We start from the raw sequence: 72,089 nt of genomic DNA, 5'->3' as shown, positions 1-72,089 counted from the left end.
GGTACGCCAGAATTGCCACGCCGCAAATATAAGTTGCCCGTTTAAAAGCTCCGTGTCAGCTGCGTCGCATATTGGGTCGGGGTCCGGGACATGCGTGGTTTGCAGTCAGGCTTTAATTGCAGCGTCCGCTGCCATGCAGCTGTGGAAGCTGCGGCACAGCTGCGGCACATTTTAAGTCTCGTAACCCTAACCCTAGAGCTCCATGTGCGCATGCGTTGCTGGAATTGCGGGAAGTTGTAAGTTTTGCCGGCGGATGTTTTGGTTGTAGAAAGTGATAAGGGAAAGTTTGGAATTTAAAGTGACCCCCTACACACATTCCTGCACCATTTTCACCTGGGAACGGGCACAGTTCGGCTGCTCCTGGCACAGCTGTGCGGCGGCTCCCCTTTGCCACCAGGCAGGATGGCTCAGCCATCCACAAGCACCCCGAAAAAAGGCAGGGGGACGTCTTGGTCTCATGCGGAGACGGCTGACCTTATAGCTATATGGTCACAGCCAAACATTCTGCAAAAATTGGAGCAGTCCTACCTGAATGCTGACACATATCGAGAAGTGGAAGAAGCCATGAGAGCCAAGGGCCACAACAGAACTTTGGAGGAGTGTCGCCGAAAATGCAAGTCGCTGAAATCTCAATACAAACAATACAGAGATGCCCTGGCCAGAGGTACTACGAAGGGCACCCCCCCGCCCTTTTACAAGGAGCTGCATGCTTTCATTAAAAGTGATGGAAGCATCAGACCCAACAGACTAGCCACCAGTGGGGAGCGTGTGAGGGTCCCAGCGGGCCAGCCAGCCAGAGCCGAGCCTGTGGCGGTGGAGGAGGAGGACGAGGATGAGACCCCGGACCTTGAATGTGCCCAAGACCTTTTGATGCCCCCTCAGGGTAAGATGCGCCAGGGCCCCTGGGGGGGAAGGGAGGGGGAAATGAGAGAAGGGGAAGATGTGGCCCCGGGGTGGGCACAGGGCAGAGATGACCCTTGTCCCTTGTCATACAGATGAGGAGCAGGAGGAGGAGGAACACCCTGACTCAGGCGATTCCTCCAGCAGCCAGAGACCTCTGGACCCCCGCGCCCTGCTCAGACAAATGTCTGCTGGGGCCGGGAGCTCCAGAAGGAGACCACCATCTCGTGCTGGATCCTCTTCCACGACCAGCAGCTACCGTGAGCGCTCACCTCTCTCCCGGGCCAGTGCACCCGTCAGCGATGGCAGTGAGGCCGAAGAGAGTATGCAAGGTAAACCCTATATTTATGTTTATAACTGCATGGCTCAACTGCGCAATTGTGGCATGTTTCTTTCACTGCTTACTCTGCTGGTATGTTTGCAAGGTTGCTGTGCAAGTAGGCTTGTGAGTGTCCCTGGCATGGTCATGTGCTGCATGTGTCCCACATTCCTAAGGCACCCCTCCCTTGCATGTAAATCTCTCCTTTCCCCACGCCCTTAGTTTGAAGCTCTACCCTTTGCCACAGCTTCGAGTGAGAGTTCCTGCATGGCAGAATGGGGTTGGACTAGATGGCCCTCAGGGTCTCTGCTAACTGTAGGCTTCTGTGACTCTCTGCTTGTATGTCCCATAGTAGGAGGACGAACTGAAGCAGAAGAAGGAGAAGGAGAAGGAGAACCACCTCCAGCTAATCGCATAGCTGCCATGTCAGCAGAGGAGAGACTTGCCACCAAGAAGAAAAGGGTGCGTCCGTCAGCAGCTACTAAAACTGTGGCGGCTGTGGATCAGCTCAAGGCTTGCTCAGAAGAGCACATGGCAGCAGTGATGCAGCAGGGGCAGTGAGCCTTTGAGGACAGGGAGAGGGGCAGACAGTCCCGCAGGGAGATCATGGAAAGGGCACTGGGATTTCAAGAGACGGCACTAGGATTTCAAGAGAGGACACTGGGAGTTCATGAGAGGAACCTAGAAGTTCAAGTGAGGGCACTGGGATTTCAAGAGAGGAACCTAGAAGTGCAAGAGAGGGCCGTTCAGAACCAGGAGAGATCAATAGACAGGTCAGACCAGGAGCAGAGGCGACTCAACACCACCTTGGAAGTGCAGACTGTTCTGATGGGGCAAATGCTGGAGATCATGAGCGGAGGGCAGGGTGGCCCGAGACGTAGAAGGGTACGTAGGGAGCAGGGTGGAAGAGGCAGGGCTGTCCCCAGGGTCGTGGACGAAGGGGTTGAGCAGCAGGAGCCCCCAGCAAGAGCTGGAAGAGCCAGGGCTGTCCCCAGGGTCATGGAGGAAGGAGTAGGGCAGCAGCTGGAAGGATTGCCCCCAGCAAGAGCAATCCTTCCAGCTGAGGAGCAGGGAGTTGCCATGGAGGTGGAACTGTCTCAGCAGCCTCTTGCTGGGCCATCCTCCAGCCTCTTCAGTGACTCTCTGGCAGTCCCACCGCCCACAACCCGCCCCCAAAGGCAAAGGGCAACTAGAGGGGGCCTGGGATCAAGGGGCAGGGAGCACTGACAAGGCACTAGGTCCCATGATGTCCCATAAAGACATCATTTCGCCTCCCAGGGCATGTGTTCCCTCCCAGCCCTATCTAATCTATTCTACCCTTCCTGTTCTCTCCTCCCACCATGCCTGGCTCACTGGTCCCCAAACCAGCAATGTCCAAACTCTGTCCTTCCAGGTGTTTGGACTTCATCTCCCAGAATCCCCAGCCACCTTGCCCTATGGTCTGGGATTCTGGGAGATGAAGTCCAAACGCCTGGAAGGACAGAGTTTGGAGATTGCTACCTCCCAGCACTCCTGCCTAGCTTTAGAGTGCACAGTTGCGCCTAAGCTGTCACATTCACACTCACAGCCACACTGCCGCAGTTGCGCATAATGAACCACACAAAATTTTTTTAAAAATAAATTTTTTATTAACAATAATAACAATAAAAATCTTATTTACAGCTATTTACAAAGGGAAGGGGGAGGGTGAAGGGTGGTGGTGAAGGGGGGATGGCAGAAGGGGCAGGGGAGGGAAGCTGCTTCAGGGAGGGGGAGGCGGCGGTGGGGCGGGAAGCCGGCGGAGGATCTCTTGGAGTGTCTGCTCCATGGAGGACACTCTCTCCGCCAGCTTCTCCACCTTCTCCTCCAGGGCAGCGAACCTCCTCTCCGTCCGGTTCTCTGTGGGGGGAAAAGAAAGAGGATGGATTGGATCAGCCTGTGGAGCCCATCACCCACTCCCACGGGCAGGGTTTCTGGGTGCCCCCGATCCCTTCCCTGGGTTTACCTCTGCACTTACCTTGCTGCCGGGCTTGGAGGACTCGATCCAGGGTCCTGGCATCGAGGGCCAAGTCCCCTGGCTCTGCTGGCAGGCGGCGGCTCGGGCCAGGCTCCTCAGCAGCGGCGACAGCAGCAAGGACATGAAGCCCTGCCAAAGGGGGAAAAAAGGCCCAAGTTACCATGCTGGCATGGCAGAGAAGGGCACAAGTGTCGTGGGGGCTGCAGTCAGGCAACCCCCACCCCTCACCCTGGGGACCTACTTGCCGCCAGAGGAGCCTGCTCTGGCTGCGGAGGGGCCACAGCAGCTGGTCCTGGCTGTGGCCCACCCTCGGGGACAGCCTCGTCCCCCGAGGATGGTGGAGAGGGCGACCTGGAACGGTGCCCTCCCTCCCTCTGCCTCTGCCTCGGCCGCACGCCTGCAGAAGGGAAGAGGAGGGATGGCATTGGCACCATGCAGGAAGGAGAGGAGGGCAAGGGAAGGGTCAAGGAGGGGAGGACAGGGCATGGCAAGAGCTCTGACTTACCTGGAGGACGGCGATCTTCCGGTCTTGGCCGATCACCCCTGACCCACAGGTCCTTCAGCCGCGAGAAGAATGGTGGCCGCTTGTCAACCGGGGGCTCCTCTCCGAAATCCTCAAGGGTTTCAAAGAACGCTGCCTTGAGAGTTTTAAACTTCACTCTACATTGGTGCAGCGTTCTTTGAAACCCTTGGTTTCGGAGGGCACAAGATGACTCTAGAAAATGCACCCGGTTGGGCTTGTTTGTGCTGGCCATCACCCTTCAAGCGGCTGCCTGCGGCATCAGGGAGTGCAGGAGGATCCCGACCTCCTCATCGGTCCAGTAAGCGATGCGGACTGGGACCCTCCTGCGTGGCGCTGCCACGTTGATCGCCGTCCTGGGGTCTTGCACAGTTGAGCACAGTTATATATGGGCACCTGAGGCTCAGGACTGTTAGGCCAAGGTGGTCCTAGGCCAATGAAAGCTTTCAGAGGAGCAGTTTGAATCTTTCCCCCAATAGATGCCCTCTGGGTGCCCTATTGATACATTCAAATGGGCCATTAGGAAAGCTTGAATTTGAGGGGGATTGATACATTGTCAAAGGGGCAATTGGCAGTTGGAGCTGATGTATCTTTTTGCCTCAGGAAAACAGGTGCCAGGAGACCTTTTGTGTGTGTGTGTTTGTGTGTGTCCCCCTCAGGCACATGGCAAAACATGCCCACAGCACAGATCAGGAATGATAGGCAGACTCAAACTGTGGATAATGGGATACATTTATTCATGTGCTTATGCTATTACAGAACAATGCACTCTGACATCACAGATGATGGCACCGGAGTCATCCTTCAGATTCTCCTTGTCAGAAAAAAATCTGCCAGGGCATTCCTCATAGTCTCCCCTGCTTTCTTCTTCTCTTTCTCTTGAGCCTCTGTGATTGGTGCCAGGGTGGGCAGCACAAAACGATGCCTATATCGCATGCCCTCATCCAGGACCCTGCCCTTGGTCTCACAGATGTTGTGCAGAATGACACATGATGCCAGGATGGGCACCACGTTCTCCTCTGCCACCAGGAGTGGGGCAGTGAGACAGCACCATCTCGCCTTCAATCTGCCAAACTATCTCTCCACGGCCCCCCTCACGCGATTCAACTTTTTGTTGAAGACCTTCTGTTTGGGAGTGTGGGGGGTCTTGAAGGGTGTCATGAGCCACTTCCGAATGGGGTAGGCACAGTCAGCCAGTATCAGGGGTCTGATCTGCTGGCCTCTGATGTTGATGCTTGGGTTCCCTTGCACATAGATGCCAGCCTCCATGGCCTCGTAGATGAGAGAATTCCGTGCCACCCTGGCATCGTGGGCTGACCCATGCCATCCGAGCTCCACGTCCACAAATCTTCCTGTGTGGTCACATGTCCCTTGCAGGATGACAGAATAGGAGCCCTTTCTGTTGACATAGGCATTCCTCAGCCCCAAGGGTGGTATGATCAGGTAGTGGCACCCGTCCATAAGGCCAACCACTTGTGGGAAGCCGCGGCAACCAAAGGCATCCATAATCTGTGGGGGAAAGGAAGGGAGAGAAACAGAGGAATTGAGATGACAACTCTTTTACACATGCGCAACTGCACCAGAGCAAGAACAGCAAATGTACAGTGAGGGGGTGACACTTGACACAGAATATCACAGAGCTGCCAAAGATGAAAGGGAAGGTGGTCTGGCTGTCCCTACCTCACGTGCGTTCCCCAGGTCCACGGTCCTTGACAGCAGCAGCTTCTCCATGGCCAGGGCAAACTCCACCACGATCTCCCCCACGGTGGCAACGCCAGTTCCAAACAGCGCCGCCGTCACAATATAGCTGGACTTGTGTGCCAGGGAAAAGACACCAATGGCCACTCTTTTCTCCACCGGGATGGCTTTCCTCATCACTGTGTCTGACTTCTCCAGTTCTGGGCGCAGGATGCCCACTAGTCTGTGGAAGAGGGCACGGGGCTTTCGGAAGAAATGCCTCCATTGCTCGTCAGACCATATGGTTGACACAAAGTTGTCCCACAAGTCTTGGGATGCAGGGACCTTCCAGCATCGGCGGAGCCGCGCCACTCTGGCCAGGGCCATGGCACCGCCAACAGCAGCCTGATGAACCACTATGGCAGCCACTGCCATTCGCTGTTCTGTGTCATCATCATCATCACTGCTGCTGTCATCCAAGTCTACAGCTGTTATGGTGGTGGATGATGGGACCTCCATTGCAGCGGCAATGGAGGCGGAGGGGGCAGAGGAGGTGGAGGAGGAGGAGAAGACGGCGGTGGCACTGGCGACAGCTGTGGCTGTGGATTGCAACTTCAGTAAGAGCACAGGGAACAAAGGAGAGGAGGCATCCATGATGCCAGTGGTGGCACTCGCAATGCGCAAGCGGGCAAGGATGCCAACATCAGCTCATCACCAGCTGGCAGGAGGCCACCTTTGTTCTTGAGCAGGGTGGGGAAAAAAGTTTAAAGGGGCCTGGGCGCTTTAAATGTGCACATGCGCATTCCGCAGCCGGCAAAAGGGAAATTGCCGGCTGCTGCTGGAGTGCCGCAGCTGCGCACTTCTCATGCGGCAAAAGAAAAAAAAGCCGCGGTTTGGGCCGCCCGTGCGGAAGCTGCCTCTTTCTTTGTGGCGTCCTCCAAGGCGGCGGTATAGAAGCTACGGGTCTGAAACGGCCCCAGGTGAGGTGTCTTCACTGCCCCCCGTGTGGAAGCCCCAACACCTGAAGCACACCCCCGGGGCGGGCAGTCTGGAGCCTCCGTATTCAGCAGAATACACCTCCAAGACGTCTTCCCCTGCCCGTCTGTATCCCGCCATTGCATCTGAGAAAAAAGTCTGCGGTGCTTTGGCACTGTCAAATTTATAATGTAGTCAGCTGACTGGAAAGGCCCAGTGTAATGTACATGCAATGCACTAGGCAAGCAGCTTACATAGGAGTGGTAACTATATCCCATAGTATCTGCTTGAGAGATTTAAAGGCCATCTCCAATTTCAAGTTAGAAAGGAGTGAAGAAGAGAGACCAATCGAAGCTGCTTTTTTCCCAGAAGTTTGTGTCAACTACATACACAATTGTCTTGGGGCAGGTATACAAGCAAACCTGAACCAATCCCAAAGACACCAACTTGTAGCTGGAGCTTTAAATCATACCACCAGGCCTTTATCAAGAGAGGGCTTTGGCCTGTCTACAGTAATGACACTGAGTTTGGCACATAGTTGTGGAGCTGAAGAAGGGTCCTTAGAAGTTTTGTTTGTTGCCTATTGATTTCAGGTGACACTTCCCCAATCCAAATAATAGAAGCATATAAAAGTTGTGCAATAGATTTAGCATTAAACACTTTCAGGGTAGATGGAACATATAGGCCTCCTTTATTAAATAAAGCAATGTATTATTGCAGCTGAGCTAGGCAATGTTTCTGAATAGCAGTCAGTCTGTATGTAATCTATCAGTTATATCTTTCTTTCTTTCTTTCTTTCTTTCTTTCTTTCTTTCTTTCTTTGACTTCATTCCCACTGTGATTTAAAGCAAATCACTGATCGGTTTATATGACTATCGTTCCTATTTAAAACTGGTTTCGATTGTACTCTGATCAACTTCTGTTGCTATAAAGTGAGGCAAACGCACAAAACTCAGGCGGGATACATACCGCCATTTAGTACGTATAGAATACGTACTAGGGTTAGGAAGGGGCGGTGCTTCCGCACCCCCCTAACCCTAGTACGTATTCTATACGTACAAGATGGCGGCGCCCCTTCCACATGGGCGCCACCATCTTTGCGTATCGGACGCTGAGCGTCCGTACGCGTCGCGCCGCTTGTGACGTAGCGAGCGCGCCCCTGGCGCCTCGCTACGTCGCAAACGCGACGGTAAAAGAAGCTCCATTTTGGAGCTTCTTTTTCGGTCCGCGCGGGAGTCGGGCCGTCTGAAGGCTCCGGCTCCCCCGCGGACCTACTGGCAGCGGCGGCAGACCGCCGCAAAGCGGCGGTATGTACCCCGCCTCAGTTTTTCCAGACACTTGGTTTTTATTGTTTTGTATTGTGACATGTGTCACATGCTTACTATGTTGTGAACCGCTTTGATCTACAGGAAAGGCAGTATATAAATAAAGTTTTTATTATATTTATTATTTATTTTATTGGTTTCCTAGCAGTTATTTTGAAAAGAATTGATTCTGAGGTGTGTTCAACAAATGGGAATGACAGATCTGAATCACACGATTCTGGAGAAGAGAGACTAATGGCAGAGGGGTGTTTCCCATCCCTCCTCAGTTTTTGTTAGATACACCATTTCTCCCCTTCTCAGTGCTGTCTTTGTGATTGTGGGGTGACCTATGGGCGCATATTTTTTTTAAAAAAAAAAAAAATTTATAGAAGATTTGTTTCAATAATTTTGCAACTACTTGCAATCACTGTGGCAAGTAGTTGCAAAACCACTGAACTGAATCATATATATCAGCTATATCATATATATCCCAATCCTGGCTGCCCAGACTGTCGCTTACGTCATTGATGACGCATAGATGATTGACATGCATTTTGAAGCAGTGCAAACTAGTGGGGATGACAATCATGCCAAAAAAGAAGTGATTACAAGGAGATAATAAAAAGATCTGCTTTCATAGTGGGAATGACGGACCTTTTGGAATCGATTTACCAACATGGAGAGAAGGTGAATCGGAAACCAGTTTAAATGTGAGAATGAGCCCTTTCACTTTCTTTCTTTCTTTCTTTCTTTCTTTCTTTCTTTTTCTTTTCTTTTCTTTTCTCTTTTCTTTTCTGAATGTATATTACTTTTATAGTAAATTAGAATTTTTGTGTTAAAATTAATTTTTTAAGAAAGCTATCAAACATGAGGGAGGAAGTGTTATGAAAACAAAATAAAGAAGTAAAAATACAATGAGAACAGCAGTCTCTTGTTGTGTTGATCACATAAAGGAAGCCACAGTATTCAAGAAGGATGTGCTTCATCTTCATGGGAGCTGGAACCCATGATAATTCAGCTCTTGGAAACTCTAAACCAAGAAAAGCTCAAGCATTTTCACATTTATTAATTTATACTTCTGCATCCAAAACAGTCATGCTCAAAAGGGCGGTATCATAGGGCATTACGCCAAGCAATCTTGAAAGTTGGAGCAATGGTGCAGTCCCATTCCCCCTTCAATGTGTGCACTTCCATAACATAATCAATACTCGCTGGTTAGAAAATCACAGAACAAGGTAAAGCAGGAACAAATTAGAATGGATAAACTAATTGAAGGAAATTCATCAGACAGAAAAGCAACATTTCTACATTCAGACCAAAACCTCCCCGCCCCCCCCCCCCCAAAAAAAAAAACCCTATATGCACATTTAGCTTACCAACAGTACATATTAAAAAGACCTAGGAATTGTTGTTGATTAAAACTTGAAGATGATCGAGTATGTGATGCTGCATCAAATAAGGCAAATAATATTTTAGCCAATATTAATAGAAGTGTTGTTTTCAAGACATGAGAAGTAATATTGGGTCTCATCTGGAGTACTATGTTCAGTTTTGGGCACTTCATTTTAGGAAGGATATAAATAAGTTGGAGTACGTTAAGAATAGAGTAATAAGGATGACAATAAGTATGGGGAAGGGATGTCATATTGAGGAGGGAGCAAGCTTGTTTTCTGCTGCTCCAGAGACTAGGACCCGGAGCAATGGATGCAAGTTGCAGGAAAAGAGATTCCACCTCAACATTAGGAGGAACTTCCTGACAGTAAGGGCTGTTCGACAGTGGAACACACTTCCTCGGAGTGTAGTGGAGTCTCCTTCCTTGGAGGTCTTCAAACGGAGGCTTGATGGCCATCTCTCGGGGATGCTTTGATCTGAACTTCCTGCATGGCAGGGGGTTGGACTGGATGGCCCTTGCGGTCTCTTCCTGCTCTATGATTCTATGATTCTATGATAAAATTTTGAGGGAGTTGGATATATTCAGCCTCGTGATGAGAAGACTGAATGGTGATATGACCACACTCTTTAAATCTATAAAGGCTATCACAGTGATGGCGAACCTATGGCATGCGTGCCAGAGGTGGCACTCAGAGCCCTCTCTTTGGGCACATGCCCCATCTTCCCACACAGACTTCACTAGAGTTTGTCATTAGAAATCCAGAGGGATGTGGCACTTTGCAATAAATAAGTGGGGTTTGGGTTGCAGTCTGGGCACTCGGTCGCTAAAAGGTTCTCCACCACTGGGCTATCATAAAGAGGAGTATGCAGGTTTGTTCTCTTTTGCAATAGAGGGTAAGACCAAGTCTGATTGCTATAAGTTACAGAAGGGTAGATTTTGCTTGAGCTTTAGAAGAAAAATGAGTGATTCAGCAATGGAACTAGATGCCTAGAATTGGAGGGTGGGGTCCCCTTAGAATGTCTTAAAAAGAGGCTAGACCTGCTGGGAATGGTGCAGCTGGATTTCCTGCACTGAAGAGAGAGTTGTACTCAGTGGCATATGGGGCCTCTTCCACCTCTATGATTCCATAATACCAGGAATAATGCTTGCAAAGATCTGATATTATATAAAAATCACAGAATGCCATGAAAACGAATAATAATAATAATAATAATAATAATAATAATACCATCAGTTAAAGCAGTTATCAGTGTGATTACCATAAGAACTATGACAAATAAGAAATGAAATATTACGAAATTACAAAAACATAAAATTAAATTATCTAAGACAGAGGAAAACATAATAGACACTATTAAGTGAATGCAAATATAACAAAAAACTAAGACATCTGATTGGTAGTTCTTTAGGGATCTTAATTGCACAGGAGCCTTGGTGGGCCTGATCCTTGGTACTTGATCATATCAGGGAGCCCCATCTTGATGCCACTTTTCTATAGATACCCCTATTTAAATGTTTTCATAATGTGCACATTTTCAAATTGTATGCATTGTTTGCACATTTCATTCATTTATCGAACTCTGTGCACAGTATTGACATGTGCCTCCTCCACATTGCAGAAGTAATCTGGTTTGGCAGCACTTTAACTGCCATGGCTCAATGCTATGGAATTATGGGAACTGAATTCCCAGAATTCCATAGCATTGAGCCATGGCAGTTAAAGTGATGTCAAACTGGATTATTTTTGCAGTGTGGATGGAACCATGGACATGTTTTTCAAATATGTACATTTTATTAGATGTAGCCTTTTTTCCTATTCTACAGAAAGCATTCTTCAAAATGCATCATGAATCCTTAAAGAAGAGGATTTCCAAACACAAAATGTGCTCTGATTATGTCAGTTTCTTCATGGTGCGATCTGGGAACACGAGGGCAAAAAGAATAACTCAAATTGGGATCTTCACATTTCCCTACTCAGAGATTAAGGGCCCGAACAGACAGGCCAAAATAAAGTTGCTTCAGGTCACTTTAGAGGTATGCTGTTTAAATGACACAGGCATCTTAAGAGGCTAGAAGCTGCATCAAACCTGTGCTCCAGTCCTTAGGACTGGAGCATGGCTTTAGCATGGCTTCTGGCCTCTTAAGACACATACATCATTTAAACAGCATAACTCTAAAGTGACCCGAATCAGCTTTCTTTTGGCCTGTCCAGGCCCATAGTTAGGATATGTATTAGACAATCTATTCTGGGAATTGTAGTTGGCTATCATGCAGGTTCTTTTGCTGTGGTTAGCAATGGTTTCCAACTGTAGGAATGAGATTTGCATAGCATTTAGCTACCAAAGATCTCATTCATTAAAAGAGACAATACTGTATTAGTATAATGAGGAACAATATATTTCCTTACAGACACTGCCAAATTAATTAATTTATAATTCAGGGGAATTTTCAAAGAAAATTTCTAATAACCTAATACAGTGCATTGGCCCACAACCAAAAAATGTATTCTAATATATTTCAGCTAAGTACAAATCCGACTGTTGAAAATTAACTTCTGTCACAATGAAGGATCAGTGGCAATATACTTTATTCTGCTCCTAAGGAATTTAGCTTTAGCAAAATTCCTCCCAAGTGCAATGTGCTGATAAAATGTGGGGATTTTTGGTGTGCCAACTATGGAAGGCCAAGCTTAACCTGTAATTTTCCTTTCTGTAATGAGACATTTGTCACAAGTGTTATTACTGCATATGCTATGCAATTTTTAGAACCAGAGTTCTTCATTTATAGTCTTACTTTTGTTGCAGTATTGTATAACTCCAAAGCATATTTTGATTTCTAAAAATGTTTCAGTATCTTGGAAAATCTCCCATGCTCACAATTTAAATAAACCTGTTTTGTTCTGCTGAGCACAGTCAATATGTTCCTGTTGCTATAGGTAGTTAGAATATGTAATTGTGCATGATGACCTACATTGGAGGAAACTTGAATTATAGTAACGAATGTCAAATTCCCCCTTGGATTCCATATCTATGAGACTAATGATAACACTCTGAACTAAGTATGTGCAATCTGTTTCCTTCCATTCTATTTCATATTTTTCACACACTGTTTTTCTCTTTTGTGTCTTGCTGATTTATCATGAAATGCAGGCAATATGTACCACACTACAAGCAGAAAACAACAAAGTCTTGGAACAATTATTAAAGAAATTCAAAGAAAAAAACTAGAAGGCAGGCTTAACATTGGACATCAAGGAAAACAAAAAAATAATGATCACCAAGGACTTACATGAATTCAGTGTAGAAGATGATGTATCCGAAATAGTCAAAGATGTCCGGTACCTTGGATCAATCAAGATTAGGGCTGGGGAGAGTAGCAATGAAAGAACTAGACAAGATCATTAAAAGCATAGGTATAACACTGAACATTAAAGTAAGGATCATCCAAACCGTTATATTTGCCATCACCATGTATGGATGTGAGAGCTGAACACTAAAAAAAGATGACAGAAAGAAAATCAACTCACTTGAGATATGGTGCTGGAGAAAAGTGCCAAGGATACCATGGACAGCTAGGAAGACAAATAAATCGGTACTGGAACAGATGAAGCCTGAGCTCTCCATAGAAGGCAGAATTATCCAATTGTGGCCATCATACCTCTGGTACATCATAAGAAAGCACAATTGTCTAGAAAAAACAAGAAGGCTTGGAAAGGTAGAGAGTAGGTGAAAAAGAGTTAGACAGCATATAAGATGGATAGACTCCATCATGGAGGCAAAAGCTAGGAGCCTGAAGGGACTATGCAAAGTGGCTGGGGATACTGGAGAGGGGTCTTGAAGTGTCTTATTCATGGGGCTGACTCAAAGACAGTTAACAGCAGGCAACTTGGAGGCACATGCACACACACATTTGTTTGCTTCCTTAACATACATTTTTCCCATTTTTTTGTCCTAACATATCTAGTGCAGGGCTGGGTATCATATGGCTCTTCAATTTCAAATCTTCAGAGGTTTATTGAACTGCAACTCCTAGCATCAAAATAGCTATTAGCTATGCTGCTTAGGGCTACTTTGAGTTGCATTTTAACAATGTCTAGAATGCCACACATGATTCCTACCATTCCTTTCCTACTAAACATATCACCCAAGGCAGGTAATACATATAAAATAGGTGAAGCCTAGTGATATATTGAGCTCTTTTTATCCATAAGCCCTTGGGGCCAAAGGAGGAGACAGCCTCCCATAGACCCCTGAGTGATATGAGGGACTCTGGCCCTGTACAGACGGGCAGAGAAACACAGCCCCTTCCCCCCTCTGATCATTGTCATGGCAACCACACAGGTACGGCAATGATCTGTTCCAAAAAGGAGCTGCAAAACGCAGCTCCTTTCTGTGCCACTGCCAAGGCGCCATTAGCGCCCTAGAGTGGCGTGGTGACATCTCTTGTGTGCCGCCCCATTTGGTCGTGTCACACAAGGAATGCACCATGTGAACACACACACACACACCAAAAGAGTGCCCGGAGAGCACGGAACATACAGACGCTCTACTCTCCCAAGCCCTAATTTCGGCCCCAGGACAGTGCTTTTTACCCATCTGTATCAAGTCTCTGTTACTGCCTCTGGGTTGGGGAAATTGGGGGGAAATGGCCTCTCCTTAGAGAAGCAGGTGGAGAATTATATCAGGAATGGAACTGGATGTTTTGAGAGCATGTGGGATGCACAGGCATTGCTGGATAGGAAATAGATTTTGTGATGCCAGATAGCCTCTCATTGAGTCATGTACCCAAGACACAGTTAGAAAAACTCTTTGTTATTGGTGATTTCTCTTGCCTGGTGGTTCTGAACTGGTACCAACTGGAACAGATGCAGTCTTCTCTGGAACTCAGGAAGAAAGTAACTTCAACACAGATTTTCACTCAAATGAGGGTTTATTGACTTTGTTGCTATTTACACACCCACAGCAGGCTACTATACATCTATTCTCTTTCAGTGTCCATGCTAGAAGAAAAAAACCTGAACCTGACATCAGTCTTTGTTCTCTCAAAAGATCAATTTTCCCACCAAGTGGACACACCTCTTTCCCATTTAGTCACCATGCAACACAAGAGTATAACAACAACATATTTTGCTTATTTTTTGTCTCAGCCATTCGTCCTTGAACACTTGTTCTTCCAGGCCTAGACTTCCTGGTCTTCAACAGGAACCATTTTAAACTTTAGTTAACCATTGACACATCTGAACATTTTCAATACAAATAGAAATATATTTTAACAGACACTTCTTTACTCAGTCCAGTTTACCACCAACCTTTTAACAATAAAACCATCAAAAATATTATATTAACCATGTCTGGAATTTTTGCCTAAGCAGAAAATGGAAAGGCCTTGAAAAAGTATTGCTACATGTAAGGACAGTCTCTCTACTGCAGGAAGCTTGTAAGCAATCTAGTGATGGAGGGGAAATTTGTTTGGTTCACATTATGATGGAACCAAATTTGTTCTTTCTGAATATGAACACTAATCAGAACAGTTAGGGAACTTGACTGAATAGAACAGTTAGGTAACCTAAAATATGACTCCATATTTTACCAAAGTTTGTACTCTTTCTTGAAACAAAGGCCTGTTCTGGATGGGCATATAGTACATCCCCAGGACGTACTAGGGTTAGAAAGGGGCATCACTTCCTGACGCTCCTAACCCTGTACTGGGTACGTACAAAATGGCGGCGCCCGTCCACATGGAAGCCGCAATTTTGACATCACGGACGCATAGCGTCTGGATGTCGCACAGCACTAATGATGTTGCGAGTGCGCCATTGGCACCTCCCGACATCATAACCGCACCGCGAAAAGAAGCGCCATTTTGGGGCTTCTTTTTGCAGTGCGGAGGAGCCGCGCAGTTTGGATGCTGGGGCTCCTCTGCGCTGCAAATGGCGGCGGCAGACCACTCGTTTTTGGCGGTCTGTAACATGCCAGTGTTTGGACAAATAGTGCACACATCTGAGACAGTAGGCATGGAAAGATATCCCATATGAACCTGAGATTAGAGATTAGAGAGATCTCTTTTTCACTCACCACCCTTAGAGGTGCATTTGATGAGGATATAAAATATGATTTTTTCCCAATGCTGCTCCCAATTTTTGGAACTTCCATCCAAGAAGACAGGGCTGGCCTCTCTGTACACCTAGTCTTCTGCCAAAAAAGCAAAGGCATTTTTGAACTGGCCATTTGTCAACTGGCTGGTAGCTGAGAGATGAGTTTAAAGTGGTAAATTGGTGTTTAATTGTTTTAATTCAGTTGTGTTTTAATGTATTAATTCGATTGGGCTTTGGTACTATAATTATAAATATAAATATGTGCTTTTAATCAGTACCATTATCATTAATGTTTTAGGAGAAAGGCAGGATAAATCACAAAAAATACATACATACATTTAAAACAGTATGTTTAAGTAATTTGCCTATATTTATTTATTTATGTATTTTTCACTTGTGAAAATGTGCAAAACATTTCCTTTGAAGTAAAAAAAATGTTCATCTGATAGAGAACTAGCAAAGCACCAATTTATCAGTGGAAAATGAAAATCAGAGCAAATCAATTTCAACTTTTTTTCCTATGTGAAGTGACATCTGAAATGGTTGGTATTTGTCGTTGCTTTTGGCTGCATGCTGCAACTGTTTCCCTGTAGCGGGGGGGGGGGGGGGTGAGAAGGAAATACATGCAAGACTCTAGATTAAGACACAGAAGTCTTGTGCAAACACACACAAACACATGCTGTTTTCCTTCCTATCTATGAAATGCTAGAAAAAACATCTTGCCAATCAGTAGGGAATACATCTTTGAAACACATATTTATATATTTCCATAGTACAGCATTCCCTCAAGCAAATGTGGCACAGCAAGGCAAAAAATGAAAGAAAGTATGAGAGCCATAGATATAGCATACCAATCTGTTTACTACCAGACTGGAGTTCATTGGGGACATTTTTTACAGTGTTATCTGATGAGATAAAAATCTTACAACATCCTTACTTGGACCACTCAAATAAGTAAATGTTCAGGTCTCACTAAAATGTTACAGTTCATCATATACAGAGGGGGGAAATGCATCCATCCTATAAAGATCCTCCCTCTCTTCCAAATAATCAGTCTTGGTTAATTCTGAAAACAGTATCATTATTCTCTCTAGTTGGAGAAGCAGATCAAGGAATTTTGTTTTCCTCCTAATGCTTCGTTTAGTTGAGCACATAACTCAGGTCATTCTGAGCAGGCATACTTTGCATGATTCTTAATAGATTTTCTGTACAGTCCTTGAGAAAGATTATTTTTCTCACATTTTGTTTGCAAACAGCAATTCCCATGTTTTCAGATTTTCTCTTATAACCACAAACTTAAAGTTAGATTTATGAACTTGCTTTGTGGCAGAATGTATAAATATGACCTAACAAGTAAAATCTACCTTGATCAAGCTAATAATGATTATTCATATGTGAAGAATTTGCAAGACACTTTGCAGTCAAAATCGCTTGGATTCACTCTGACTTTGATGCTGCAGTTGGGACAGGTCCAGTGGATGTAATGTTGGTACCTGCTTGTCCTATATTATTGAAAAAGTTTCAGTTAGTGCAACCTCAGGATGTGGATAGGATCCTTGGAGAAGTGAGGGCTACCATGTGCACACTGGATCCTTGCCCTTCCTGGCTTCTGAAATCAGCTGAAGGAGGATGTGGACCAAGTGGGTAAAGGGAGTGGTGAATGCCTTACTACAGCAAGGCAAAATTCCATCCTGCCTAAAGGAAACTGTGGTGAGGCCATTACTGAAAAACACCTCCCTGGGTCCCACCATTCTGGATGACTATCAGCCAGTCTCTAACATGCTATTTTTAGGTAAGGTTCTGGAGCAAGTGGTGGCCTTCCAGCTCCAGGGCTTTCTGGATGAAATGGATTATCTAGATACATTTCAATCTGGCTTCAGACCTGGCAATGGAATGAAGACAGCTTTGGTTGCCTTGGTGGATGACCTACACAGGAACAGGACAGGAAGAGTGTGTCCCTGCTGGTCCTGCTAGACCTCTCAGTGGTTTTTGATGCCATCGACCATGGTATTCTGAGCTGCCTTTCTGGGATGGGGCTTGGGAGGCACTGTTATGAAGTGGTTCTGGTCTTTCTTGGAGGGGTGGTCCCAGAAGGTGGTGTTGGGGGACTCCTATTCAAATCCTTGGCTACTGGCCTGTGGAGTCCCACAGAGTTCTGTGTTGTCCCCTATGTTATTTAACATTTACATGGAACTGCTGGGAGAGGTCATCCAGAGCATTGGGGTGTGGTGTCACAAGTATGCGGATGACACCCAACTCTATCTCTCCTTTCCATCTGACTCTGAGGAAGCTGTCTATGTGCTAAACCCAGTGTCTGTTGTCAGTAATGGACTGGATGAGGGCAAACAAATTGAAGGTTAATCCAGACAAGACAGAGGTATTCCTGGTCAGTCATAAGGCAGATCATGGAATTGGGGCTTTGCCTGTGCTGGATGGGGTTACACTCCCACTGAAATCTCAGGCTTGCAGCTTGGGCGTTTAACTAAGGATGTTAATTTTCATGTTCCCTCCCCTCCACAAATGAACTACATATGTGTTTTGCACTCTGAAACTGACAATTTTAAACTAAAATAAAAAATAAGTGTAAGGCTTATGCTCTACATAAAATCATAGGGTATATCAGCTCAAACATAATTTCCATTAGACTGATGAAAGGCAAGATTTTTTGCATCTCCACACACCCAGAAGAAATGCCTACTAATCAATCTCTTATAGGTTTACCATCAGTTTGGTTTTTTTTCCCTTGTAAGGAAATGATGTACAGCGAGAAAGATTATTAAGACAAGAGAAAACAATGAAGTAAATAACCAAACTGTCAGATGGGATGCTATTGATAGTTTGGAGTTCTTTAGTAGACTTGACCTCTTTTCTACTGCAAATCAGTAATAAGACAGTTCATTGTCTTGCCCCCTCACCTTTACAGAATAGACCTCAGATAAGCAGGATAATCCAGAGAAAGAAAATCAAGGCTGCCAAGAACAAATCATGATCCATAGTGCAAACCACAATGTAAACTTATCTGAGGTAGCCATGTTGGTCATATAGCAAAGTACAATATCATCCAAAATTCACAAAACAGAACCTTGAATTTCTCAAGAAGCCTCCATGTAGTTTCATTAGAAAAACATTTAGGTGCTGTTTGAGCATTTGGCATGTTTTGCCTGAACATGACCTACATTTTTTCCTAATGGAACTGCATAGAAGCTCCTTGAGAAATCCAATGTTCTCTGTCTAACAAAGGAGCTGGTAGCCTCACAAAGGACAGAGAAAACCTGGATCTCAGAGTAAGCATTTTCAGATCAAGATAGAACCGTGGTTGCACAGTGGTTAAATGTCTGTACTGTTGCCACTCACTCACAAACCATAAGGTTGTGAGTTCAATACTAGCAAAAGGGCTCAAGCTTGACTCAGGCTTGCATCCTTCCAAGGTCGCTAAAACGAGTACCCAGATTGTTGGGGGAAATGAGCTTACGTTGTAAACTGCTTAGACACTGCTAGTTCAGTATGAAGCAGTATATAAATGAAACCGTTTTTTTGTTTTGATAGAGCCATGATAATTAAAGTGGTGCCAAACTGCTTTATTTCTGCAGTGTAAATACACCTCTGGTGAGTTAAAATTTCTGAAAATCCAGACACTACCGACAGCATATTAAAGTTACTACTAAACTGGACCTTTGTCAAGTGGACAATAGTTGTCTAGCTGTTAGGCCTTCAACAGCGGTGCACAACATCTCCTCCCTCTCCTCCTGCATCTCCTCCTCCTCCTTCCAAATCAATCCAAATCTCTAGAAATGTACACACCAAAATGAAAAAATATGTTTGGTGTAGGTCTTCATCATTCTTTTTATTTACATTTAACAGCAAAAGTTTTACAGGCTTAGCAACTGGGAAACAGATTTCTATATTACCCAACAAAAGCAAATATATTCTCTAATATAATTATATCACAAAGAAATGAATCAAGGTTTAATTAGAAATGTATCTATATAGTTTCTGTTTCTTAGAAAAACTGTTGCCACAACATCAATCTAATTAGGTTTGGTTGTACTAAAGTTCGGCTTTGAACAGACTAATTCTGCCTCCTGGGTAATAATGACTAGCATAACAAATGTGTGACACTTCTTTAATATTGCATATTCTTGTATTAGAAACTGAATTTTTATCACAGTGCGATAAAAGGCCATCAAAGATGAAAGAGCAAAGAGGTCAGTTAAGATTAAAAACCTGAAAAGAAGTAACAAATGATCTTTGTATAATTTATAGTTCTAATATGAGTAAATAAGAACATTTACTGAAACAAAGCCTTCCTACCCATTAGTTCTTTTCCTTGAGGATTTAGTATGTTGAATAGTGAAAGGAAAAGCTATCAAAATACATAATAATACAGAAGGTGTGTTGTAAGCACTTAATAGAATTCTGCAATTTCATGGTGGAATCCAACCGCCAACAGCTATGGTTTCATGGCAGGTGGAGAAAAGAAGTCATGAGAACCCAAGAATAGGAATGGAAATAGCTTATAAAATTCTTCTTGTCCCTGGAAAAGGGTGGGAAATATATTTATAGTCAGCCCTTCTTATACACAGATTTTTTATACACGGATTCAAGAATACACAGTTTGAAAATATTCAAAAAAAGTGTAAATTTCAAATATCAAACCTTGATTTTCCATTTTTAATGAGGGACACCACTTTGCTATGTCATTATATTTAATGGGACTTGAGCATACACAGATTTTGTTATACATGGGGGATCTTGGAACCAAACCCCAGCGTATAACAAGGGTCCACTGTATTGTTCTCCCCGCCGTAGGTGAAGTATGAGAAAATTATAATGTTTCATCTCATATGGGTGGGAGTATTTCCATTTGAAATGTGATGTTCTGGATAGCTTAATTGCTCCAGTACTAAGCTAAGTAATAAAACAGAGGGAATTACAATTTGTTAGGGATTTGGCTTGTAAGGATTCTGTGTCTTACTTTCAAGTGTGTGTTAAGACTCAAAGGTCCTCTTCTGTGGAGCTGAACATGGTTTTAAGGTATGCTGGCAGATTCTGACTTTCTCTGCATGAGATGGAGCATGCAGGTAGCAAGCATCAAGTCCACACAACAGCAGGAGGTAGTACACATCTCTTTCCTGGAGTGGTCTGTTGTTCTCTCTTCTTCCCCCCTTTGTGCTGGCTCCCCTCAATCCCAGCAGCCCCCCAGCCTTTATCCCCTTCCCAAGGGGAACAGCTGTTCTTGGCTGGGTACCTGGGGCCTGGTCCTGGCAAGAAGCAGTCCGAGGCCAGCAGTCCACCAGGTGAGATGAAGCATGCAGGTAGCAAGCAGCAAGTCCACACAGCAGCAGGAGATAGTACACATCTCTTTCCTGGGGTGGTGGGGTGGCCTGTTGTTTGTCTCTCACTTTGAATGTAGTGCACCTCTCAAGTCTTATTGATAGGGGAAAAAAACTCAATAACAAAACCTAATCATCTTTGACAGTTCCCCAGTTCTGTGGTTTATGGGGAATTTTGAAGAAATAAAAAGCCCCTTAAAATATGCACAATTTAAAATGAAAATGATTAAATAGCTCAGAATGTGGGAAAACACACACACATGTGTCAACAGAAAAATGCATAGATAGGGGACATATTATGAAAAATGCATTAAAATCAGAATAAATTTTAAAACAGTAAAAAAAGGTTCAAATTTGATAGGAGAAAAGGATGAGAAGAAAATACAATTGGTCTTTGAAAAAATAAATAAGAAATAAAATAAACTGAAATGAAAAAATGTTAACCTATTTACTTGTGGGGCGTGGAGTTTTACAATGCAATGCCATTATGTATCCTTTCATTTCATGTTAGTTCACCTATTCTGGAAACCTTCCATGAGAAAGGTTTTCATGGAAGAAACTCCGTAGGGGATGTTGCCAAATATTTAAAGCATAAGTTTTAGACAGTTAATGGGAAAAATATTTAAGGAAAAAATAAAGCTTTGCAATCTTTCTCAATTTTTGTAAATTCTCATTTTATTGTTTCTAATACATGAAGACTCTTGATCTATCACATTTTATGACTACTTACTCATATGAGAAAATTAAATATTGATGTTCATGGTCTGCATAGTATGCTTTCAATATTTCATATATTTCCACCAAATAAGCAGTGTTCCTTGTTGCTGTACATTCAAAACTGATAAAATTATTATTTCACACCACTTATTCCCCATCTTACTCTAGAGAAACAAAGACAAGATGCTATACTACTGTCGCAATAATACTTCTGTTTTCATCTTAGGAATATATGATTTTGTCTGGAAAGAACGGATGATAAAATGCCTTTAATACCAATATCCTTTTTCTCCTCATTCTTTAACACTTTTGCTTCTTCTGTCTCTTTCTGAGAAATTTATTAAAAGTCCAAAGGTGATAAGAAGGCATTCTTATGCACATTATTTTTAAAAGAGAATTCCCCATGGTTTGCTATATTTTAAGATTTCTCTTATTCAGAAATAAACAAATAAGGACTGATCTAGCTTGGTATAAATCTTTTAGGTGTAGTTTATTTTAGTAATGGAAATTATCTTTTTTTTTTGTCATGCTAATCAAAACTGTTTAAATTTGACAAATTTTGATCCATATATTTATGAGATGTGCTCCATCCAACCCGATGGATTAGAACAATCAGCTAAAATAAAAAGAAATCACTGAGTAGTGAAATTGTGTCTTTGAGTGGCCATGTGTGTGTATGGGCATGTGTGTCCTTTATTACTAGAGCTTGCCTAAAATGAGTTCCAAAGCAGATGTCTCAATTTCTTCACCTAAAAACATAACATAATTTTAGGTGGGAACCAAAATATTTCTGATGATACATGAGAATATAGAAGGACAGCTGTTTTGGAGAAAAACCTAACTGAGGATACAGAACTAGTCATGTTCTTGTTGAGCTGATTTTCAGATTGGAAGGTAGACCCTTCAAATTTATTGTAATAGTTGTCAGTCATTTATTCTAAACATATAAGAATGAGAATTTGGACAGCACACTCAGTCTTGTACACAATATTTTTATTATTATTATTTATGTGTGTCTGAAAAATCAACATATGTTACAGGACAGCTTGGTGAAAAGGAAAGAGAATAGCCAAACAGTGTTTGCCCCTCCCTTCCAATATATATAGCATTTTCAAAATTTTCAAAATATAACATTTTCAAAATTGTAAACCTTAACCCTTTCATGAAATAAGTGAATAAATATATAACTGACTTATGCTTCTGAGTGCCATCAAGTCACATGTCTTAATGGTATATAGTCAACTACACAGAGTTTGAATAAGGCATGTGGAAATAATAATCTTTGGTAGAAATATATTTTACAGCAACAAGAAAGGGCACCCACTTGTGGAATTTCTAAATGAAAGTGTCATGCATTTTTAAGTTAAGAATTTTTTAAATAATATGTCTGCATGTAATTCAAAAGTTAGAACAGATTCATTGCAATCAATACGTGAACATGAACTAACCCTAATTCTAACCCTGTTCTCATCCTTCTTGATCTGTCTGCAGCCTTTGACACCGTTGATCACTGTCTTCTAGTGGATATACTTTCTGATCTTGGGTTCTCAGACTCTGTTCTCGACTGGTTTAGATCTTATTTGTCAGGCAGATCTTTTGCAGTGGTCACAGGTGGTCAGACTTCGCCCTCTGTTCCCTTATCTGTTGGAGTCCCCCAGGGCTCTGTTCTGGGTCCCCTTCTATTTTCTCTCTACACACTGTCCTTAGGTAAACTCAGTAGCTCTTTTGGTTTTTCCTACCATCTGTATGCCAATGACACCTAGTTGTATCTTTCCACCTTCAACTTTTCTCCAAGGCTTGAACAGCAAGTTTCGTCTTGTCTCACAGCTGTCTCGCAGTGGATGCACCATCGGCATTTGAAGCTCAACATGTCCAAGACAGAGCTTCTTGTCTTTCCTCCTAAGTCCACCCTTCAACACTCCTTTTCTGTCTCTGTGGACAACATTTCTATTCAACCAGTCCAGCAAGCCCGCAGTCTTGGTTTTATCTTTGATTCTTCTCTGTCGTGTATCCCTCAGATCCAGACCACAGCAAAGGCTTGTAGATTCTTTCTATACAATATTGCCAAAATCCGACCATTTCTCTCTGCCTCTACTGCCAAGATCCTGGTCCATGCCCTAGTGGTCTCACAACTTGATTATCCTTCTGGCAGGGCTTCCTCTTTCTCACCTCTGTCCTTTAATCTCTGTCCAGCATTCAGCTGCACGCATTTTCACATCCGCCCACCGCTCTGACCATATCTCTCCTGTGTTGGCATCCCTTCACTGGCTCCCCCTCCCTTTCTGCATTCAGTATAAGCTCCTGCTGTCGACGTTTAAAGCCCTCCATGGGCTGGCCCCTCCTTACTTATCAGACATTCTTTCTCCTCACCTTCCCAATAGGGCCCTCCATTCTGCTAGTCAAGGCCTGCTGTCCCAGCTCAGGATTTCCTCTGCCCCATCTCGGCTTCGCCCCTTTTCACTCACTGCCCCTCATTCCTGGAACCTTCTTCCCCTGTGAGCAAGAGCCATCACTTCTTTAACCAGCTTCAAAACGGAGTTGAAGACCATCCTGTTCAGGGCAGCGTTCCCAGGCATTGCATAATTGTCACTTGCTATTTGATGTTCTTTTGTTGCCTGTTTTATTGAATCATTTCCTGTATTGCTATGTATTTTATATGTATTATGCTACCAGAGAGGCAGGCTAGCTCCAACAGGCTTCCCTGGAAGAAGATTAACCATCCATTAAGAAGCCAAGCCCTCCCTCCAGTCCCTCTCCCCTGATCCAGGCCTCGGAGGTGGAGAAGAACTGCTGGCCCTCATCCCCTTCCCATCCACCACTCCCTTCTCCTTTTGTGTCATGTCTTTTTAGATTGTAAGCCTGAGGGCAGGGAACTGTCTAATTAAAAAGATTGTATGTACAGTGCTGTGTAAATTTACAGTGCTTTATAAATAAAGGGTAATAATAATAATAATAATAATAATAATAATAATAATAATAAGGTAAACATCTAAAGTTAAAGAAAGGAATATTGGGGAGGAAACATGCATAGTCCTCTATACACTTGATAATGAATCAAAAGTATTTGAACATGTATAAGATGAACATTTGACATGTGATTTAGATGATGCAGAGATATTTTCAACATGTTCGAGGAATGATTTGTGTCTGCACTCATAGAAGAAGGATTAGAACCAACCAAGATATCATATGGCAGTCTGTCACCAGTAACAGATGGTATTCTGATGGGACCCGCATGGATTGTTGAAGGATTATTTTTGGGAAGTATCACAAAACTGAAAGGTAGCTTATGCAATGCTGTTTTTCAAAAAGAAATATGCAAGATTTATAGTATGAACTGCATTCTTGAGATTGATTATTCAGATTAAATGGATCTCAAGGTTTACACAGGTGGTATACTGTAAATTCTTTGCAGTTTATTTGCTCTGCAGTTATATAAATGTTCTGCTCCTGCCAGTTTAAAAACTTATAATTAACTGCAGGTCAACATTGCTCTTTGGGAAATGAACAACAAAACAGATTGTGTACATTTGTACTTAGAAAGACAGCATGTTTGTTAATTAGAAATAAAATATAATGGCTTGGATCCTAACTAGGCTTCTGCAGACTGAAGCTCCCTCTGTTCCTCAATGAGAGGGAGAGAAACAATGGAAGATCCCACTGACAGAAGGCAAGAGGTAGCTGTTGTCACAACTCCCACACAATGCTTTGTTGGAAGGAAAGGATGACAAAGGGCTAAAAGCTGAAGGGTAATTTGTAAATGTATCCCCAACTTCCTTGCTGTCGGGAGCATCTTGTGAACAAAACAATGGAAGCAGTGAAGATCATTGACAAAGCACATAATTCCTTATTTTAGACATGGTTTCCAAAGTAAGGATTATGATGGCTTTAGGTATGGTCTTCCCTGTCATACAAATGGCTAAACTATGGTATGAGAAAGCAAGCCCTTGGCAACTGCTTAGCATAGCCAACAAATTACTGTTCAGTTATGTAACCTATGGCTAATTATCTAAGCCCAATGATTCCTAATCTGGAGTACACATACTCCCAGGGATAGGAACCAGGACCCCCCAAAAATTAAATAATGGTAGAAAAAGACACAAACATCGATAGTGTAAGACAAGTTACCATGGCAGATGGCACACTCCCAATAGGAAGCAGGGAGAATGTTTACCTAGTGCCCAAAGCTTCCCCCGTGCCTGAAGCTTGATTCCCATGGCAAGCTCTGGGCACTTGGGGCAACATCATGGAGAATTGTATCCACTGAGATTTAGCCAATGACTGTAGGTATCTCCCCTCCTTTCCCCTCACAAACAAACAAACAAACAAACAAACAAACAGTAAGTGCTCCTCAATGAATGAGTTCTTCTGGGTCTTTTCTGGGTATTTTGCCATCATTTTAAGTTTTAAATTGTTTTTGATTAATGTGTTATCAGATATGAGTCAGTGATTGAAAACCAGCACAGTAAAAATTATCAAACATAATGTGGATATTGACCAATCACCAAGAATATCCCAAGACATGCCTAACCCTTTAGTATTACAAAACAGTGAGAAGATACAGTATTCAGTACTTCAAACAAGTATTAAAAAATTCTGTGATGAATACATGAAAGATATATTTTCTTATATGAGGACTGCTCTAAGTCCAAGTGTGTAGTTTGTGGTGAAATATTATCCAATGGTTTGATGAAACCTTCTTTATTCTTGCAGTATTTCCAAACAAAGCATGCCAGCTATACAAAGGGGGTACGCCTAATGAAACATCAGAATGTGACATTGTTTTTGTTGTCAGCTAACAAAGGTTGTGAAAATTATTGGGGCATGTAGAATAAGGATTAAACATGCAACATGCAGAAGTCATGCACATGGAACAAGAATGCCACTGGAAGGTCTCTGCTATGTAGCTCTGTACAGGCTGCAAGGGGAAAATCCTCTCATGCAGAGGATCCCTGCTCCTCACAGGAGTACCTCAGCATCTGCTGGAAAATCTCAGGCTCCTTAGCAATGACTGTGCAGACCTGTGCTTCCTGCATCACACACCTGTCCGGTTGTCTCCTAACCCATTGAGTACTGTAGAATGATCACTTTGGTCCTGCCATGCTCATCCTCACTATCACATCCCGCTAGCCTCTGTTACAGATCTCTGTTCTATCTTTGGTGTTTGTGTATGGGTGCTCGTGTTTGTGTCATGTGACATTCTGGGTTTCTCTTCCTTCCCAGTCCCAGAAAAATCCACTCCTCCATTTTTGATGTTTGTTCCTGCAGTGCCCAATGGCACAAAAACATGATGGTTGCAGTGGATCTTGTCCCAACCAGCATGTTTCTTGAACTTTGTTTTCTCAAATACATGACTCTGCCATGACCTAATGAGAACCTGTAGCTGTTCCCCTCATAGCCCAAGAACCTCAGCCTTTTCCATTTTGGTTTGTTTTTCTTGCTGAACTGAGGTGGAATCAGTATATTTGTGCATTGCCCAAAAGCCATGAGGCAATGCAAACTGGGTGTTCTGCCATACAATAGACAATATGGAATTTGTTTTATTGCACTGCTCCACATTCTATTGATGACATGACAAGCTGTCCTGGTTGCTTCATCTCACAAATTTGGTGGTATGGCAGCATCTGTCAGCATGTAATCCAGCATTTGATTGATCATGTCAATCCGGCCAAACCATCTTTGGCAGGGGAAGCCAGGTTGGTTGTACGGTGACATATGCCCTTCTGCTTAAACTACTGCTGCAATTTCTGGGTGAGAAACTTGCCTCCCCTGACTGTGATCAATGTACCAACCTTGTAGGAAAATTCCATCTCTACAGCATTGACCCAATGTTGTAATTTCACAGCAGCCTCACTCTTGGTCTTAAGCAGAGCAACATATGAAAACCTGGTATGGCGATCCATGATCATAATTGAATCTAAATCACCTCATGATTTATACATCACTTAACATTCATAAATTGACAGATCCAAAAACCCAGGGTGACCAACTATTTCTGACAATACAGTTATGGAAAGCATGTCTGTATACACTGATTTATTATAAGAACATCTAGGGAAATAAAGAATAATATACACTAAATAATATCATTCTCAGAGAATCCAAATACAGCGAGACTGCCATATTGACAGACTAGCCACCTGTGCATTGGCACTCCTGTGGACAGCCCTGCTCCATAATAGCCAGTGATAGTGCGGGTGGAAAGATGTCACCATCCATTGACTATTATGGCCTGAGCTTCCATGCTTTTTCCCATTGTGCAGAGCCTGGAATCAAGCTCCCACAGATGGGAAGGGAATACATATTGATGACATTTTCACAATATGGACCAGCAGTACATAAATTTAGAATAGTTAGCTAAAAACATCAGCTTGGTTTTTCATTATATCAAGATCAGTCTTGAAGACCTTCAGATCCCTTTTTGTAGATTTTTCACTTAATAATCATTCAGACCAGGATAGTGACATATTTTATGGTAAACCAATAGGTGCTCATGCCTGTTGGTTTACAATAAAACCTGAAATACCTATCATCCCAGACATTTGAAGAAAACAAAAAAACAAAAATGTTGTCTATAGTTTGGTCCTGAAAAGTAAATGTATATGCATCAATGATATTATTTGTCAGTAAAGAATTTAGTAAATAAAATAGCACCTACATTGAACACAAGATCCGCTTCACTGACTGTAACATCTTCTATGGTTCTGTATTCACTAAATATTTGCTCCTCTTCCCAAAAGAAACAAACAAACAAAAAAAGGAGAGGAAATAGTTGTGCAACTTTTGTGACTGATTTCTGCCTATCATTCCTAAATTGTCACTTGTCCATTAAGGAAAGCGACCATTTGCAAGGTAATGAATTACATCTTACAAAAGTTATTAATATTCCTCTATCATTGTTGTCTGCTAGCCACTTAATCTAAGCAGAAATTGTTTTTTTGTTGTTATTAAATTTCTTTTTTTGACACTCTGTTTCTGTAACAGTTTGTAAAAGCTATTGTTTTTGTTTTTGTGTGTGTTTAATGTTTTTAATACTGAATAATAATAATAATAAGAAGAAGAAGAAATGTTATCAGAATACCAACTGCAAATCCTGCATCACAGCACCCAAGCATTTTTCAAAGGTTCATAATCAGTGAAACTGTACTCAATTGTAGCTGTACTGCTAAAGTTCATTATATTTGTATACACACACACACACACACACACACACACACACACACACTGCATCCTTAGTATCCACGGACTTGCCATCCATGGATTCAATCATCTGTGGACAGCAAGCCCGTGTTATCCCCAAAGGCGGGATGTACATGTGGCCGCTTTGCCATTAGGAACAGCCTCCATTGTCACATGGTGGCACATACACGTGGCCCCACCACAGTTAAGTCCGTTGTCCCTAATGAAGGTAAACCATCACAGGTGACAACGAGGCCTCTCCCTAATGATGGCACAGCCATATGGATGCACCGCCCTTGAAGTTCCATTGTCCCTAATGCTGGTGCAGCTGCATGCATGCACTGCCATTGGGGACAATGGAACTTGAGCATCTGCAGATTTGGGTATCCACAGTGGGTCTAATACATGATTTCCTGGCTTCACATTGCCATGAATTAGATAAGGCAGAATAGTTAACTAGTGTATCTAAATATGAAGTGAGGTAATAATGACCTGACTCAGGATTATGACTATGATGATGAAAATGACTGAACTTTTAAAGTATGACTACAAAGAAAAGTAACAAGAAGGAAAGGGGGGAGAAGAAAAAGAAAGAAGAAGAAGTACATAAGAATATGGCCATGGAGACAGAATCATAGAATCATAGAGTTGCAAGAGACCACAAAGGCCATCCAGTCCATTCTCTCATTCCTCTATTTCCTGATTGGCTGAAAGAATGACAGGCAGGGAGGCAGGGAGGCAGGCAGGCGAGCGACTGCAGTGAGGGAAGGTGTGTGTGTGTGTGTGAGGGGGGAAAGAAGGAGGGAGGGAAGGAAGGAAAGTTGGGACAAGGTAGAGAAGAGGAAAGGAGGGAAAGAGAGAGAAAGAGAGAGGGAAACAGGGGACTAGGGCAGAGAGCAAGAGGGAGAGGGTCTGGCTGCTTCTGCGAGGGGGGGGCTCTGGTGTCATGTCCACCGGGGCTCCTGCGCTGGCAGCCTGCAGGAGGCAGGGATGGCAGGGATGCCCAGGACCTTCTCCTCCTTCCCTCCAGGAAGGAACCCACAAAAGCGCCTCTGTTTGGAGCACCACACAAAAGCAAGCAAACAACTCCCAGAATTCCATAGCAAAGAGCCAGACAAGAATTAAAGCGGGGAGGGAAGCTCACAGGCCCCACCTGGAATATTATGTCCAGTTCTGGGCACCACAATTCAAAAAGGACATTGAGAAACTGGAGCGTGTCCAAAGGAGTGCGACTAAAATGGTGAAAGGTCTGGAAACCATGCCCTACGAGGAACGACTTAGGGAGCTGGGGATGTTTAGCCTGGAGAAGAGAAGATTAAGAGGTGATATGATAGCCATGCTTAAATACTTCAAGGGATGTCATATTGAGGAGGGAGCAAGCTTGTTTTCTGCTGCTCCAGAGAACAGGACCCGGAACAATGGATGAAAGCTCCAGGAAAAGAGATTCCACCTCAACATTAGGAGGAACTTCCTGACAGTAAAGGCTGTTCGACAGTGGAACAAACTCCCCCGGAGTGTAGTGGAGTCTCCTTCCTTGGAGGTCTTCAAATGGAGGCTGGATGGCCATCTGTCGGGGATGCTTTGATTGTGATTTCCTGCATGGCAGGGGGTTGGACTGGATGGCCCTTGTGGTCTCTTCCAACTCTATGATTCTATGATTCTATGAAGGCACACATTACATGCGCACACACACAGGAGGCAAAAGGGTGACAAGCTACCAAAAAGGGGAATTGGGATTACAGCAGAGGACTCTTCTTTTCTAACCAGTTTAAAGAGCTGCTATGGCTGCCGGGGCTCTGCCCTTGGCCCAGTCCCCTCCCTGGCAACTTGCTTTCCTTCGGCTTGAAGAGACCTGCATGGAGCTCCTCCTTCTTCACTCCCTTCCCTCCCTCCTTCTTTCCCCCCTCTCTCACACACACACATACCTTCCCTCACTGCAGTCACTCGCCTGCCTGCCTGCCTGCCTGTCATTCTTTCAGCCAATCAGGAGACGGAGAAATGAGAGAATGGATTTCTCTCGGCTTGAATGGACCTCGGTGGAATATGTTCTGGGAACAGTTTCAAGAAAAAGGAAGCGCTGTGCGGTAAAATGCGTTCTCATCACGTTCTGATCACGTTCTAGTTTGCTAATGCGGTAATATCCGTTCCAGGAACGTTCTCATCACGTTATGACACGGAACGTTCTGAGAACGATATGCGATAATCTCTTTACATTCATTTAGATTAACCAGGTCAGCGCAACTGCTGGGGTCCAACAACCACTGTCAGCAACTCAAACGAGTCCTGTGGTTAAATCAGACCTTTTGAGCAGAGCTAGCAATTTTAGAGGCTGAAGCGTGGCTCCAAAAGCAGTTGAGATAACAGCAACTGGATGTCTTCCAGGAACTCAAGCAATGCAGGAACCTCCAGGGACACTCAGCAAAGCGATGTCAGACTTCTTCTGATAAACCACCAGAGAAGATAAACCACCAGAGAAGCTAAGTCTCCCGAAGTGCTCTTTATTCACAGTGCTATAATACAAATACAGATCTCCAAAACTCCAAACCATACCAAACCAACTCCTACTATAAACCCACAAGCTATCACTTGCAACCCCTGTGTTTATATAGACTCCAGACCATGTGGTCTCCCAAACCCAGTGAGTTCCTGTGTGTAACCATGACAAGTGTCCCCTGTGCAATCCAGCCAGGTGGTTTCATCATCCATGGCTACGTGCACCTAGACACTAAAGTGTACTTGAGCCAATGAGCATCAGCTGTGCTGATCAACCTTGTCCTTCTGCTGACTGCTCATGGTCAAACACACACACATCAAGCATTTCCCTGTGTGCTGTGTTTTAACCCTTCAAATCCCTGACAATCCCCTCCAAACGTGTAGAGGTGTGTGTGTAAGTGTGCATGTCACAACTCTTGTAGCTTACCAGCTATCCCACTGCATCACCTACACCTTTGTCTTTTTTGCGAACACCATGTGTGCTCTGTGCCTTCCCTATTTCTGCTCCAGAAGTGACCTGTGCTTGCTTTAGCACAAAAAACTTCCCCTTCTGTGAAAGCATGGGCACTCTAAATTCACCCTGCACCTCAGCCTCCTCATGCTTCACCTGTGCAGTTTCCTGTGCTGGTGTCTCAGAGCATGCAAGTGCCTCAGTCTGAGTCCCTATCGTGCATGCCCTATTCTCCTGCACTTGTGGCTCAACTTGTTCCACTGCCTCAGTTTCCTGTGCAAGTGCCTCTGTGCATGCCAGTGTCTCTGTCTGAGTTTCTGTTGTGCATGCCCTAGCACCCTGCACCACAAACCTCTTTGGTGACTTTCTCACCCTGTGAGTTCTCCTGGGCACAAACACCTTGGTCCTGCCCCTCTCATCCTCACTCTCTGAGCTTGTCTGGACCTGAGGATCCACTCTGGGTGCCACCTCAAATTTCGCAGTCGGAACAGGTGTGAGTGTTCGTGTCATTTGTCCTCCAGATGAGCTGGACTTTTCCTCAGGTGGAAATGCCTGCTGCTTTGCCCCTCCATTCCCAGAACTGGTTTTCAGCTGGCCCAACCTTAGGAAAACCTCCTAGTTGGCATGGAGTCTGTCCCAACCTGAATGCCATCCAAACCTGGCATTCCTTGTTAACAGGATCTTCCCTTTGCCCAACAGAAACCGGTACTTGTTCCCCGAGTACCCCACAAACATCACCCTTTGCCACTTTGGCTCATCATCCCTCCTGAATTCTACAGGAACATTGACCATTGCCTACTGGCCCCACACTCTCAACCTCTTCAAGTTTGGTGGCCTTCCATGCAATTTCTGAAACGGAGTCTTTCACTGCAGCATCCCACACCCTGTTTGCTAGGCGATTTGCTGCAAACACTGCTTCTGCCCATAGCCCCTGCTGAGCTTCTGCATCAAGGAGCATGCAGTCCTTCATTTTCATGAGCATGTCAATCCTTCTCCCAGCTAACCCATCCTCTAGAGGACCTCCAGGGTTTGCATGGTTGTGACGGATGCCTCTGCCCTTCAACCAGGCTTTCAGCTCTTTCCCGAGGAATTCACCTCCTCCCTCCGTCACTAATTCCCCCACCTTGCATTTAAATTCCCTTTTAACCATGTCGACCCACTCCTTAATTGTCATCATCCAGCCTGGAGGGAGTGAGGGGGCGGATCCAACACCATTGGGACTGCCCTGAAGAGAAAGAGCCCTCCCTCCATGGCCAACTGTCATCATCCAGCCTGGAGGGAGTGAGGGGGCGGGTTCAACACCATCGGGACTGCCCTGAATTGACAGAGCCCTTCCTCCACGGCCAACTGTCATCATCCAGCCTGGAGGGAGTGAGGGGGTGGGTCCAACACCATCGGGACTGCCCTGAATTGACAGAGCCCTCCCTCCATGGCCAACTGTCATCATCCAGCCTGGAGGGAGTGATGGGGCGGGTCCAACACCATCGGGACTGCCCTGAAGTGACAGAACCCTCCCTCCACGGCTAACTGTCATCATCCAGCCTGGAGGGAGTGAGGGGGCGGGTCCAACACCATCGGGACTGCCCTGAATTGACAGAGCCCTCCCTCCACGGCTAACTGTCATCATCCAGCCTGGAGGGAGTGAGGGGGCGGGTCCAACACCATCGGGACTGCCCTGAATTGACAGAGCCCTCCCTCCACGGCCAACTGTCATCATCCAGCCTGGAGGAAGTGAGGGTGTGGGTAGGGGCTAATTTTGTATTGCAATTTTTCTGTACACCGCTATGATCATTGTGGAATAGTGGTCTATAAATAAAACTTATTATTATTATTATTATTATTGAAGAAATTTACAGTCTCCCTCCTTTCCTTCAGGGTCATGACAAAGGAATACCTGGTGTGTCTGTCTACAATTACTAAATAGAATTTGCTGTTGCCAAGACTTGCTGGCAAAGGGCCTGCTAAATCAGCGTGCACTATATCAAACGGCCTGTTTGTAGTGCATTTGCTTTGTTTGGCAACGGGCCAAGTTTTTGGCTTGACTTTCCCACACACAGTACAATTCAGGTAGTTTTCACAATTAGCCACTTTCATATCAGGCACACCTCCCACAATTTCTTCAAGCTTGAAAAGCTAACATGCCCCATCACCCGGTGAAAGTAATGCACACAGTTTGAGTGTAAAGGCTCTTTACTCACTGTGGCACATTCAGCCCCATTCACCATGTGGTAAATTTTGTTTTTCTTCTGTGCTTTTGCACACACCTGCCCTCCCATGGAAATTTCACAGTCATCCCCCTTAAACTTCAGCTCATACTCATCATCTGTCAAGGCAGACACACTCACAAGACAGTGATTTAAATCAGGTACACACAAAACTTTTTCAAAGTCTTTAGCCAAGCTGGGGATATAGACTCTTCCCATGTCTCTGGACTCTCTCTCCACACCATCTGCCATCGTGACGGTAGGCACATCTGAACGCCTCTTGTTCTTCAGCACTGTTGGAGAATAAATCATGTGGGAACTTGCTTCAGAGTCCAAAAGCCAAACAGCATTCTGGGCATTGCAATCCTTGTCCCTTGTCACAGCAACAACACCCCCCCCCCCTGTTCTCAGAAGTTTTAGATTGTTGTTTTCTTGACTGTGCAAGTTTTTTACAGTCCCATTTAAAGTCTCCAGGCTTGCCGCAATGGAAACATCTCCTGTTCCACAATCCAGCTGCTATCTCAGGCTGCTGTTGTCCTCCCTGTGAAGCCTCTGGTGGGTTATAGTTTTGCTGCCTTCCTTTGAGCTCTGCTTCAAACTGGCGTCTCTGGCTCTCCTCCAACACTCTCACAGCCACCAGTTCCAAGGTTATCTGGTGCCGAGATAAACCTTGGCAGCTGAAGAGAATGTTCTCATACTCCTTTGATAGACTGCCTAGAAGGATATAGGCTCTTTGATCATCCGGAATGTCCACACCTCTCTGCTGCACTTGGAAAAATAAGTCGTGTATCTTCCTCAAATGCTGCTCTGCTGCCTCTCCTTCCTGCATTTTGCAGCCATAAAGCCTAGCACAGCACATCATTCGAGACAGCTCTGACTGTGACTGATGGATCTCTTCCAGGGCATCCCACACAGCTTTTGCAGTCGGCTTATCAAACACTCTGGTTATCTCTCCTGGCTCAATAGTCAGCAAAACTGTGGCTCTGGCTTTTGCATCGTCTGCAGCTTCCTTAGCAGTAGCTCTGTGCTGGACGACATCCCAAAGCCCCTCTCTTATCAAAAGAGACTGGCAATAATACCGCCAACTCGAGTAGTTGGTATCATTTAGCTTGGGAAACTTCACCCCCTCCATGGCTAAACAGCTTTGGATCTTGCTTCCCAGCTCTCACCACTGTGTGCACTCAAACAGCAAACAGAGATCTTCAGCACTCACCACCTGCTGGCTTCAGAACTGCACTGGAGACCAATAACTGCACCTCACAGACTGGACCTTCTGGAACCTCAGGCACTTCTAAGTGCTTCTGGGCCCATAACCATTGTCAGCGCAACTGCTGGGGTCCAAGAACCACTGTCAGCAACTCAAACGAGTCCTGTGGTTAAATCAGACCTTTTGAGCAGAGCTAGCAATTTTAGAAACTGAAGCATGGCTCCAAAAGCAGTTGAGATAACAGCAACTGGATGTCTTCCAGGAACTCAAGCAATGCAGGAACCTCCGGGGATACTCAGCAAAGCGATGCCAGACTTCTTCTGATAAACCACCAGAGAAGCTAGGTCTCCCGAAGTGCTCTTTATTCACAGTGCTATAATACAAATACAGATCTCCAAAACTCCAAACCATACCAAACCAACTCCTACTACAAACCCACAAGCTATCACTTGCAACCCCTGTGTTTATATAGACTCCAGACCATGTGGTCTCCCAAACCCAGTGAGTTCCTGTGTGTAACCATGACAAGTGTCCCCTGTGCAATCCAGCCAGGTGGTTTCATCATCCATGGCTACGTGCACCTAGACACTAAAGTATCCTTGAGCCAATGAGCATCAGCTGTGCTGATCAACCTTGTCCTTCTGCTGACTGCTCATGGTCAAACACACACACATCAAGCATTTCCCTGTGTGCTGTGTTTTAACCCTTCAAATCGCTGACATTCCTGTGCTACCTTATTCTGTGCTACATTTCTCCTGTTGTGTCCTCTGCTCCATTATCCTCAGGTTGAGCACCTTTTTCCTTTTGTGAGAAGACTGAGGCTAAGAAGGTGTTGAGTAATTCTGCCTTTTCTCTGTTCCCTGTTAGCATTTCGCTATCCTCTCTACCATTTCCGTCTTTCTCTTTTTGCTGCAAACAAACCCCAAAGCCCCCCCTTTTTATAAAAAAATATGTATTATAACTACAATATACATTTAAACATCTCATACAAAACCATATCTACATATATATAACATACACAAAACTTAACATAACCTATTTAACATACATAACATAAACTCTGTCTTCCATATACTGTGCCTTACAGTATCATTGGTTCCCACATAGACCTTGCAGTATCATTGGTTCCCACATGGACTGAAAGGAAGGGGTAATGGTCAATAGACTTGACAAGTATTGTCACCCTCTCTGTCACATCATGTATCTTTGCTCCAGAGAGACAACACACTTCCCAAGACATCTTATCAGGCCCACAATCAACTGCTCCTGTAACCCTTAGCAAGAAGTCCCTCACCAGCACTACAGACTTCCTCTGAGGTTTAGCAGTGACTATTCCCTATGGTAATGCTCTCAGGCTCCCTTTCTCTGTCCCTGCTGCTGTTCTTCCCCGATAAGGGAGAGAGCTTCAAATCAATTCTGTAGCCGCAATCTCCCAGAATGACCCTTGGTTTCCTGACTTCTGTGTGTGACATTCCTCCAATCATCCACCTCCATTGTATGTGAAGTGACCTCCTCCTCCCCAGCAACTTCCTCTATGTGTTTCCCATCCAAGACCATGCATTCTGTCCAGGAATCCCTCTTGCTCCCTAAGATGCTGAAGCGTAGATACCTGGGCCTCCCAGGTCACCTTCTAATCTGTACTCCAAAACCTCATTGACTATTAAAAAAATTGTTTGCCATTAAGCATGTGCCTCTGCCATGAATAGCCTTCTAGCTCTATGGCTCACAGTTTGTTTGTTTTTTAAAAAAGAACTTACCAAGCCAAAATGGCCAGAGACAACCAGCCTTTCCTCTTGGAAGGAATGGTCTGGAAATCCTCTGCCAACAGTTATGTGGAATTCGGCATCTAGCTCTGCTCCTCAGTGACCTGCTGAGGTGGCTCGGACTTTTAAAAGTTTAAGAGTTCATCCAACCAAAATGGTCACAGAGAACCAGCCTTTCCTCTTGCCTTATGAATCCCAACCATTATATTCCACTCTTCTGTAACGCCTGGAACTAGGTACCTATAAACAAACCGACATTTGCACAAGTGGAAGGATGATGATAAATATTATAGTTGATTTTCCCAGTCCCCAGATAGGGCCAATATGATTCTGACAGCTAAGATTCTGGTAAACTCAGATTGACTGCAACAGCTGTGAGTGATATCTACCTTTTCATGTAATATCACTTTATATCTCCTAGCCCATTTGCTTCTAATTCAGCAATATTTCTGTCTCAGTCTATCTCTGCCTCCTTTATATGTCTTTGAAAGTGTCCTTTAACCTTTTCTTCACTCTCATACAGCTTATTTCCATTACCTGTATATCCAGGGAAATCAAGCAAAAAAAGCAGTATTCCTAATCATATAGACAAGTCTGCACAAAAACAGTTTATATGCAAATACGGTCTCTTCAGATACTCCAGTGTCCTATAATATTTTCATTTTTGCAGTGACCTCCTTGTCCCTGAAAGTTTAATACAAGACCTAGCTAAAGGATATGAAACTTAACCAAAAGTCCAACTCAGATAGATGTAACAACAGACAGATGTAATAGCAAGATAGATGTAACGATACATATAGGCCTCAGAAATAAAACCACCAGGAGCATGAGGGTGGATTTTGAAGGAAGATCAGGAAGAGTTCAAAATAGATAGGCCAAAAAAGGCAGTTTCCGGACATTTTGGTGGCATGGCATTTACATGACACATGCTCCCAAAGTGGCTATAAGCCACGCCAGGAAAAACTGGCTGAAAAAAGAGTTAATTTAGATTGACTCCTGGCCAGTGTGGTTTGGGATTGCATTGGCAGCCTGTTTCAGGAGTGGGCTATGCGGTTGCCATAGTCCCAGCCTGATGGGGGCCAGAATGGCCGGATGCCCACACATCTGCTTTAACCCATTGATAACATGTGTGGTAGGCAAAGAGGATAATCAAAAAATCTTAGCATTGGAACAGGCCACTAAGACTATACTGTCCAATCCTGTGCCATCTAGTTACAAGAATCATAGGTTTAGTAACAGCTGTATGGGAAATCTATGAAATAAACTGTATTTTCAATAGGAAGGTCAAAAATGATTAATTGCACAACAATGTTACATGAACAACCAGTCTTACAGTGTGTGAAGAATCTGTATGTCACCCAGATGGCTATAAAAACCTATTGATCCCTTTCACTAGAGGTCAAAATTGTGCAGCTCTCCAGATACAGTCCGCCCTTCTCTTATCCGGGGATCAGTTCCGGACCCACCCACCCCCACCCCCACCCGGCCTAAGAGAAAATACACAGATGTTCAAGCCCCATTCAAATGAATGGGGCCCGTGCCTGCAGGATGCATGCCACGGGAGCGCACTCCATTCATGTGAATGGGCCGCGCCGCTCCTTGCGCCCTGCTCGCTCCCACGTGGCTTTCAACATATGCTCAAAGCCACATATAATGCGGGCACACTGTTTTTTTATTTATTTATTTATTGCAGCACATTTCACCAGCCTTAATCAAACTACACAATGATGACGAATGCTGAGAACCTTTGGAAGGCTAGAAAATTCTCATTCTGTGCTTATACCAGCTTAACATTTTTTTCACATCCAATTACAAATAAATGTGAATATTAAAATATCTGTGCCACTTTTTCTAGCCATCTCCTTCTTCCCGATTTTCAGAAGATGAGTAGCTGTTATGTTTCTTTATTTGACAAATAAGATTCCTTGGGGGGGGGGGGGGGGATCTGCATCTCTTGAACTAGAAATCTGATATAATGTATTGGATCTAGACTTAGTTGTGTATTGAGCAGATCCACTGAAATTAATCATCATAACTTATTTAAGTCCTATTGGTCTACTCAAAGTATAACTAAATTTGGCTCCAACCCAGTGCATGTTATTTCTTGTTTACCATTTAGTTTGAACACTCTTTTAAAATGTTGCTATTTCAGTGAATAAAGAAATCATGGTCACTTCAAAATTTAAACAGTACTTTTGCTACCAACCCCAGGAATAATGAGATCGGAGACAAGATGTATGGGATAAAACAGACTTATTTATTGACCTTTTTATTAAATTCTGAATGGAACTGCAACTAATATCTTAATAAGAACCAAGCGTGGGAGAAGCTGCATCTGGTGTCTTATCTCAGACCACCTCTGCAGCTTATCAAGGATAATAATAATAATAATAAAAATTTTATTTCTATACCGCCCTTCTATATAATCAGGGCGGTGTACAACATTATAAAACATCAACAGAAAAGCAATCATTACAATTACATTAAAATTTACAACTACATTAAAACAATCTACATTAAAACAATCTAGCCAGCTTGCCACTGCTGACATGGGGGGGGGGGGGGAGAACTAATTGGGGCCTGTGTCAGGGAATGCTGATTTGAACAGAAAAGTCTTAAGCCCCTTTTTAAACTGGGCCAGGGAGGTGGCCGAGCGGAGCTCAATGGGCAGAGAATTCCAGAGGGTCAGGGCCGAGATGGTGAAAGCTCTCCTAGACGTGGAGGCTAACCTGGCCCCTGGAACCCTCAATAACTGCTGCCCAGATGTTCTGAGAGTGCGGGGCAGATTGTATGGGGAGAGGCGGTCCTCAAGGTATCCTGGGCCCAAGCCATTTAGGGCTTTATAGGTAATAACCAGCACCTTGTATTGCGCCCGGAAGCGAATAGGCAGCCAGTGCAGATCTTTAAGCACTGGTGTTATGTGGCTGGCTCTGGGTATGCCAGTAACCAGCCTGGCTGCCATATTCTGCACTAGTTGTAGCTTCCGGGTATGATACAAGGGCTGCCCCATGTACAGCGCATTGCAGAAGTCCAAACGAGAGGTTACCAGAGCGTGTACTACCGTTTCAAGGTGCCCCCGGTCCAGGAAGGGGCGCAGCTGGCAAATCAGCCACAGCTGATAACAGGTGCTCCTGACCGTCACATCCACCTGAGATGTAAGGTGGAGGGACGAATCAAGGAGCACCCCCAGACTGCGTACCAAGTCCTTCACGGGAAGCGTGATCCCGTTCAGGACAGGTGGAACCACCACCATCCCCGGGCCAGGGGAACCTATCACGAGCACCTCCGTTTTCTCTGGATTCAGACTGAGTCGGTTTTCCCTCATCCAGCCCATTACCGACTCCAGGCAGGCCACGAGAGGAGAGTTGCCATCCCCAGTCACTGCATCAGTCAGAGACATAGAGAAGACTATTTGGGTGTCGTCAGCGTACTGATAACCCCGCGCCCCATGTCTCCGGATGATCTCTCCCAGCAGTTTCATGTAAATGTTGAAAAGCATGGGAGGCAGAATGGCTCCTTGAGGGACCCCAGATATGAGGGCCCTCTTATCGGAGCACACGTCTCCCAGCTGCACCATCTGGAACCTCCCAGAAAGGTAGGATCGGAACCACTGGAGCGCAGTGCCCCCGATTCCCACCTCTACTAGGCACTCTAGAAAGATACCATGGTCTATGGTATCGAAAGCCGCTGAGATGTCCAAGAGCACCAACAGGGACACGCTTCCCCTGTCCATGCCCAGACGGAGATCATCGACCAAGGCGACCATGGCCGTCTCAACCCCGTAACCCGCCCGAAAGCCGGTTTGAAATGGGTCCAGATAATCCGCTTCATCCAAGATCGATTGAAGCTGAATTGCAACCGCCCTCTCTATCACCTTCCCCAAAAATGGCAGTAGTGAAACTGGCCGGTAATTATTATGCAACAGGGGGTCGAGGGAGGGCTTTTTGAGCAGCAGTTTTACAGTGGCCAATTTTAAGCTGGATGGAAATTGCCCATCCCTCAAAGATGTATTTATAATCCGGTGTAACAATGAAGTTACCACCGGTCCCCCCTGAGCCGCTAGCCATGAGGGACAGGGATCGAGAGAGCAGGTTGTCTTCTGAACGCTTCCAAGGATCTTGTCTACATCATCGGTACTAACCGACTCAAACTGATCCAGTTTAATGGAGTCCACAGAGGCTCTGGACGCCTCTACTCTGGGTTCTGCCCTAATGCCGGCGTTAAGACCCTCGCTTATCCGAGAGATTTTATCCGCGAAGAAGTTGTTAAATTGGTCACAGCAGGCCTTAGAAGGTTCAAGGATCTGGTTCGGAGCAGGAGGGAGCTGAGTTAGCTCTCTGACTACCCTGAACAACTCTGCTGGACACGACTGTGCGGATGCGATACGAGCACCATAGAACAAGTTCTTAGCTGCTCATATCGCCTCTCCGTAGTCCTCCAAAAGGCGGTCTAGGAGAGCCTAGTCGGCTAAGCGTAGGTGTTTCCGCCAGCGATGCTCTAGCCGTCGCAGAACCTGCTTCCTCGCCCGGAGATCTTCTGTATACCAGGACTTTCGTTTGGAAGCAGGCCTGAGAGGGCGCTTGGGAGCGATACTGTGTATAGCCCTGGAAAGACCGGTATCCCAGATACCAGTCAGGGCATCAACAGAGTCGCCGTCATTTCCAACCATGTGCCCCTCTAGGGCTTCCTGGAACCTTTTGGGTTCCATCAGCCTTCAAGGGTGGACCATTCTAATAGGTCCACCACCCCCGGGGGGGATCTGGGTAGGAGCCTTGATTTTTGCCTCCACCAGGAAATGATCCGTCCATGACAGGGCAGAAATGTTAGTTATTTCCGCCCACGGATTTTCCGCGTCCGTACAAAAGACCAAATCAAGTGTATTACCCACACAATGCGTCGGACCCAAGACCAATTGGGACAGGCCCATGGCCGCCATGGTATCCATGAATTCCCGAGCCGCACCGGATGGAATATAGTTGGCCGCGAAGGGGATGTTGAAGTCACCCAGGACAAGTAGCCTGGGTGTTTCCAGCATCAGCTCCGAGACCAACTGTGTCAGCTCGTTAAGGGAGTCTGTTAGCGCACGGGGTGGCCGGTACACCAACAAAATCCTTAGACTGTCCCTGGCCTTCAGGGTCAAGTAAATACACTCGATAAAGGAAGTTTGACGGATGTCGTTCCTGGTGAGAGACAAGGTGTTCTTATGTACCAAGGCAACACCCCCCCCGCCCACCTAACCTGGACTGGTCCTTCACTGAAAACCCGGCAGGGAGGGCCTGCGCCCACACAGCATCCCCTTCAGGCCCAAGCCAGGTTTCAGTAATGCAAGCCAGGTCACAATTACTATCCTCCAACAGATCGTGGATGATGTGGGTCTTGTTGTTTATAGACCTGGCATTGCACAGGAGCAGAGACAGGGTTTGTGGCACGGTTGGAATGACCCTCAGGTCCTTTTGGTTAGGAGGAGGACTGGAAGGAGAGATAGATATGAAGCATCGATCTCGCCTTCCTCTGTAATGCAAGTCCATTCTCCTACCGCCATACCTCCCCCTGTCCCACACCACCTCAATGGGAGCTCCGCTCGTGCAGATGTTATCCTCTTCCTCCCCAGCCGAAGCATTCCCCACATCCATATCCTCCCCCTCCCCCTACTGAACAACAAAAAGAGCAGAGATATGTCACAGCAGACATTTTCTGTTCAAAAGGCTGGCTAGGGCACAATCCTCCTGCCCTTACGCCGCTGCAAGAATGCGCAGCTGCGCAGTTGCGGAGCTGCGGAGTCCCAGAAATGCAGTCCGTGGGCGGCCTCCCCGGGCTGGTGTGCAGATGCACACCTCCGACAAACTGAGGAGAGCCACCCGGCAGCGACGCAGCTCCTGGCAAAGTCTAGTAGCAAGGGGAGGCGTGACGGAGGAGACCAGGCAGGCTGGCTTTAGCGTGCCGCTGCCCCGACACGCCCCTCTCTCCACCTTCCCCCCAGGTGTCCCAAATTTCAGCTCACCTGAGCCGCCGCGGAGATGCAAAACAAACAGGGAATCCCAGAAATGCAGTCCGTGGGCGGCCTCCCCGGGCCGATGCGCAGATGCGCACCTCCGACAACCCGAGGAGAGCTGCCCGGCAGCGACGCAGCTCCTGGCAAAGTCCGGTGGCAAGGGGAGGCGTGACGGAGGAGGAGACCAGGCAAGCTGGCTTTAGCGTGCCGCTGCCCTGACACGCCCCTCTCTCCGCCTTCCCCCCAGGTGTCCCAAATTTCAGCTCACTAGAGCCACCGCGGAGATGCAAAACAAACAGGGAGTCCCAGAAATGCAGTCCGTGGGCGGCCTCCCCGGGCCGGTGCGCAGATGCGCACCTTCGACAACCCAAGGAGAGCCGCCCGGCAGCGACGCAGCTTCTGGCAGAGTCCAGGGCTGGGGCTCGCAGGTCTTCCCAGGGGCTTGGGAGTTGGAGTTCTTAAGTCCCTTCTCCCTTGCCACACCTCTTAAAGGCAGAGTCCAGGGCTGGAGCTCGCAGGTCTTCCCAGGGGCCTTGGGAGTTGGAGTTCTTAAGTCCCTTCTCCCTTGCCACACCCCTTAAAGGCAGAGTCCAGGGCTGGGGCTCGCAGGTCTTCCCAGGGGCCTTGGGAGTTGGAGTTCTTAAGTCCCTTCTCCCTTGCCACACCCCTTAAAGGCAGAGTCCAGGGCTGGGGCTCGCAGGTCTTCCCAGGGGCCTTGAGCCCTCAGCGACAATTCAAAAGTTGGGTTGTTCATTGGCCACTCGCATAAGGAAGCCTAAACAGAGGTTCCCTTTCCTAATCTGCAAATATTATAATCAAGGTATTTCTTCAAGCCAGACCTAAGGGTGATTTCTTTCTGCCACTCCCCCCAGGTCGCAAAGCCCATAGAGGTGTTTCCAGAAATGTCCCTTCCACCCAAACGGTGTCCAAGGTGCTCGCCGAGATCCAAACCAACCTTTATGCCAAAATTAATATCACATAAATCCAATTAAAATCAAAATTGTTTAAAACAAATTAAATTTATTTGTGACACCACCCTAGCCAATCTCCCAAATGCCACTGAAAACAGTATGGGGGATGCGAAAAACCTATGGAAAAAGGGAAAAATTCCTACCCGGCTCCTAGATCACCAAGTAAACTTCATACCATGTCAGCGGTGGGTGGGTGGGTAGATGATTGATCCAGGAATGAGACTGTCTGGGGGCGACAGGCAAAGCATGCTCTAAGCCACACCCCCAGCAATCTTGTGCCATGGCAACCCTGCCATGACATGATTTAATAGTCATGGTCTCACCCAGTGGGAGAGCAGCAAACAGCCCATTCCAGCTCCACAGCCTCCAGTGGGGAAGGGGTGGGATGGCCATTATTATTAATGTATTTAGTCTTGTACCATAAAGTATTACTTATTCGTACCATGATCTACTGAATTATGTGATGTGCATTTGCATTGCAGCCTGTTCCACTGGTCAGTGTCAGTGAAGTTGACATTAACTAATAGTGACAATTACTTTTAAACTAAATGGTATATTGCACTGCCACATATTGAGAATATTTAATGTCTATAAATACATTTGTTGATTAGAAACTGATGCATAAAAATGATAATGAAGGTTTTTTTCCCTTAGCAGCAGTGTAGAAACACTGCCCTCTCCTGCTGAACTGCCTTGCATTTTCAGACCATCAGTAAAAGATTAATATATGCAGCCACACAGTGCTGTACATTATTTTTTCCTGAATAATCTTTATTTAAAAGACCATCTATAGTCTTTCTTCTACTCATCTCAAAAATCTTTAATTTGTTACATCAGAACTGCAATACCCAAATCAAAAGGTTAGAAAGGACACCACCCAACCCAAAATATTGATTTTGCAAGTTTTGTCACCTGGAAAAAATATATTCATTTATTTAGAACCTTTTGCTGTATATATTCACCTTCAGTCATCAGTTCAGGCAAACTATGAATGTTTGCAATAAGTTTTATTCTGTCTTTTTGCCTGATGTGAGAAAGGTCTTCTGAATCAAATTGAAGTTTCTTTTCCTAACCTAGCAAAGGTCCAAAGGACACTTGGAAAGGGAAAACAGATTTTCTTTTCTAAATTTATTTTCATTCAAATTGAGAAGAAGTTGGATATTTGCATTCTGAGGAGCTCACTTTGAATACAAATTGCAGTTCCACAGCATTTTAAGGCAAATTTATATCCATCTTTCATTTCTTCCCTAGCAAATCTCAAGAGAATTACATAAGTCAGTATCTATCTTCACAGTGGGTGCCAATATTCTTTGCTTGGCAGTACAGGCTGGCTAGGGTGCTTTAGGCCAGAGAAAAGAAAGTATCATTTATGAAACTGGTAGTAAAATCTAAGCCAAAGCTGTTCCAACAGGATGATCCAACCCCACCTTAAGAAAATAAAATTGGTACCAAGAACTATAATAAATCCCCATGGATGATCAAAATTAGCAAATCAGTAAAAAAAATTGACAGTTCTCAGATGTGATGCTGTTGCTTCTTTCACTATTGAGATAGTTTCAATTTCCTAGGAATACTGGAATTTAATAAGCCACCACTTACAAAAACAAATAGATACAAGAGTTCATACATGGTATATACAAACTGCACCAAGTTCATACATGGTACATATAAATTGCACATGCAGGTCTAAATTCAATTACTAGTCCCAACTACAGCAGATTCACTATATCAATGGGACTTACACAAATCCTACATTACAATGTTTTCAGTTACCAAGGGTGCATTTACACATTAGAAATAATGCTGTGCAATACAACTTTAATTGTCATGGATCCATCCTACAGAATTCTGAGATTTGTAGTTCTGTGAGGCACCAGCACTCTATGGCAAGGACGGCTAAAGAACTTGTAAACTACACATCCCAGGATTCCATAGGATGGCACTACAGCACTGAAAATGATGTCAAACTGCATTATTTGTATCTTTTCAGTGTGCATCCTTTCTTGCTAATCATGTATTAAGCATAGCACATAATTATTCAAAGACCGGTTCATATTTCACTAAATGTGGGGAACAGAGGGTAGGAATCATGTCTACTGTCCCCAGGTTTTACTTCCAAGGATTCCAGTGAAGATCTAAACATAATGTATGGCCACAAATTTGGGTACACATGCATACCTACTTCTGTGATTTGGCAGCTCTAGGAAAGAGGAGGACTCCCAGTCCTCTACATAGTGCCTGCTTGTATGCAGTTTGTTTGCGTACAGGGCAGGCTGGAAACATTTGTTTTCTGCCTGAAGTGGAGCAGAAAATCATCTTTGCAAAGCCTGCATATTTGTGCCTGTATATGCAAATTGTATAAAGTAGCTTCTGGAGATGTGGAGACTAAGAGCAGAAGCAACCATCACCATTCCACAATTATCCCAATATTCACTGAATGTCTTCACAGCTTTTGGCCTAATATGGGATACACCCCAAAATATGCTGGTGCATTGCAGTGCTAGTGCCAGTTCCACCACCATCAGCAGTTAGGGAGTCCAAATAGCCATGATTCTTTCATAATACAGCACAGGTTTTTGAAGAAGAGCATTTTCGTGACAAAGAAAGCAAAACATTAGGAAGTTACAACCAAGAAGCATGTCTCCTTTCAACAAATAATATACCTGAGGTATTTGAAGAAGATCCTTTTCCTGACAAACTTCAGTCACAGGAAAGGTGGTAAAGGGAGAGACATTTCTGCAAATACTTGATTGCTATGGCTTCAAAGGAAAACGCCCAATATCTTGGATTGAGTTTGCAAGAGAGTAGTAGCTTTTTTCAGAAATAAAATTTCAGTTACTGTCCTGGTCACAGATGTACTGATGATGAAGGGTGTTAATAGGCATGAAAGCTCATTCTGAAATAATTCAGTTATGGGTTTTTGATATCACAGAATTCTAATACTATTATTATTCCATTTTATTTGCTACACCTGATTCCTATGAAATCCTGGAGCATGTAGTTTGGTGATGCACTACAGCTCTCTGGCTGAGAATTTTAAATACTCCTTCCTAAACTGCAATCTCAGGATTCTACAGGATGAAATTACATTAATCTAAGCAGAATCATGGAGCTACTGTATAACTGTGTGGTGTCAAAGGTCCCTTAAGGTAAAAGGTGCTGCTAATATTTCCACCCGCATATAAACTTTTTCTTTTTTATTCTGAAAAGACTGAAATTGCTATATAGGGTTGGTTTTTTATTATTATTTAAAAAACAGATTTTATTGTGAAGCTTCTATGTTCTATTATATATGGGAAAATATTTTGCATTTTTTTTTCAAATATGGCATAACAAAACACACCACATTTTTTGTTTAGGTTTATGTTAATGGAACATACAGCTAATGCTTGTTGTTTTCTTTGCATATTTATGTAGAATGTAATCCTTACCCTAAGGGAAATAAATAGAAATCCAAGCTAATCAGAATGGAGCACTGAGACAACAAAAAATGCCAACATGGCAAACAGATAGACAAACCCAGCCAAATCAATTTTGCAGAAAGAAGAGAGGTATTGATGTTAATGTTATTTTCACTGGTATTCTAAATAATATCAGCAGAAAATGCATCACATTTAAGGCATGTTGCTTTTGAGGATAGTTTGTAATGAAAACGCTTCAAGCTAGTGATGGAGAAATCTGTCAGTTTTCTCTTTTTTCCTCTCTCCTATGTTCATTTGTTTCGAGTCTAATTTTTTTCTGACCCATCTAGGAAGAAATTTGTGGACGTTCTAAGTTCCTAACAAAACCTCCTGACTGAAATTGTCACTTTCTGTACAGGAAAATCCAATATGTACAGATATTCCTAGCATACAGTAAAACATATTGTGTCATTCAGTGCCATAAACTTGGCTGACAGAGGTTCAAATTCAGAGGTTTTAGAGCTAAGTACACACAGCCCTCTATTTGGCTGGATGAATCTATTAGGTGGTATACAGACTGGCACTTTGCGCCTGCCTGGATACGTGCTAGGGTTGCCTCGGGGCATCCTTTCCAGACACCCCACAACCCTAGCATGTAACCACGGCATTGTAATGGCGGCACCCTTTCTACATGGGCGCTGCCATTACATCAAGGCCGCGCAATAGCAAAATGGCATGGCACAGACTTGACGCCCTGGTGCCGCTGCAGGGCGCTTGTGGTGCCCTTTCAGCGGCACCAGAAGGAGCTCCGTTTTGGAGCTCCTTTTGCCACGTGTATCACTGGTGCGGCCTTTAAACAGCCACACCAGTGATACAGAGAGAAAGGGACCGAGCGGCCCCTTTCTCCCTTTCCCTGCTGCTGTCAGGATGTCTTTGGGGCATGAAGCCCCAAGGACACCCCTTTCCAGGCTGCAGGGAAGTGGCATTTTTCCGCTTCCCCGAGGCCAGGAAAAGCAGTGGATCAGGGCCTCTGGGGCTGCCGCTGCGGCAGCTGAGGCCCCAATCTGTCGGGGAAAGGGGCAGGTGCAGGCTGCCCCAAAGGGGCAGTTTGTATCCCACCTTAGTTTACTTTTTTTACTTTCTCTGGCCTAAATTCATTTGTTACTTCCAAATAAAGTAGACCAATTAAATCAATGGGATCTTGGTAAATCAACACTTGTGTTAGCTCCATTGGTTCAATTACTTTACTCTAACTGGAACACACAGACACACAGAGAGAGAGAGAGAGAGAGAATTGAGTAAGGGATAGTTCAGACTGGCACTTTGTGCCGGCCTGATTGCAGACTAGGGCTGAACTAGGGTAGAGTATTTACATGCTCTGAGCCTTAGTTTCACCACATGTGCACCATTATGATGAGTGCCCGTCCACATGGGGTACGCCATAATGATGGATGGGCGGTGCAGTGCCCAAACAGCGCCCCTTCTAGGAAGCTGCTTAGAGCAGCTTCTTTTTACTCCCGAGATGGAGTGGATCATTGCTGCGTCATGTGGGTGCCACAGCAACAAACCAGAGCTAAAAGTGGAAGCGTTTAGCCTAAGTTTGGATCAGAACATGAACTGAACAAAATTCTCACCCATCTCCACTTTACACTGTAAATAGCAAAATAATGTATTAAAAGTAGAGGAAGGGAAAAATGCTCAAATGCAAACTTCTCAGGCATCTACTGAAAAGGTGAATTATAACTTCAATATACAGGACAGGGGTTTTCTTGGAATATGCTATTTAACACATAAAACTATGTTGTGAGATTAAAATGATATAACAGCTAACAAGATTATGCCAATCAATCTACCAAAAAATGGTTCAGTTAGTTAGACAAAATTGATCTACTATATCAAAATTTAAAACATTCCTTCTTCCTGGCATTTCACCTCTTCTATATTTAGTACCTTTAAAAACTCTGTTAGCTCAGCTGGAATTCATCAGCATGCAGCAATCTGAAACGTACAGTGTGATTTTCCTGAAGGGACAATATGACACCTACATCCTTTCTATGCATCACTCTCTTCCTCTGACTGACAGTAATGTTTCATATCACTGAGATCTAGTTTGATGAGATTCAGCTAGACAAGAGTTGGCCAAGAGACTATTGCAAACCTCAGTACATTTATGGAAATCACGTTCAATGACACTTGTGATCTTTTTCCATTAAGGATAGCAGAAGCTGCAGTTTTTTATTTCTTGCCATAGATGAAGGATAGCATTTGTGAATGTTTGTGGAATCCTTTCCATGAGAGAAGTATGTCTCTAGTGCCAACATTTGCATCCTTTATTTACTTATCTATGTAAATAAATGTAGACAGACATATATTTAAATAGGTATGTAAATGTAGGCTTACCTATATATTGCTACTTATCTATTCATTCAGTTTAAACATTTTAAAACTGCTCTTCATTCCAGAGTAGTGCATAATAATCCTTTGGGCAGCCAGCAAAATTAATATTAAAATTTTCACAGGACTGTAATATATTTTAATGTATTTTCCTCTTTGAACATGTTGTTATATTTTATTTGTTCATGAATGATTATGCAAACATGCTAAAAGGAAATCTCAAAATGAATCAAATCCTGAAAGGGAAAATAAAGTTAAAAAACAACAACAACCCAACTTAAAGTTAAAAATGAACCAAATTTAAAATTGGAAAAAATGTCATCTTCATCCTTAGTCTAAATGCACCCTTATGCCTATAGTACCAAAATAATCTATACCCTACCTTCCTCTTTTGTGAAAGAGACTTTTGGGAGCAATGTTCTGGTCACAGACATTTGCAGTGCACACTGCTATGGCTCACATTTGATGAAAGCTTAAATCATTTGGGGATACTGAAAATGTAAAATGATAGAACTATATTCTTCCACCAAAAATGAGGGTGGAGAATAGCTTTTGACAGCTGAAACTGTGAAACTTTATAATAATCTTATTTCTATCAGAGCTGGAGTGAAATATTCAATCTTGGAAAAATATAGCTTGTTAGCTTCTGTTTGTAGGACATGATGGAAGGATGGCATGTATCTTGTACCCTGGTCCTTATGTCTCATTTGTCCCCTTCCTTGGGTACAATTCATAAAGGTATGGTTTCCTCCACACAATGTGCACTCATGTTTGAACCTACAGGGCTTTCGATTACAGATACTCTGTGAGTCAAACTCCCAGCATAATAATTTCTGTTGCTGGCTTGTTGGTCCTGAACCACGAAAAGAAGATGAAATAGGTCTTTTCTGGACCAGATGTCCACTATGCAAGTTCTCTGCTTGTGTAGGACTAGCAGGCATCATGAGCTGCAGACACAGCTGTGATATATCCCACCATAGAATGGGGGTAAATAGTAGCTTGCATCCAGAAAGCCTCATCATAGAGCAACTATGCTGGTCCCGAATAATATATGTAGACTCTATCTATAATGTCTATATATTGAAATAGGGAGGCAGCCCGAATGGGTTGTAGTCTTGCTATAAAACCTGCAGGAAATCCAGATGGACCAATTTCTCTCAACCTGCCTCTTTTTCAACTTTTCTTTCTCCTTGTCATCAAGCTCCTCCTCCTCCTTCTTATCTAACGCCCAATACATCAGTGTAAATGCACCAGTATATTCACCCCTTGATATCTTATCCCACGTAGCTTGTGATAAATGATCACCTTGGGGAAGGGTGATATCACCAATTGGTATTGCAGATAGAGAGGCTAACTCATATCCTGTGGGATAAGCCATGTGATGACCACCCATAGCTTGCCATTGAATCAACTGAGGCAATTAAACAAAAGCTGGTGTTGTGTGTTGGGTGGGCCACCCCAAACCTGTCCAAATGGGGAAGCTGGCACCCAAGTACCTGTAGGAGTCCCAAGTATGGGGTTAGGCTGTGATGCAGCCTTGGGCTGGCCTGGACTCCACGATGATGAAAGCAACTGTGGATCAAGATCCTAACCTGGTGAAATATCTGGAACGTGATCATCCACTGCAGCTCACTGACCCTCTGGGGGCTCCAGCCTGGATGCCTCCTGACACACTGAGTACAGAGAACTTGGGCTTGTAACTGCTCTAGAGTGGTAAGATGAGAGCAAACTTTGTTAAATATTCTCTTTTGTTCAGACATCCTAGGTGACCTACACCCAGAAGGTGCAGTTCAAACATATCCTGGCCTCTCAGATTTCAAAGCTTTCAACCTGGATAACACTGAATCCCAATGAGTCTTCATCATTATCCTCCTCAGCATCCACCAATTGAACCCACTTGGGGTGAGCTTTGGAGGCAAGACCCTTTCTCTTATGACCCCTTTTTCCTTTCTTTGGAGCCATTAACAGTTCCTTTCACTGAGCAAATGATGGTTCCTACTATAAGGATGTGATCTGAAATCTAAGAGCTTTAATGAGCAGAACAAACATGAATAGTATAACGCACCACCCACCCCAACACTAATGGATGTATGTGCTTGTGTCTCCAGCCGCCCCTGTATTTAATGGTGGAGTCCCATCCAAATACCATCTGGACCAAACCTGGTTTAGCATAAAAATTAACTCAAAAATGGCTGATTAACACTTGATATGCAGAGCTGGAGTCCCCTGAAGTTGTATGGCACCCCTTACAGAACCACTGGTATCCTCACAACAAGGCTGACAATTAAGCAATACAAAATGCCTGAAATACAAAATGGCTGCCAAGCCTCAACAAAATGGCTGCCACACTTATCAGCTAGGGAGGGTAGCCAGCACGGAACATAGTTATAGAGTGAATTAAACACCAGCTCCCCTTGTGTTTATTGGCGGAATGAGAATCCCATCTGAAAAACCATCTGGGCTAACCTGGCTTTTTTTACTCCAAAATGACTGATTATGGATTGGTATGCCAAGCTGGGGCCCTCAGCAGTTGTATGACACTCGTCACTGAGCCACAGGTCTCCCCCAACAAGTCTGCAAATGCAGCTATGTAAAATGGCTGCCAATACAAAATAGCTGCCACAATTATTAATAACGGAGGGAGGATAGCCAGCACAGAACTTGAAAGGGATACTCCCTTCCTCCCCCAGAGGTCCCCATGATCTAAACACACCACAGAGGCCCAACTGAGGGATGCTGTGAGGGAGGATCCAAGCCCCCCCCTCTCCAGCTCCACAACTTAACCTCCAGAGATCCGCTTGCTGCCTGATCTCTTGTCTCGCTGCTGGCTTCACATAATCAGGCCACCTGGCTCCCTGTTGGTCTGCCCTGAAGCAAGTCAGCTTGTTAACAACACTGGCTCTCCTCCTCTCGGCTGAAGCTCCCCCGATGGCTGAGCACAATGCACTGGAGAGAGCAAGGATTTTCCTGCTCCAGTGTTTCAGCCAGACTGAGAGGTAATGAGTGGGCGAGCCTCAATCAGGCTGAACCCCATCCCACCTCTCTTAATGGCCTGCAAAGCACATAGCTTATCTTTAAATTGCTGGTCTCTCCACTGAGAGGCCAGCAAAGGCCTCCTCCCTTGATCATAGGATTGGGGAGAAGAATTATCATTACTTTGTCTCAATCTCTCTCTCTTGTCAAGCTAATTGCTGAAAGTATGTCATTTAACCTTTAGATGGTTGTAAAGAACATTAGTTTTAAAATTGACAGCACAGGAAAATCAGCATTAACCTGCTGCAGTAATGCCTGAAGGGATATGGTTTATTACGATTGTAAATATGCAAAACAAGCAATGAAACAATCTGCTCTATGGTGACTGTGTGTGTATTTGTTGTTACTGCAGAGAGGCAGAAAATACTATATGAAAATCATTAGGCAGACTTCCTTTATATTACTTTAGATAACAAGAGCTTGGAAGTGATAGTATTATCTGCTTAGGGAAAGAAATCTTGATTTTCTCATTTTTGAGAAAGAGAAAGTGTCTTCCCCCTCCCCACTTAACTGCAAAATGGAAAAGCTGCTGTATATTCGTCTCTAGGGAGTTTTTTGCAATTGAATGTTTTATTTTTGTGCAAAATGCACAAATTTTGTAAATTGGATAGCTATACTATGATAGCTGCTTCCTGGTTTCATAGTTTTTTAAAACTGGAAGAAAATTACAAATTGCTTGTATCCAGGCCATCTTAACTTGCTGTGGGTGTACATTGCTTCATCTAGGGAAAAGATACTGCACAGATATTTTTTTGGCAGAAACTATAGCTACCTCAGTGAAACAGAAAGGTTTCTTTGTCTTACTTGTACCAGAGGTGACAACTCCCACATACATGTCAAAAATGAAAATTTAGCACATATTTTTCACATCACAGAAACACTGAACTGATTTTATTACTTGTGGGCAGTGGGGAGCACTTCAAGTCACTGTCTTTCTGCAGGACATTAGAGGCTGGAGGTTTTAAAAATAGACAGTTAACCAGAGTGACTCCAAGTGAAAATAAGGCAGAAGGGCAAGTTGATTTTATTATCTATCTATCTATCTATCTATCTATCTATCTATCTATCTATCTATGGTGCAAAATCAATTGTTGACCAACCATGAAATAATGAGACCAGACACAAAACAGTGGATTAAACAAGGGCCATTTTATTGATTTAAAAAAATCTATTTAACTACAGTTGGCCCTCCTTATATACAGATTTTTTTTATCCACGGATTCAAGCATCCACAGCTTGAAAATATTCAAAAAAGTAAAAATTTCTAGTATCAAACCTTGATTTTTCCATTTTATATAAGGGACACCATTTTGCTATTTAATGGGACTTGAGCATACATGGATTTTGTTATTTATGGGGGTTCCTGGAACCAAACCCCAGCCTATAACAAGGATCCACTGTATTTCAGGCCTAGGAGTGAGCAAACTAATAAACAAGGGAGGAGCAACCTCATACAGTTCCAGCTGAAGCCCAGATGTCAGTCTACAACACTTCCTCAGCTATCCCTTGGCCTAAATACTAGACCCCAAGGGCAATCCAAAGGGGACTTGTTGCTAGCTCAGACAGTCATCTTTGAAAGGCCAAAACCTGGAGCGCTTCCTCCCAAGGCACTAAACTTTCTGAGAGAGCAAACCCCAGATCAGGCCCATGGACTGTCTCCTTCACATACAGACATTCACATTTTAAAACAGTCTACATTTAAAATCCAACATATTAATTCACATTTTAAAATTATCTGGATAACCCTGCCAGAAGAGACTCGTCTTCAATGCTGTTTTAAATTTAGACAATGTGTGCAGCTGTCAAATCTCTCCTGGCAGCTCATTCCACAGTCTAGGGACAGCTGAAGAGAAAGTCTTCTGGCTGACAGTTGCCAGCCTAGTCCTGGCTGACTTGAATAAGTGTCTGTCAGAAGTGTAGGGTGTATTATATGGGAGGAGGTGATTCTTTAGGTAACCTGAACCCAAATCATATAGGGATTTAATGGTAATAACCAACACTTTGTACCTTGCCCAGAAACTAATAGACAGCCAATTGATTTTAATATTGGTGTAATATGATCATTCTTGCATTTCCCTGTAATCAATCTGGCTGTCATGTTTTCTACTAACTGAAGTTTCTGAATTTTGTACACAGGTAGCCCAACGTATAATCCATTGCAAAACTCCAGCCTTGAGGTTACCATAACATGCACTACCATCTTTAGATCCTTCTAGGAGTGCAGCTGCCATAACAGCCAAAGCTGATAGTAAGCACTCCTGGCCTTCACAACTATCTGAGCTATCATTTGGAGCAATGCATTCAGAGTCACTCCCATACTGCTAACACAGTCTTTCAGGGGGAGTAAAACTTCATCCAGAGCTGGTTGACACACCTCCAAACCCAGATTAGGACCTTTAATAGTAAGCACCTCTGTCTTATCTGAGTTCAGCTTCAATTTGCTTTTCCTCATCTAGACCATTAGCTCCTTCAGGCATTCATCCAGTGGAGACACACTATCCTTAGCTGAGGCTGTATTTGAAGGCAGGAAGAAATACATTTGGGCATCATCTGCATATTAATGGCACCCACCCCATGCCACTGGATAATCTTTCTGAACAGTTTCTTATAGATGTTGAATAGCACTGGGGATATGATACTCCTATTGATGCAGTCTAGAATTGCATTGGTTTTCTTCACTGCTATGTGACATGGCTGACTCATGTTCAGCCTAGGGTCCATTAAGACTCCTAGAACCTTTTTAGATGTGCTACCTTCAAGTGAGGTGTCATCTATCCTGTATCTGTGCATTTCATTTGTATTGCCCAGGTATTGTGTCCTACATTTGTCCTTGTTCCAACAAAAAAACATTTTGTTAGTTTTAACCCAACTTTCTAATATGTTAAGGTCATTTTGAATTTTGATCCTATATTTCGGGGTAGTAGCTACCTCTCCTAATTTGGTGTTGTCATCTGCAAATTTGATAAGCAGGCCCTCTATTCTTTTATTCAAGACACTGATAAAGATTTTGAACAGCATTGGCCTAGGACAGAACCCTGTGGCACCCTGCTAGTCACATCTCTCCAGCAAAAGAAGGCATTGATGAGTACCCTTTAGGCTTGACCAGTCAACCAAGTACAAAGCCACCTAACAGTTACATTGTCTAGACCACATTTTACTAGCATTTTTACAAGGATAGCTAGAAGGACTGAAATCAAGACATGCTACATCCACATATACAGTCGGCCCTTCTTATACACGGATTTTTTATACACGGGTTCAAGCATACACGGTTTGAAAATGTCCCAAAAAAGTATACATTTACCTTGATTTTCCATTTTGTATAAGGGACACAATTTTGCTATGTCATTATATTTAATGGGACTTGAGCATACATGGATTTTGTTATACATGGGGGATCTTGGAACCAAACCCCAGCGTATAACAAGGGTCCACTGTACTATATCCATAACATTCCCTTCATCCTCCGAGCTTGTGGATTTATCAAAAAAGAGGTAAGATTGTTCTGGCATGACTTTTTTAAAAAAACAACAAAAAACAACACACCACACTGACTTTTAATAATCATAGAATTCCTTTCCAAGTGCTTTCAGATCACTTTAGCCAACTTACTCTTGCCAAGGAAAGCCTGTTTTTGGTTATCCAGCCAAGGCTGGATAAAGGCACCCTTTACAATCAAGGCCAAACCAACTCATTACCACCTTGATTAGACTTGACATCTTCAGGAATAGCTGTAAGCTAAGTAGGGATGTAGACAGCACTCATAATTCTTTTATCCTGAACAGAATGAGTTTCTCAATGCAACACAAACATTATCAACCACCATGAGAATTTTTGCATCTTTAGATCCCCCCTCTCCCCAAAAATCTTAGGTTTTGTAGAAAATATCTTCACTGAGGAAGTAGTATTTGCATGAAATACATTGGCTGTAATCCTGTTGATTACTTTCAACTGGAATATACTCACTGAATCAATTATTAAATGGTGGACCAGCACAAAGGTAAAAAAAAAATATTCAATGGTACAGTTATATATAAATTTAGGCGCCTGTTTTCAGGACACAAGATGTGTTTTGCATAAAAGCAAGTGATGTTTTACAGCAACAATTTAATTTTTTTTAAGTAAAAGAAAGGGGGTATTTTAAAATGTCTTAAAATCTCACAATCTTCCTCAGAAGGAATAGAAAATATTGACATTACAGTGGACCCTTGTTATATGCTGGTGTTTGGTTCCAAGATCCCCCGTGTATAACAAAATCCGTGTATGCTCAAGTCCCATTAAATATAATGGCAGAGGAAAACAATGTCCCTTATAAAAAATGGAAAATCAAGGTTTGATCATTGAAATTTATACTTTTTTGGAACATTTTCAAACCGTGTATGCTTGAATCCGTGTATAACAAATCCGTGTATAAGAAGGGCTGACTGTATTCATTTTTAGATGCACAATTGAAATAAAATGAAGATTTACACTCTTAAAGTGGTTAGACTAGTCTTAGATTGTGCAACTCTTCAACTCATTCTCTCGGTCACTGTCTTGACCTAGTTCTTGCTGCAAACTGCGTCATTTCTGACTACCTAGCACTTGACTTTCCACTATCTGATCATCATTTAATCTCCTTTGCTCTTACTTATACTCCACGTCCTCGTCACACTGTTCAATGCTATTTTCGTGATCTTCAATCTGTTAACTCTAACTATCTTGGTCAGACCCTGGATTCATCTCTCTCTTCCCTAAATCTTGGGGATTCTGCTGATTCAGCAATGCCTTTATTTAACTCCACTCTTTCCTCTACTCTTAACAGCTTTGCCCCTGTCTCTGTACGCACTTCTTCCTCTATGACTAGGCCTCAGCCCTGGTTTACCCCCATCATTAAGTTTCTCTGGTAAACTCATTAGCTCTTTTGGTTTTTCCTACCATCTGTATGCCAATGACACCTAGTTGTATCTTTCCACCTTCAACTTTTCTCCAAGGCTTGAACAGCAAGTTTCATCTTGTCTCACAGCTGTCTCGCAGTGGATGCGCCATCGGCGTTTGAAGCTCAACATGTCCAAGACGGAGCTTCTGGTCTTTCCTCCTAAGTCCAGCCTTCAACACTCCTTTTCTGTCTCTGTGGACAACATTTCTATTCAACCAGTCCAGCAAGCCCACAGTCTTGTTTTCATCTTTGATTCTTCTCTGTCATGTATCCCTCAGATCTAGACTGCAGCCAAGGCTTGTAGATTCTTTTTATACAATATTGCCAAAATCTGACTATCTCTCCGCCTCTACTGCCAAGATTCTGGTCCATGCTGTAGTGGTATCATGACTTGATTACTGTAACATCCTCCTGGCTGGGCTTCCTCTTTCTCACCTCTGTCCTTTAATTTTTGTCCAGCATTCAGCTGCACACATTATCATATCTGACCACCGCTCTGAACATATCTCTCCTTTGTTGGCATCCCTTCACTGGCTCCCCCTCCTTTTCTGTATTCAGTATAAGCTCCTGCTGTCGACATTTAAAGCCCTCCATGGGCTGGCCCCTCCTTATTTATCAGACCTTCTTTCTCCTCACCTTCTCACTCGGGCCCTCCGTTCTGGTAGTCAAGGTTGGCTGTCTCAGCCCAGGATTTTCTCTGCCCCATCTTGGATTCGCCCCTTTTCACTTGCTGCCCCTCACTCCTGGAACCTTCTTCCCCCGCAAGCAAGGGCCATCACTTCTTTAACCAGCTTCAAAACGGAGCTGAAGACCATCCTGTTCAGAGAAGCGTTCCCAGGCATTGCGTGATTGTCACTTGCTATTTGATGTTCTTTTGTTGCCTGTTTTATTGAATCATTTCCTGTATTGCTATGTATTTTATTTGTATTATCCTATTATTTCTTAGATTGTACGCCACAGACAGGTTTACTCTTTTATATTTATTGTTTTTATGTACAGCGCTGTGCAAATCTACAGCGCTATATAAATAAAGAATAATAATAAAAAATGTTTTCCTAGCCACTGCCAAAACCTAGACATCTAAATTCAAAGATGAATAAAGTATAGCGAAACTAAACCAGAGGCCTTAATCAAAAATTTAATCCCATCAATAATGGATTCACTGAGCACATGGAACTGATTTACCAAGTTCCCATTGATACAATGGATCCATTTTCCTTACTGTAAAATTCACTGTCAGTTAAAGGTAAGGCTTGGAGGTGGGCTCAAGATACATGAAATCTCTTACCTAGTCTGTTCACCAGAAACACTTTTGTCTAGTTAGGACCAGGTGGTTACATATTTCTAATTTCCAGTATCAGATGAACTATATCTATGTATCAGCTGCATGACATGAAAGATGCAGGTGCAGTAAAATCCTGCTGGTGAGTTTCCCCTACACATTTGACTGGCCACTGTGTAAACAGAAGATTTGATTAGATAGATCTTTGGTTTGATCAGACTTGTATCTTCTTGTGTTCTTATGTTTGTAATATATAAATGATTGTGATGTTTGATGCTTTTAATATATAAATAAGTGGAGTTAACAAATTTTCTTCTATTCACTATCAGAGTTGATTGATTTAGATGAGGTGCGACATCAGTAGACTATTGAGAATGAACAATATAAGCATTTAGCAAACTTTGGTTGAGGACTGTTCATTCCATTTAGAGTACTGTTCCCTCTTCTGTACAGTTCTTTTGCAAAACAGACAGAACCTGGAATCTTATCTGAGTTTAAATTAGGAGAACCCATGCTGTGTGCAGATTTACCTAATTAAATTTTTAAACATAGCTACCCTATGAACTGTAAAGCAATTCCCAATCAATGAAGTGTGTTAATTACATGAGATGCTTTTTATAATGGAAGATTTAATTGCAATATACTTAACTCCCTATTGGCAATAATGCTCAATCTAAAATATGACAAATGTGAAAGATAAAATGTTTTGATTATGGGAAAAATATTTATTGTGCTATTAAAACGCTATGTTGGTAAGCACTGAAGCTCTTTTGAAATTAGATCATCTTATATACCTGCCTAAATATTCTAAAGGCACCAGATCCTAACTGATCTTTGAAGCCACGTATGGTCATCCCTGGTTAATACTGGGATCAGGGACATAGCCAGGATTTTAGGAAAGGGGGGTCCAGACTAAGTGCCACTATTATAATGGGGCTTGGGCGCAGCAGCACAGCAGCACGCACCATTCATTTTTCTGATGGAAGGGGGGGTCCGGACCCCAAGAAACCCCCCCCCCCCTTGGCTACATCCCTGCTGGGATGGGAGATCACCAACAAATACAAGGAGCTGTAGGCTGTATTTCAGAGGAAGGAACTGATAAAATCACTTCTGAATATTTCTTACCTTAAAAAACCTAAAGATAATAACCATCGAAGATCTACAAGAATTCAGCCTAGGAAAAGAGGAAACTGAAAGAGTCATTTCCTCATGATGAGCATGGATTTATTAACTTCATTAATACAGGATAAACCAATAACAAAAGTAGAAAATGAGTGGAGGTTAGTAAGAGAATTTGGGGTTACAAAATGGTCATGTTTTGCAAATATAGAAAAATAAAATGTATATATGGGGAAAATTAAAATTTATTTTTTTATTATGAAAAATATATAGAATTAAGAGTAGCAAGAAGAAGGAAAATTGGAATAAGTAAAGTTATAGTAATTGAGATGAGATAAATAATTACACATCACACAGAATCCTCAAGAATATGATGTGTATAAGAGACACTCTGGAATATTATTTAAACTTAGGGAAATACAACCTATTCAGAAGTTTTAGTTAGTTAGTTTGTGTTGTTTGTCATGTCATGGTTATGTATATCTGTATGTATGTATGTAGGGGGTTGATGGATAGAGGGGGTTAAGGAAGTACATATGTAGATGTATAGTTAGGTTATATGTAAGAGTATTTTTATTAATGCTGTACGTTGTATGTAAAATCTATTAATGTTGAATGTTTTTTAAAATTAGAAATGCTTTTAATAAAAATAATCTTTAAAAAAACAACTAAAAGAGTCAAAGAGTTCTTACACCTTGATTCAAATATTGATCACAATGTAAACTCCAGCCAAGAAATCAGAAGACTGGGATTAGGAGGGCAGCTATGGAAGAACTGGGAAAGATCATAAAGTGTAAAGGCATAATTCTGAACAGTGTAGTGAGGATCATCCGAGTCATTGCATTCCCTGTCACCATCTATGGATGTGATAGTGAAAAAAGCCAATAGGAAGGAAATCAATTCATTTGAGATGTGGTACTGAGAAGAGTGCTGAGGATACCCTAGATGACTAAAAAGACAAACAAATAGGTTCTAGAACATATCAAGTCAGAACTCTCTCTGAAAATCAAGATGGCTAAATTTAGGCTGTTGTATTTTGATCATATTGTGGGGGGAAATGAATCATTAGGAAAGACAATGATGCTAGAAAGAGAGGAAGACTGCATACCAACCCTGAGAAAGCCATATTGGAACTGCGGCAACCATGCACTACGACCCCAATCCATCTTTTGCGGCTCCTTTTTGCACTAGCAAAAGGCTGCCTTTTCCCATCGCACCTCAGGTTTACAGTGCACCAGCAGGATGCAACACTTAAACACTGCACCACAGGAGTGCCTGAAAGTCAGCTGCTGTGATGGAAGCTGGGCAGCATGAAGCCGTTTTCCAGGTGTTATTGAGGGCACGCATTGTGTGTATGCCATTCCTCCAAGTCAACTGGAAGCCAGCTTTTCATGCTGGTCTGTACCAGCCTTCAGTCATATTTAGAATGGCTACACTGAAGCAATTGGTTACAATGGCTCTACTCTAAATACAACTAAATCTGAATCCCACCCACAGATTTATTTTTTAAATTGTAAATATTAAAATATTAAAATATTAAAATATTTTTTAAATTGTAAAGCATAATCACCACAGATTTCAATTACCCAGACTAAATCTGGATCCACCCCATTGGCTTTGCATTGGCACTACATAAATTATTGATACATAAAGTAAGAACAGCATGTGAATGACTCTGGGGACACTGGAAAGGGCTAGTGAGAGATGACAGGCTTAGTGTCAGCTGTGTCTATGATGGAGTGGCACAGATGGAGTAGCACAGCTCAGTGTTTTTGTAGTGAGGCTTTGGAGAGGAGGGTTTGTTCAGTCCTCACATAAAAAGCCACATCTTCTCATAATACAGAAGCCTCTGCTTCCACCACAGCTCCAAAAACTTTGGACATTGATCCCAAGTTAGCTGCTTTTTATAGTCTCACTTTAATCAAATGCAATAACATGATAAAGATTATTATAAAAAATTGTTTGGTCCTAAAAAAATGACCCAGCTAGCTTTTCAAAATACAGGGTGAACATCTGAAATCTCAAAACACAAAATAAGAAATGCTCCAAAACCTGACACTTTTTTCATGGGTGGCTGAGACAGTGACACTTGTCCTTTCTGATGGTTCTGTATATAAAAACTTTGTTCCAAGCTACTTTTTTTTAAAAAAAAAAAAGTATAAAATTACCTTCAGGCTACATCTATAACATGTATATGTAACATACATTAATTTTGTGATTAGACTTGGGATATTCAAGAGATACTTAAGAGATATTCATCCTGCAATGTAGTTAAAATATTTCTTCTTTCGGTATAATACATATAACATTCTAAGCAAATGAAACAACTGCTTGTTTTATTATTTTTTCACTGTTCCCTAGATAATATATTTAACAAGTTAAAAGATTTCTAAAAAGACACAATATACATTGCTAAAACTAAACGTTATGGAATTGGAATTACATATCCATTTATAATCAGTGTGATTATAAATTCTTCTTAATGTAATGTGTATGGGTAACCTAAAGTAGTAATGGATCTTCTGACAGGTATCCTTATTGTTTGTCACTTGCAATGTTAAGATCAAGGAATTAGATCCATACTTAGCCATGCTTCAAACAGATCTACTGAAATCATTAGGACAAATAATAATGACCAAGGCCCGAGACACACTGGCCAAAAGTGGTGTGCCGGTACCGAAACCTGGGTTCCAGAGCGTGCGCCAATGACATGCTGCGGAACCCTAGTCTATACAGGCAGCATCCTGTCCACATGGGCCCCATCATGATGCCACCACTGTGCAGTGCCTGCACATCACTGTGCATTGTGTATGTCATGAGTGCGCCAATGGTGCACTCGTGACGTATGCAACACACCACAAAAAGAACCTGGAAGAAGTGGGTTTTTACTGCAGAGGGATGCTGCACGGTTTGATGGTTGCAGCGTCCTTCCGCAGTTAAAACGGGCGACTGCATCCCACCGTTTCAGGGCATTCTGTACTGCCCCTAACTTAAGTTTGATGAGACTGCTATATGTAGCCTCATCTCTAACTCAGTTTCTTTTTCTTCACTGAAAAATGTACATTTCCTCAGGTTTTTCCAGTTTGTTGATCTGTTTTGTTTCTGCCCTCCCTCCTAAGAGATTTCATTCCTTACATTTTATTTCCTTTTATTTACCTTATATTTGCTAACAACCACCTTGTATTGTACTTGAAGGCTGATATGCTTTTCCAACAAACTTGCATAACAGAAGATTTTAAAACAGTTTTGTTTTTTGATGTAAGTTTGAGCTGGATTTTTTTTCCCCAAGGAAGTAGTCTTTCAAGATTTATCCTCTAACTGGCTCAGTAGTCCCCCCCCCCCCGAACACAAACATTAAAAGAACCAAGTTTCTTTCTGCCGAGATTTTGAAAGCAAAATAGCATCTGCCAGCTTTTGTTTTCTTCAGTCCCAGATTCATTTTTGTCTTTATCAAACTGTCAGTAATCCTTAAATGGAAACAGGATATCAGCCTTGTCTTCTTACTTGGCATGTTTTACTTCTAAGACGCATCTTACTTAAGTTGGACTCACTGTGTGCATGTGATAACAAAAAGCATTCAGACTATCTTCTGTAATGGCCGTAAAGTTCTGCCTCTAGCTATAACTAAAAGAGCACAAATCAGAAAATGACAGCAACTGCTTGAAGTAAATGTGCATGATGTTTAGAAGAACATATTAAATCAGCCACCCTGTTACAAATCAATCATTAGATCATGCTCAAGGCACTACATCTTCCATATGTCACACAGTTTTAAACACAGAATCAAGTGCTGAACATTTTTGTCAGTTTTTCTCAGTGATACCTCTATGTTAGGATACATCTTTGAGCATCAAAAAGGCAACAATGGAGTTAACAAGCCTTTTGTTGCATTATTAGCTTTGGAAGAATTTGGATGTAATGTTTGATTTTTAAAAAGTATACTTTCTTTTCCTCTTATCTACATTACTTATTGCTTTTTAAAATACACACACACTTCAGATCTAAAACTTTTTTGCCATCAAAGCTCTTTTCAAGAAATCTAAAAGTTATATATTTCTTCTGGAAGATGTAGGTTATATACTCTATTTACTTGTCAGGCTCAATATAGCATTTTGGAATATATTACGGTGGTTTTTTAAAAAAAACACAAGTACACTGTATGTACAGCTCATGATCAAGATGAATCGTGTCATTTGGTGTATTATACCCAGTTGTCAAATGTTCTGTACTTTACAAAGATGTATGGGTGTGACAACTATTTGGGGGGGGGGGGGAAGGTAAAAATGATGTAGTAACAGAAAATAGAGTATTTCACACCTGAGCAAATTTCCTAGATTGTGGAAGATGATTCAGGGCCAAAACTGATAGGCAAAAAACACCAACTTTGGGGTGGAATGGGGGTGTGGCATATGCATGCTGCATGCCCCAATGCCACTCCCAAGCTGACGTCATGCTGCCCTGCTGATCACATGGCATTTACATGCACCACACTGCAGAAATACCAAAAAGCCACTCTGCCCCAGCTTTCTGCCACTTCTTTTTGTACTCGGAAAACACCGAGTTGGGGGTGTGGTGTGGTGTTGCTGCAGTGCCACAGCATGCAGCACTGTGGTGCCCCCAATCTGGCATTTTTGGGCCATCTGTTTCAGCCTTCAGTGGGAAAATGATCAGCAAGTGATATTGTGAGCCACCTTGGGTCCCAACTTAGGAGAAAGGTGGGATAAAAATAAAATATTTTAAAATTAAATTAAATTAAATTAAATTAAATTATTATTATTATTATTATTATTATTATTATGCTTTATTTATATAGCACTATAGATTTACACAGCACTGTACATACAATCCATAAAATAGATAAGAGTAAACTTGCCCATGGCATACAATCTAAGAAATAATAGCATAATACATATAAATAATACATAAAAATACAGGAAGGGGTTTAATAAAACAGGCAACAAATTAAAAACATCCAATAGCAAATAATAGTTACACAATGACTAGAAACACTTCTCTAAACAGAATGGTCTTCAACACAATTTTGAAACTAGTTAAATAATAATAATAATAAGTTTTATTTATAAACCGCTTTTCTGCAGTGATCAAAGTGGTGTACAGATAAAAATTGCAATACATAAATAAAACTTCAATAAAAACACTACAGTTATACAAATTAAAACCATTACATCAAATCCAAGCTAGCTGAGTGCAGTCGATAGTACAGTACATATAGGTGGGAGTCACATGATATCAAGGAATATCGGGGAAGGCTTGCCGAAACAAGAAGGTCTTGAGTCTCTTTTTAAAGAGATCCAGGGAGGTGGTGGAGTGGAGCTCATCGGGAAGGGTGTTCCAGATCCTAGGGGCTGAGATGGAAAAGGCCCTTTGCGAGGTTGACACATATCTCACCATCGGGATCCTCAGCAAATTCTTCCCGGCTGACCTGAGTGTGTGGGGCGGATTTATATGGGGAGAGGCTGTCCTCCAAGTAACCTGGGCCCAAGCCATTTAGGGCTTTATAGGTTATAACCAACACCTTGTATTGTGCCCGGAAGCGAACAGGCAGCCAATGGAGATCTTGCAAAACCGGTGTTATATGGTCAGCCCTGGAACATCCAGTGACCAACCTTGCTGCCATATTCTGCACTAGCTGAAGCTTCCGGGTTTGGTACAAGGGTGATGACCTGTGTTCGTGGGGAAGGAGGTTCCAGGAGTGAGGGGCAGCAAGTGAGAAGGGACAAATCTGGGACGGGGCAGAGAAAATCCTGGGCTGAGATAGCAGACCTTGACTACCAGAACGGATAAATAAATAAATAAAAATGTGGAATCTGTCAGTTTCATTGTATCTTACACCTATTATTTTTTTTAAAAAAATCATTTAAAAACACTAAGGCTTAAATCCCATTGCTAGTCCCAATTCAGTAGGCCCACTAACTCAATGGGATTTACATAAATCTTGACTTTCTATTTAGCAATTGGATTTACTTCTTTCTCTTAAGGTGTGCTAGGAATGGGTGGGCCAGGAGATGTTATTTAGTTGTGAAGATGTAACTTAAGTAGCCAGTCCAGAATTCTGGTGATTAATAATGATCGGAAGATTAAGTGAGAAACTAGTGGTGAAGAAACTCTTTCAAAATGGTGAGATCAAAATGCACTGCTCTGTTAAAAAGAAAGAAAGAAAGAAAGTGTTCAAGTCATTTTCTGGTGATGCAGACACATCTCTAAATTGATTGCTCCCCCCTCCCACAGAGAAATTCCTTCCACATTAAAATAAGAGTTAGTTCACCATCACAGCAATGGGAGTATGCAGCCTATCTCACCAGGGCTCAAGGCATAATAATTCTTCTGAGCATTCTCAGAAATATCATTTATTACCCTCAAGGATAATGATAGGGTATTCTAAAAGTGGGGTAGGTTGCAGCTTTTTCCTGCTTTTGTTTTAAAAGCAGCAGAGGCCAGATTTTGCTTATATTTGGTGTGAAGTATCATTATGATAATATGCAGACAGAAAAAAAAGCCCTGCCTGTCTGCTGGCAACCAAATTACAAGATTACAAATAGCAAGAAAGGGGAAGAAAAGAATGAAACAAATTACTTGCAGTTGTAATTTTAATATGAAAGAGAAATAATGATGTTTGAAAACCCACATTCATTAATCTTTACGATCCTGTAGACCACTTGTAAAGAACTTGGTGAACTGGTTCATTTGTATAAGCTGTATATTGCTTAAACTCATATTGATCAGGTGTGCAGTCATGAAAATGCATACAGGAATAATTCTAGTGCATGAAAGTGGAAATAATTTATGCTGAGAAAGACAAATAAATACTAAGCAGATCATAACAGATAGTGGAATTTCTCAGTAGATTCACAGGTTAAATAGACACCAATGAAAATACAATAAAATGCATTTTTTATCTTGTTAAACTGAGATCTGCAAAAGTCAGGGATGGAAAATATCAATTATCAGGACCACTAAAGTGTTTCCAAAGTGACTCAAGCTTCTGAGTTCTTCACAATGCTTTTTGAGTTCTGTTGTATAAAAATTAGAAGATACCAGAAGGAACAATTTCTTTTAAAAAAATCTGGCCTCATAGATTTCCTGTTGTGCATCTGTGCCACTACAAATTGCAAGATGAAATCTGCAATGCACCTAGATTGACAGTATGAGGAGGGGAAAACCCTGTTCAGGTATTACTTCACCATGCTTTGAACAACACAGGAGTAGAAGAATACTTCACCTTGTCTGCCTCCCTCATAATTATTTCCCCAAGGAAAGTTATGTTGGCTCTCTTCTATCTTGCTGGATGTACAGTAACAAAAACCAAAACTCTTTGGCCCACCAGAGATGCCAACATACAGCACTATCTGACATATACACTCTCAGAAGTAGCTTACTGTAGTAGAATACAGAAGCATCAGACAGTTCAAGTATTGGCAATGCACCAACCACACTTACAGATACTTGTTGATATTTTCCATGTCCTTTGAGGTTCTTTATCATACATTGCAGTATATACAAATATATACCAACACTCCTCACAGTTCCCATCAACTTATGTTGTCTGTTGTAATACAGCTTCAAATTAACAAAACAACCCACTGTCTCTAAACCACTACCTTAAATCCACACCTGCCCTGAGTCTCAGTGCACTTATATAGGGAATTGCCTAATGGTCATCACCTGTTACCACTTAGCATGCTGCAATATCTGAAGATTTTCATACTAGACCTTACCGTGGGGTAAGTGCTGGTAAATCATTGCTGAAATGTTGAGGCAGTGTGTGTGTGTTTGAAAGCCTGGTGTGCTTCCTCAATGTCAGGGAATCATTGGCTTTCCTCTAGAGTCACTGAATCATTTGGGGAAAGTGAATTTCCTCTGAATGCAAAGTTTCTGTTCAGAGGAAATTCCCTCTCCCCAAAATATTCAGTGATGCTAGAGGGGAGCCAACATTCCCTGACATTGAGGAAGCACGCCAGGCTTTCACACATACATGCTTCTTCAACATTTCAGCAATCGTTTCCAGCGCTTAAGCTTAAAATCTTTTCTGTTGCAAGCCTTTGTATTATGCCAAGTGCTGCTATGTCTTAGTAATTACAGCCATACAAAGTATTTTAGAACACTTTAAAGGGACATTATTCCAACAAGTGATGCATTTGAAGAGGATAGGACCCTATTAAAGTGGGCACTCTGCATAACAATGGGTTCTTGCTTACATGGAAGGCTTCTGCACAGACAGAACCCTTTCTTCTTCAGATGTGTTGCTTTGCACATGAAGAACATGATGCAAGGGGGTGAGGCAAGGCTAGGCGCTCCACTGCTCCTGTGTTGTAGAAAGTGGTGACAATACCTAAACAAAATTAACTTGTCAAAACTTGGTTTACTTTCAAGAAGAGTAGAAGAGTCTGAAAATAATAACAAACTATCGCATTTGTTCACTCTTAGGGAACGGGGGGAAATTGCAAAAATGGAGAACATTGCTTTATTGTATGGATGTTCTGCCCAGCCAGGGAATCTAAATCTTCCTAAATGTCATTTTTTTTCAAGCCACAACAAAGTTGTTTCCTTCTCCCCTACAACATTAAATAGTGCAGAAATGAGGATGAGTAAGTTGTTATAAGTAAACACAGGGGCAGTACAGATGAGTGGCTGGAAGCCACCCCTTCCTGCCCCAGGTGGGTGCCGCAGCAGCCGCACACTGCAGCACCGACCCACTCCCTAAAAGAAGCTGCTCTGAGCAGCTTCCTGGAAGGGGTGTCACAGGAGCACTTGCATGCTGTGATGACACCCCTTCCGTCCAGTGCCGTTTGGGCACTGTGCGCCATGGACATCATCATGGCATGCACCATGTGGACAGTTGTGCGCCATGATGGTGGTGGGATGGCACTGTAAGGGTTTTATTAATATTATCCAGCGTGTAAATGCTGAATCCTAGTTCACATGATGGGTCAGGTAGACAGCTCACTCTGATGAAGTCAGCCTCACATGACCCCTTTTGAAAAATATCCTTCTTGTAGTTTGGGAGTTGCTAATAGGACAACCATCAAACCCAGGGATTAGGAAAATACACAATATTTGTTTAGGATCTCACTCTTGATGAGCCAGAGATCAACTTAACTCCTCCCCCATTTCCCCTCCATTGTTGACAGACCAGATTATCACATCCGAATAGCGGTGTCTCATATCCATCCTGCTCCATTTGGATCCCGGAAGCAAGCATACTCTAGAGCAAGTACCGCCATTAGTGCTGCTTCACAACTGTTCTACCTTCAACTCTGATTTCCCAAGCCTTGAATGAATGTGTGCATGTCTGTGTTGCTGTGTGATACAAATGTAGAAATTGTAACTTGTTCATTTTACATTATATTGACCTCATTTAGGACTTTTGTTGATTTTCTCAGCAACAAACATTAACAAATATACTTGCATGATTTCACCTTGCAAAAAATAATTATCTAATTATTCATCCAAAACAAACATATTCATTTTCTGTTCAGGGCCAAATAGTCTTCTGTTATGTATGGCAAGTTATAAATACGATTCTATTTCTTAGAATACAATATTGTATTGTGTCATTTATCTTTGTCCATCTCTTCATCTGTGTTAAGGAAATGTTCTTGTTGCTCTACTGGAAAACTGTTTATGATTTGCCATCCATTTAGGACTTATAAGCTGTGACAAATGTCTTTAAATGCCTTCTGTCTTTGTCAGATCTAGGCTGGACTATACAATACACAATCTGTCCGTACATTAACATAACTTATGAGAGAGCTTAGTTTTCACCAAGCACAACCAAGTGGGTATTTTCATGATTAAAAAAGAGAATTCATAAGAACATATATTCTTTACTACTTATTAGAATATAGCTTATAATACAACATATCAATTGGTCAATGTAAAGGTTTCATACATAAAAAGAAGACTCCTAAATATACATAAAGTACTGAGTAAAGAGATATTTAATCCAGTCTCCTCTCCCCGCTTTTCCCAATTCCCAAAGTATGTGTGTCTCGCAGCAGTTTTCAAGGCCTTTATAAACTCTTTAGACCTAAAGAATGTGACTAGCATAACCATTAGCAACTTAATTCAGGTTTTCATATTTATCTATTTATCAGATTTATTCTAAATATTATCCAAACTGTTAATTAGATCTTTTATGACACCAAAGACATGTTGATAAATTTTCATATTTTTTGGTCTTCTTACCTCTTAACTTTTAGAGGTTATGACCTCTCATTAGATATCCTTCATGTCAGAAGAGGTCTTGTGGTGGAAATATTCCTTGTTGAAATAAAAAACTATAGAAAGATGGAGTCACCTTTGTCAGCCAGAGAGATGGTTTTTGAAATAAAGGCTTGGAGTTTAGAGAAACTAGAGCAAAGGAATAAGGAGTGCATCTTGACCTGGATGGAAGCTGGCACCAGTAAAAAGACATAACATAAACTACTGAGATAAGGACATTCAGAAGCAAGGTTAGGAGGAAAGCCACTGAATTCCTACAGGAGGGGGTAAGGAGTGATGATGCAGTTTTAATGTATGCATGTATTTCTGTTCTGATTGTAAGAATTCTGTATGTTTAAATTGTAATTAGCCAATCAGGTGTATTGAAGAAGCTTCTTTGTCTTGAATAATATAAAAAGAGCCATTTTGTCTTGTTCGGGGTCTCAGCTTTTGGAACTTGAATTCCACTGAGTTCATTGTTTTCCTTTGTCGACAATTGGAAATAAACTTATGGATTTTCAATTACTAGGTCCTCTTGCCAATCCTTGCTCTGTCAGTCCTAGAAACTTAAGTTTCCTGAAATTTCTGTTACATATTTGGCGAGCCAGCCAGGAGTAAAGGCAAGCAAGAATTGGCAAAGAGTGGAAGAACTTATCTTCCTGCAGGCTCTGTGTGTTTTTGGCATTGAGCGGACCCTTGTGAGAAGGCCCTGGCGCCATCCAACATCTTGATTGGAAGGGCTGAACATAAGGATTGGCTCAGTGGTAGGAACAGAGTTTAGCCTATGTGAGACCACTTAGTAATTTGAAAATTCACTGGGGGAAAAGGAAAGGGGAAAAAATAGAAAAAGAATCATCTCTTCAGGAACAGGTAAAGTATAAAATATAGGGAAAAGTGCACTAAAAAGGGAGCCTCGTTGACCGGTCCAAATCTTTGGATGCGAGTGGGAGAAAGGACCCCCTCCCTGTGTTAGCTGAGCCAGTAGCAAAGGTTCTGCCCAGAGAAGCCTTCTTGCCAAAACTCAGGAACCGGGCCCCTAGGGAACATAAGCAAGGAACTGGGAACTGAAAGGAGGTAGATTGTGGTGTAAGTATTGATTGCCAAAGTGTGGGATCAGTGTGGAAGTAGTTAATCTACTGATCTCCAAGTGCCAATAAATTGTTTTACCTTTTGTGTGGTGGCAAACCTTTCCCTTCTGTGGTATTTTGTTTTAAATAGCTAGAAGTTAGGTGCTGGTGGAGAGTTGGAGGAGAGCATTGGTCTATTGTGAGTATAAATTATGGTTGTGATATTTTGTTTCATTCTGTCTGGTTGTGGTGGTGGCTTCAGTAAAGACTGTTGAGCTCCAGTAAAGAGTAAAACGTGGGTATATAACGTGTGGAATTTGTCTGTATGTAGTGTCTGAGATTTGTGGGTTTTGCAATCTGTCCAGTGTGTACTATAGTGTTTGCGCCTGTTGAAATTGTGCTTGTGGTCTTTTGTTGTTTTGTGTCTAAGGATGGCTGAGGGAGGTAAAACTCCTTTGGATTACATGGTTGGTCATTTTGATGAATGTTTTAGGAAAGGCATGGGGAAACATTTGAAAAAGGAGCGATTAATCTTTTTGTGTAAAGATGTTTGGAGTCAGATTTTGCGAAATTGGCCGAGAGAGGGTAGTATAGATATTGACATTGTCTTGCAGTTGTATTCTAAAACATTGGAGCCAGAAAGAGGGTTACTCAATGATTATTTGTATATTTTCTATTGGTATAAGACTGTTGGAAAAAGCCCACCTGGGTTGAATAGTTGCAGAGAATTGGTGTTTAAAAAGGATGAGAGATTAACTAGTATTAAAGAAGCTGTGTTTAAGGTTCAGATTGATTTGGCCCAAATTGTGGAAGAGATAGAAAAGATAGAGAGCGACTCTGTAGAGAGAGGTGCAAATCAGGGAAGAAGGCCCCCACATGACAAGAAAAGAGGATTTTGAATTAGCTTTGTGTGTTAGACAGTGGCCAGGAGCAACCCAGAGGTAGAAACTTGTTGTTTGGGGAAATTGAAATTGTTTAAATTATAAAAATTGGAAATTGCCTTTGTGTATATTGTAGATAAATTTTGGAAAATTGGTGTTTTAACTTGAGGTTTTCATGATTTTAAATGATCAGTGCCTTTGGGAAAGTTCTGCCCTAAATTTGAATGCATATCTAAATTGAATATTAAGCCTGTGCCTTCCCAGAGACATTGCAAATTCTTTTGT

Source organism: Sceloporus occidentalis, unplaced genomic scaffold, assembly GCF_023333645.1.
Source record: "Sceloporus occidentalis isolate IW3139 unplaced genomic scaffold, rSceOcc1.0.p SCAF_2, whole genome shotgun sequence".
Taxonomy (NCBI): Eukaryota; Metazoa; Chordata; class Lepidosauria; order Squamata; family Phrynosomatidae; genus Sceloporus; species Sceloporus occidentalis.
This window is presented reverse-complemented; position numbering follows the sequence as displayed.